Source organism: Gopherus flavomarginatus, chromosome 4 (genome assembly GCF_025201925.1).
Source record: "Gopherus flavomarginatus isolate rGopFla2 chromosome 4, rGopFla2.mat.asm, whole genome shotgun sequence".
Taxonomy (NCBI): Eukaryota; Metazoa; Chordata; order Testudines; family Testudinidae; genus Gopherus; species Gopherus flavomarginatus.
The window spans coordinates 113,279,079-113,351,167 of NC_066620.1; the positions used below are offsets into that span (position 1 = coordinate 113,279,079).

At 42.7% G+C, this 72,089-nt stretch overlaps 1 protein-coding gene across 9 annotated transcripts; it reads right to left on the bottom strand.

Moving 5' to 3' along the window:
* Window positions 1–16,177: 16,177 nt before the first annotated feature.
* MYB (MYB proto-oncogene, transcription factor) lies at window positions 16,178–49,153 on the bottom strand. Of its 9 annotated transcripts, XM_050949580.1 has the most exons (16): window positions 48,914–49,153; window positions 44,344–44,461; window positions 42,779–42,850; window positions 41,971–42,063; window positions 41,296–41,516; window positions 39,063–39,297; window positions 38,052–38,132; window positions 37,561–37,665; window positions 36,012–36,269; window positions 34,597–34,959; window positions 32,931–33,073; window positions 32,391–32,505; window positions 32,177–32,302; window positions 30,706–30,816; window positions 29,913–30,020; window positions 16,178–17,566 (listed from the first exon to the last, which is right to left on the bottom strand). In XM_050949580.1, the coding sequence occupies exons 1-16, from the start codon at window positions 48,934–48,936 to the stop codon at window positions 17,450–17,452; spliced, it is 2,289 nt and encodes a 762-aa protein (XP_050805537.1). In that variant the 5' UTR covers window positions 48,937–49,153; the 3' UTR covers window positions 16,178–17,449. The 9 variants fall into 9 exon arrangements, with proteins under 9 accessions (XP_050805537.1, XP_050805543.1, XP_050805536.1 ...); XM_050949586.1 differs by lacking the exon at window positions 34,597–34,959 and having other exon boundaries at window positions 48,914–49,151; XM_050949579.1 differs by lacking the exon at window positions 48,914–49,153 and having other exon boundaries at window positions 44,344–44,622.
* Between the last annotated feature and the right edge of the window lie 22,936 nt (window positions 49,154–72,089).

Below are 72,089 nucleotides of genomic sequence, written 5' to 3' on the forward strand. Positions count from 1 at the left end.
GACGACTCTTACTTTTCCCATGCACAGCATACAGTAAATGAGTCACTGTTCCACCACCTATGGCAGATAGGTGTTTACCTGACATATGATTCTGGACTGCATGAAGCGTGAACAAGCTGCCCAGCTTTCCATTAATGACCTTCAGCATTATTGTATGCTTGGCTGAGTACTGTTGCCATTAAGGGACATGACCTATTGTATTAAAAGAAACATTTGACTTGGATGGTGCTGCAGCATGCAGGCTCAGGATAGCTTATTCTGTGGGCCAGATTTATCCTGGCTTCAGTGGCATTACAGCCAGGATTAATTTGCTCTAATATGCTTATACAGAGCTAAAGATAAATAATAGCAGCCATTTCATTGGACTATGCACGCATGAGTGAAATAATTTCAAAATCTTCTCCCATTGCATGCATAGCTTTTGATAACTGGTATTAACTGGTCTGTGGGGAGGCAGGGATTGTCACTTAAACTAGCCCCTCTTGCTAACAGGTGTTGCAGCTGCAGACGTGGAATTTATTGGGTTCTGCTCTCTGACTCATTACCTCTCCCCGACATAAGTGAAAAGGTGGGAGAGGTGCTCTGAAGAGAGGGGAGGGCTGAGCAGTCCTGAGGGAGGAGCTCTAGGAGCAGCCAAGCCCGAGAAGAAGGTTTGAGCTGAATCACATGTTGTGTTGTTGTTAATTTCTCTGTTAGCAACTCTCCAGAAAGGGATGAGTTAGGACTCCCCATAGTGTATGGACTGTATCTGAGAGCAAACTGGGAATGGCCCCTGATCGCAGCCTTTGTTGTAGTGAATGTGAGAATGTAGTCTGTGGTGGCATAGAGCGTGGCTGGTCCTGGATTTATGGCTATATATTAGGAAGAGTTTGATTAGCTTCTATGCTCACAGAGCAACCTAATGGAATCTCTAGTTTATTTGAATATAAATCCTTCTCTCTTTGTAGGCTTTTCACACTTTGATTTCAACATGGGAATACATTAAAATTGCTCTTATGTACAAGTCCCTCTCCTTCTCATGTGGGAGTTCCCAGCACTCTCCCTGGTTCCCCTCCCTGAGCTGTACAATGTGTGAGATTTTTCTAAGGAGCAGAATATCTAATCGACTGACATGGGGCCAGATTCTGCAATTCACATTCACGCTGAGCAGTGTTTACTCAGGGGAGTACTCCCCTTGAAATCCTTGGCGCTACCTGCATGAGTTAATAATAATCAACATGAGTGTTACATGATCTAGCCATGTATGGATAAATAAATCCACATGCATTTCTATGGCTCTCGCCACTGTAGCACTTGAATTAAGGTAAATCAAATGATGATTGTCACAAATCCTAGCGAGCACCTATCCTGGCCACCCACTAGGATGGCTGCACGGGGAATCCAAGCATGTGTGAGCTGGATCCCCTGGTATGTGTTAAGCTTAAAGCCTCAGCAGGCTGCCGCCGTATTTCTACCCTTAGCCTTTCTGGCATATTTCCTGAGCACTGACTCTAGGACCAGTGCTGAACCCCAGGATACTCTATTTACTCGCCCACCTCTTCCCAGAACTCTGCCCCAAGGTGTGATGCTTCTTGTTTAGTTTGTCTCTCATGGGCATGCAGTAGTTGTAAAGCAGCTAACACACACTTTGCACAGAGTCTAACATGTTTATGCTCTTTTATTCTTAATCACACAAAAGCACAAGAGAGTACAGATCATAAAAACCCAATAAACATTACTCACATTTCCCTGTCTACCTCAGTTTTCCCTTGGGAATCCTGCAGGAGTATTAGTGTTCAGAAAGGCAAGTGGGAGTGTCCTCTGCATCATGAGGCTGTTACATGGTGGTGGTCTCTCCCTCCTGGAGCCCGTTACCCAAGTGTTGTGACCTTGCTCTCGCCTGTCGCACAGCTCCTTCCTGTCTGACTCCCTGTTCCTGTGTGGCTCCCTTATTCACACTCCTCCTGGTCACCTGCCAGCCTTTGTGCTATTTTCTGGGTCACTTTCTGTTGCTCCTGCCTTCCCCATTCCCTTCAGAGGGTTTGCGCTAAAACTGGATTTCTAAGGAGCCAGCTGCTTTTTAGCATAACCTTTGTGAGCAGTAAGTACCATCGTAAATAAGTACTTCTTATTGTCCCTGTCTGGTATGTCCTGCTACAGGCCCTTTGGGCAATGGTGGATCCACATACATGTAGGCCCACATGATATAGCAGTTTTTCCATAGTACACTTCACAGTATCAATCAAAATTCATAAGGTGTGCAGACATAGCCCCAATTTATCCCAATAGTGCTGTAGGAGTGTGTTGAAGGTTAGAATCATTCCTTCAACTGGCTACAAGAGGTCAATGCAGGCAGGGGAGGGCTCTAGGTATTTTGCCGCCCCAAGCACGGCAGGCAGGCTGCCTTCTGCGACTTGCCTGCAGGAGATCCCCGGTCCTGTAGATTCAGCGGCACACCTGCGGGAGGTCCGCCGAAGCCACGGGACCCGTGGACCCTCCACAGGCATGCTGCCGAAGGCAACCTGCCTGCCACCTTTGCGGCAATTGGCCGAGCACCTCCCGTGGCTTGCCGCCCCAGACATGCACTTGGCGTGCTGGTGCCTGGACCCACCCCTGACTGCAGGGTGACTGAGGCCTCCTCTTCCGACAGAGTTTCCTTTGCAGCACTCCCTGGTGCTGCCAGGAAGTCAAGGACCCAACTCAAGGTTTATTTGCAAATCTAAGCGATCTGAAGCTCTATCTCCTCATAAGGTTAACAGTTTCCAAATGGGCAGTTTTATTAAGAATTGCCTTCTGAATCTCGTTGATATCCTGTATCTTCCTCCACCCCTCTGCTGCTAAATATGCATGAAGTTTTATAGTCAGTTGTTTTGCCTTCAGGTCTGTTCCCAGTTCCCCTTCCAGCCTACAGTGTTTTCATATTCGTCTGTTGCCAGTAGGAAATTCATAATTCTCTTTTAATGCTATTACACTTGTTCCCCCAGACTCTCATGTGATTAATAAGACATTCAGAGAGGAGTACCAGGAATGGATGAAGCAAGAATCCTATCTCAATGATGTAAAATGTTTGCACAAAATAAATAACATCCCGGTTAAGTAAATTTGCGTATACACTTTACCTGTAATTAGCTCACATATAAACAGTGCATAACCTATAATTAAAGGTATTTGCATCTTTTCAGTTACTCTTCTCAACTTGAATGAACTCTGGTGTAAAATATTCCCCTTGTTTTGATTATATATAAAGAAAGTTACATCCAAAAATCTATGTTAAAAGAACATTGAGGTTGCAAAGTCAAGCACTCAGGAGATAGCACAGCTGTGGTTCCCCTTGTGTGTATGCATTAGGATACAATCTTTAATTACAGTATCACACTCTGTTATGACCACAGGATCACTTCCACCAGTTCTAACCACTCTCAGCCTATCCCACTTTGGTCTTCATTCCTCAGTAGCTGAGTCAGGTTGCTTCCTCCCTCTTGTCTACACTGCCTTGGGGCTATCAGAGGAAGCATTTTGAGTGCAAGAAAGCCAACCTTCTTTCTCTTAGTTCTGATGCCTGAAACCACAATGGCTCTCTGTAGTGAGAGGAACATTTTCCGGGATAGCCTTCTCAGCCTCTCCAACCTGGGATGGAGCATGCTCTGTACAGACAGAATTTCCAGAGACTTTAGTTACCAAACTCAAAAGGTCTTTACTGAGCATGTGTGAACTGAGATTTTTGAGTGTTACAATTTGGCCAAATTTGTTTCCCAAAAGGCACATCCCTTACAGCAGGGCAATCACTCTGCCAAATGTTAAGTCCCTGATCCCAAGCATGGAGGCACCAGAACTTCTCAATTAAATGGTTGCAAGATTATTATTTTTTAACATGAGCAAAAAAAAAAAAAAAAATCCCTACCTTCATTCTCAGAAATGGCTGAACCATTTTTGCTAAAACTGTTTTGTTTTTTGATTGATCCCTTTTATTTGTTTTCAAATACAGAAGGTGTATTCAGTTATTTCATTACCTGCAATAGTACCAACCTTCTTACTCATTGTGATGTGGCTAGTGTTAGTCAAAGAAGACTCACTCTATAGCTGCTGGGAACCTGAAGCTTATTCTGAAACACTTTGCTTAGCTCAGAATTCTGGATATATTTAAAACAAACGTCACATTTTGGATTGGGTGAGGCTGTCTTTGTCAAATAGCAGCCTTTGGGACTAGCTTTTGGGATGCTGTTGTTTCATCAGAATTTAGATTATTGTACTTAGGTTTATCAACAGTTAACATGAAATTCACCAATACTTTAAGTGAATATTTTTCTTATGAAATAGTGTTTGCCAGATACATTTTTTGGACAGAATGCCATCTACATCTATGTAGAGGAACCATTGTACAAGGGAACATTTAAGATGAATATGAACCAATCTTCCCTAACTGTGTTTTAAAGCCAACATATATGTCACCAGAATATGTAAGATATAGAATATTTGTTCTAAATTGTTACATCCTCGCTGTATCTCTTTTAAGCCCAAAATCAACATGCCCCCAGCTGCCCAAACATATTTGACATCTATTTATTGCAACATTCTTAATAAGTAATTTCTAGCCTCATGTTTGTTCTTTCACACTTAGTGGTCTTAAAGTTGTGGAAAATAGAGAATGTTGTATTTGAGATCACATAATTCACAGAGGAACATACTACATTAATGGAGCTTTGAAACGCAGGGCTTCATTGACATTAGAACCTCCAGGGGAAGCCAGATATTCACAGGGTATTTCTGAGTCCACAATTTTTCCCTTTGGGTTTCTGAATCCTCAGGGAGATGATAGCTGCAACACAGGTTGCCACAGCATATTGCCAGATCAGCGTGGACAGCTGTGGCTCTCAACAATAAGAAGCATTGTTAGGTCAATTTTAAAGTAGGTCCTTGAAGTTAATGTGATTATGCAAATGCTGTCCTAACTACCATGGCTCTCTTATATCCTTCACAAATGAATGCATTGTCACATTTCATTATGTGGATACAGTCCCACTGGTGTGGTGGTATCATTATATCTCTTGGAAATGGACCACGTAAAGGCCATTCACTGTTGGCATTGCATTGCGCCTTTCCTCAGGCAAAGCAACTTTGACCCACAAATTAGAGCGGTAAGGATTTTCAGGCCAAACGGTGCTTGCCTTATTCACATGATTACTCCCATTGACTTCACTGGGACTGCTTGAGTAACGCAAGCAGAAATTACAGTTAGAGACAATTCTACGGTTCAGTCCAGTCTGCAACTTACACATGTTGAAGCGAAGTTGTGAGAAACTTTAAAACCCTGTGTTGCTGGACAGATCGCTATCATCTTAACATCTGAACAGGGTCAAATAAATGTTAATGGTTTTATTCAAAGTCATTTGCAACACAAGTGTTTGAAAATGACTCCAGATACATTTGGAAGACAAGAGAATCATTTGGAAAACTTCAGGGCTTGCCTAGCTTTTCTGGTTTTATTATTATTCATGTGTTTGACTGTAAGCACACCACAGCCTTTCCTGGAAAGCTGTGATCGCAAATGGAGGGAGTGTACAAATCTCTAGACCTGAACACAGCAGGCTTCAAGTGACTTGTCAGTTAAGTGACATGACTGATTTCAAACCCTCAGTTGCTTTGTCTTCAATGAAAACTGGTAGCTGCAGTTTCATTTGTCATAGCAAAAAGTGATTTTTGTTGTTCACACAGCAAATCTCTTTTTGGATTATTTTAATTTTTTGCAGTGGGGGCTGCCAGTCCTCTCCATTTATTCCCTTTTGTAAGCCTATGTCTTTCTGGCAAAGAAGGCGCATCAATATTTCCCCTGGGTTGGCTGGAAGGGGGCTCTCCTCAGAGAAATATGGAGTGCAACGTCTCAAAGAGCAGCATACACATTGTCTCTGGAGCAATCCTAGTCCTTTGTAGCTCAGGGAGATGGTGAGTTGTACCTGGAGCGCCACATCCTACAATACATTCTTCTCTTCTCATTTTATATCATCCTTGTTGATGTATTATCTGAATGCCACTGGAGCAGTAGGTAGGTCAGCCCTGTCCCTACCTATGTACATAATTAATAGAAAGCCTAAGTTTAAATTATTCTAAATGTAGTGAAATGGACTTCTCCTTTCTTCCATACATTTCAATTTCCTTGTGAACTTTCGACCCCATCTTAGGCAGGTAACGCCAACGTAACAAGCCTGCAGTTCTAGCATCATGAGTCTCTCTGACACGACACAAAAGTACTTGAAAGTTTAAACAGCCTGGACAAATTGGCCTTTCAAATGGGATTTCTTTATTTCAAGATATATATTTTTAACAAGAGTTTATGTCTTGATTTGGAAATCCTTTGAACAAAGTCAGTTAAAGAGGCAGCAAAAGGAGCTTGTGTCAGTCTGACGGTTAGGGAGGCAAACCAAGATATCACTTTAAATGTAACAGTCCATCCATTCAAGCTGACATATCAAAAAGTTGGTTGTTCCATTCATCCGATGCCAAAGTGGATGGTAGCAGGGGGGTTTTTGGATGTCAGATAGATGCCCAAACCTTAGAAGTGACATCTTAACAATAGGAAAATAATCCAGCATGTTATTTTAATCATCAAATAGGTGTGGGTGATGTTTTATGATGCCTAAGGCCAAAGTATAGAGCAGGTGTGTCAGATTTATCCTTTCGCCTCACACTGTTCTTGGGACCTAAATGTTCAGACTATGTCACTTTGGTCGAATGCAGACTATCCAAAGCTGAGCTGAGACAAGTAGTTTTTACAGTCGAGGTGTATAGGTAAACCCTAGTTTCTGTGGTGGTTTTCTTTCACTGTATGAGCTCCAGTTGTTTTTGAGTGGTTTTTGTGACAAAGTATATAGATTCCAATCAGAGGTTGGCAAGGGAAGGGTTAATCCTATTTTGGTTAGAGGAAGCTACTGCTATGTCTTCATTGCAGAGTTAACTGAAGTTATCTGCACTCAAGTTACTCCTCTCAAGTTTGCCTAGCTCTAGTGAAAGTGGCCACACTGTGAAACAACATGCCAGCTGCTGTGTCGATACAGGCACTGCCCTGGGCTGCAGGTGAAGCTTCCCCTGGGGGTGGCTACGTCCATGAACCCACCACAATCCATCCCCACTCTGCCCCAGGCCTTGCCCCTGCTCTGCCCTAGGCCTGCCCCCTACTCCCTCTCCGACTCTGCCCCCTCCCCACTTTGGCCTCCATTGGCCACCACCATTCACCACACTGTTCCTCTCCTCCTCCGAGAGGCCCCCTTGCCCACCACTCCCCCCATCCCTCTTCTCCTCCATTGTCCTCCCCATTGAGGTGGGGAGGTGAGGAGGGATGCGGCAAGTGGCGGGCAGGGGGACCTCTCAGGGACGGGGGTGAAGGAGGAGGGACATGGCGAGCGGCTGAGACTTCTGGAGGGGGAGGCGGAGTGGAGGAGAGGAGGGATTCACCAGGAAGGGGCAGGCAGTGGGGGCCTTGAGGAAGGGGTGGAACAGGGAGGGGAAGAGGAGGAGTGCAAGCGGGGCTACCATGGCCCAAGCATCTGGCAGTGGGTCAGCAGCGGCTGCACCATGGGAGACTAAGGCCTTGGCTACACTGGAGAGTTGCAGCGCTGTAAATCCACCACCAGCGCTGCAACTTACTCACTGTCCACACTTGCAAGGCACATACAGCGCTGCATTTCCCTGATTGCAGCGCTGGCTGTACTCCTGCTCTGCTTGGGGTATAAGGATTGCAGCACTGGTGATGCAGCACTGCTCCGCAAGTGTGGCCACCAAAAGCGCTGTAATTGGCCTCCAGGGTATTAGGAGGTATCCCAGAATGCCTGTTCAGCCACTCTGCTCATCAGTTCGCACTCTACTGCCCTGGCCTCAGGTGACCCGCCCTTTAAATGCCCCGGGAATTTTAAAAATCCCCTTCCTGTTTGCTCAGCCAGGTGTGGAGTGCAATCAATCAGTGACCATTCCTCCACGTGCCAAACGAGCCCCAACATGGAGCAATGGTGAGTTGCTGGACCTCATCAGTGTTTGGGGTGAGGAAGCTGTGCAGTCACAGCTGTGCTCCAGCCATAGGAATTATGATACCTATGGGCAGATCTCAAGGTCCATGCTGGAAAGGGGCCATGACCAGGACGCGGTGCAGTGCAGGGTTAAAGTGAAGTCACTGAGGAGTGCCTGTTGCAAAGCCTGCGAGGGAAACCGCCACTCTGGTGCTGCCCCCACAACCTGCCGTTTTTACAAGGAGCTGGACGCGATACCTGGGGGTGACCCCACTGCCAATCCGACGACCACGATGGACACTTCAGAGCGGGGAGGGGGAGGGTGGGTCAGAGGAGGAGGAAGGGGAGGAGGAGGAGGAAACCGAAAGTGAGGGTACTGGGGTGGGGGAAGACACCCCGGAGTCCCAGGAGGCATGCAGCCAGGAGCTCTTCTCAAGCCAGGAGGAAGGCAGCCAGTCGCAGCAGCTGGAACTAGTTGGTGAAGGACAAGCAGAGGAGCGGGTTCCCAGTAAGCAGCTTTTATTTTCAGGATGGAAATGTTTTGGGAGAGGAGGAGGGGTTAGGGCTGCATGCATGCCTAGATGTGGAATAGCCCATTGATTTGGTCTATCACGTCGCGGTAATCAGCCTCGGTAATCTCTTCAGAAGTTTCAGCCAGAGCGTGGGCAATGCGCTTGCACAAGTTTATAGGGAGAGCCACTGTGGTCCTTGTCCCAGTCAGGCTAACGCGTCCGCGCCACTGTGCGGCGAGGGGTGGGGGGACCATTGCTGCACACAGGCAAGCTGCATAGGGGCCAGGGCAGAATCCGCATTGCTGCAGAAGACCCTTCTGCTCTTCCCAGGTGACCTGCAGCAGCGAGATATCTTCCAGGATTAACTCCTGTGGAAAATGTTGGGAGAGTGTTCAGTGTAGGTGCCCCCTGCAGCATTTTGCTCGCCCCAACACACAGAAACCCCTGCACATCCTGAAGCAATCATTCCCCCTTCCCAGGTGACCCACAGCAGTGAGATAGCTTCCAGGATTAAATCCTGTGGAAAATGTTGGGAGAGTGTTCAGTGTAGGTGCCCCCTGCAGCATTTTGCTCTCCCCAACGCACAGAAACCCCTGCACATCCCTGAAGCAATCATTCCCCCTTACTCACCATTTCCTGCCTCCTGTGGGTTAGGTGCGCTCTGTTTGGTATGAATTTTATGTATGTACGAAGACAGCTGTAACTCCCAGCGCTGTACAGCTGGGAGTGTAGCCATACCCTTAGCTTCCTCTGGCCTTTTATACCTGTCGCCCATGAGTACTGCACTCGCTCAGATGTGGCATGAAGATGTTTAGATAAATATCCCATGGTTCCTAGCCCTGCGTAACCTGAGCTACTCTATGAATTGTTTACCAGGGAACTGAGGGAGAACTAGTCTGCCCTTTCTGAGCACATGGGGGGCATTGTGGGAAGGCACTGGAGGACTAGCAGAACTCAAATGGTGCTAGCCTATGCCTACATTTCAGGAGCAGTTGTTTAGCAGCTGATGAGTTGTGCTAACTCAAGCTTCAGCTTACATCCCCTGACAGGCCAGCCAATTCCAGTTAAGGGTTTTTGTGTATGGGTGGGATGCGAGTTGGGACAACACCTGAGTTACAGCTCAAGTTAACTTTGCAGTGAAGATAAGCCCTTAAACACCAAGATAGCAAGCACTTCAGAAATAGCATAGTGAGAACCACAGGTGCCTTCCCTGAGTGCAGGGCTGGGTCAGCTGTGGGCAATTCATTAATATTTTCTAGCCCAGTACTGTGGGTCTGATCCAAAAGCCACTGAAGTCAATGTGGTTTTTCACTGGCCTCAATGGGCTTTGGCACAGGGTCTATCATACAGATGTACTGTGGTGGCTAAGTATACTAGCAAGAGTAAGGGAGAAAGGAGTGCTAGAAACGTGACTGGCGCTGAAAGGAGAATGAAGAAAGAAAATATTGCTCTTTATTCCATCACTGAAATAAGATGTAGCTGAGCCCTTTGCTTTGGATGGAGCTGAAGTAAGCCCTGGCTTGCCTTTTTTCTTGCTGAGGTAATCCCTGTTGTATTTTGTTTGGCTCTTTACTTTTCTCTTTGAAACAAACCACACCACAGAGGAGTTGAGGCTCCACTGAGGGATGCAGAATCATTGTTGCTGGGTTTAGGTGATCACAGGGTGCAGAATGTGTCAGGGAAAGCAGCCACAGCTTCATACTCTTTCTTCATTGCTCCTATGCTAGTGACACCAGTCTTGTGCCACTGTTCAATACCAACAGCTTTTACTGATAATACTCCATCTGTGCTCATGTTACAGTACTCAGGGGCTATGGTTAAAACTGCGAAAGAGGCATTTCCTTTCCCTCTCTTTATTGATCAGACCTAAGGATCTCAAAGCACTTCATAAACTGTTTACACACAGCCATCCATACACTGCAATGCAGGAGACGTTGCTGGCCAAAGACATAATGGCAAAGCCCTATATATGAAAAGGGCTATGGAAACTCTAATGTCCATGCAATGCAAACAGGACACTCATTGTTAAGGTGCCTCCAACAGACCTGCCACCACTTCCCCACAACTACATGATGAATTGCACAGTAAATATTTTTTCTACCTACAAAAGGTGGAGTAGTGCTTCTAGGATCAAAACCTGTGGTTGTTGGAAATATAGGTACTGTATTGCAAACCCATGGCTTACCATCCCCTCAAGTTTAGAGTGTGCCCATGTCTGTTGATTTGTGAATGAGTGAAACATTATCGCAAGAAAATGACAAACAGAGGAGTATACATGCATTCATGCACATCTGTGTTCCACCGTTCAAGCTTCCTGAAGCATTTGGCATCAGCAATGCTCCAGTTATGTGCTACACTGGAAATAATTGGGAGATGGGCAAATAGTGTATGAATTTTTTTATGAACAGTTTTCTGAATTAAAAACTTTATTAGGCACTGTTTGTGAACATTCATTTGACAAAAAAAAATCAGTGCAAATGTTCATAAACATTGCATATTTGTGATTAATCAAAAAACAATTGTTTACCCATGAAATGAAATTTGTTTCTGACAAAAGTCAAAGTAGTTCATAAATGTTAAGTTATTCAATTAAGGAACAGACATAGCAGCACCATGTGACTTAGGTGACTAATCACAATCCCCCATAAGGAATTCTGATTAGTTGACAAATGCTTTCTATGAACAATTCACTTAAAGTTCTTAGACCCAAGTATGTTTGTAAAAATTATTTATAGAACCATATTAAATACGTAACAACTTTGTAACAAATTTAATTTGATTGCAGACAATTCATGAATAAAAAGCATCAAATGTGTTGAATAAATTGCTACGTTTGAATTGTATAACCAGCCCTGTTGATGTGCCTGCATTTCTGAGGACAGAATTTGGCTCTGGATGATATAGCTTCACTCATTTAAAAGTCAACAGTCATTCAAAGGAAAAGTTCTAGCTGTTTCTTTCTGGCAGGAAAAGAAGGTTGTGATGCCGGTGTCAAGTCCAGAAGAAAGAGGCCAACAATAACTCCAGTCGGTTAGGAATGACCAATTTAATTTGAATTAGGACATGAGTCATAGGGGGATTGAAAGATTTGGCCAGGCTGCCTCTCCTTGGCTGCTCAGCTAAAAGCATACCTCAGACACACTCATTCTTGGCAATGCTTGTCTGCTCTGTTGATTGACTCCTCTCATAATAATGAAAAAGCAGCCAAGCAGGATGCAGAACAGTGTTTAAAAACCATAATACTTACTTTCCTTAACTCCTAATTGGTAATTGATTGTTTCCCAAGCTGAAATCTTTTAATAGTATTTACATGTTTTCTTTCTTCTTTACCGTATAAACTAAATCCTTCCTCCTCTGCCCCCTGCATAGGGGAATAATTTAGATACAGAATTTAATCTGGAAGAAGGGGAAGGTAGAAAAGGTGGATGAACTTAAATGGCTTAAATGATTGATAACGTGGGGTTGTGGTTTGCTCCAGAGCAGTGGGTTTTCAACCTGTGGTCCATGGACCGCTGGAGGTCCGCAGACTGTGTCTAAGATTTCCAAAGAGGAAAATCTTGTATCTTCATTCAAAAAATTGTAGGGGTCCACAAATAAAAAAAAAAAGGTTGAACACAGCTGCTCTAGAGTAACCACTTGCCTGGCCTGCCAGGGTGAAGGAGCAATGACAAAAGGATAGGTAGGGAGAGTACATAGGACCAAGAGAGTGAGGGTAAAAATAATGATTACCTGGGAAATATATTTCTTCCAGCTTTTTGTAGTGAGATGTAACCCACCCAGTGGTCAGTTTGTGTTATGGGTCTCCTGCGGTGTCCAATCCACTGCAGATGTGAATCTGGTACAGCCACTAGCTAGTAGAGAGTGGCTCCATAGCTCAAGCTGTACAGACTTTTATACTTCTTAGTTCTGGAGATCTGCAGTCCAGGATGGGAGCTCTCACAAAGTCGAATCTTGTCCAGGATTTGAACCTGGAACCTCTTGCATAGAAAGTGCGCTATTCTGGAACAAAGTACTGAGGAAAGTTAGAAAATTGCAAAGCCAGCTGGAAAACTGCTTCATGCGCTGGTATTTTCTGTTACTGTTACACTGCTCCTCTGCCTCTTTTTAAAATAAAAAACTCCCTCTACCTGAGACAAAATAACACCTTGAAATTAGTGCCACCTGCTTAAATAATATACATATATAATTCTTTGCAAAATTCAAAAGCCTTCACACTGGTGACATTATGAACCTATAATTGCAGGGCTGTAAAACGGTTGATAGATGTTTGAGCCAAATTCTGCTGTTAAACTAGAAATGCAGAATAACTTGATTGAACCTCAGTGGGCCAAATTCTACTTTCACATACACTGCTGACTTTGCTGGCGTGACTCCATATTTCCAACAGTCTGAGATAAATTCACCCATGTGCAGAAGCTGAACTGGCACAAAGCCAATTACCTCTTGCAAAGACCACTCATATCCTCAAGAGAGGGTTTGAATGATGCCTAACTAATGCATAGGACTTACGCTGAGCCTCTGTAAAGGGGTGTGTTTTACCCTTTGAGCAGAATTTGACCCAAGGGAACTGTTCAGGTGAGCACGGCAAGCAGGATTTAACCCTTATTTTGCAAAGCAAGCAGTGAAAATTGGTAGGAAAAAAATAAATAATCAAATATGTGGGCCACAGCATTCAAACAAAGTCTGTTCCCTTGTTCATTCCAAGATCCACATGCATGCAGAATTCTATGCAAATTTGGCTTAATCTGCTGGGTGCTTTGCATTTTCAATAAAAGGAATGAAAAGAAAAAGGAAGAGTTTCCCTACGTAAATGTCATCATAAATAAGGCACCCATTAAAATGATTTTTGCATGCCATGTTAGGGCGATTACTCCTTTGCAAAAAGAAGAATGTTCCAATACTGGGTATTTCCAGAACAAACCTCCAGATTCTCCATTTAGCTAAACCCTGGCTAGATGGTTACAGTAATGCGTTCTCTAAAACGGCCAGAGCTTTGCAGTTAGGACAGCAGACCTTCACGGCCAGGGGCAGGCTTTTCAGTGAAATGCGAGACCTAGCACAAGTCTGGGGTTGTTTTAACTTTAATGCCTTAGGGTATGGCTACACTTACAGTTGTACAGTGCTGAGAGTTACAGCTGTCTTCGTACAGCTGTGTAGGGAAAGCGCTGCAGTGTGGCCACATTTGCAGCATTTGCAGCGCTGTTGGGAGTGGTGCATTGTGGGCAGCTATCCCAGCGTTCAAGTGGCTGCGACGTGCTTTTCAAAAGAGGAGGGTGAGGGGGAGTGTAGGGGAGACAGAGAGAGTGGATTTTTGGAGCTGTCAGCTCCCTGCCTTGCAAGTTCTAAGGACTAGAACATACACAGCACCAACCTGCAATCAATTTAAAAGTTTCGAGCCCTTTCCCCACCCCTCTCTTATTCACTAAATGCAAATTATGCACTCCTAAATAGCCTTCAGACCACATAAGCAGCTGCTCAATACGGACTCCCCCCCCCCTCTACCGTGTGACTTCTCTCTTCAAGCAAACAGCTGTGAACCTTCCAAAGCAATTCCCCTGCCTGCCTCCGCTCGCTCCAGCAAACAGGAGCTGTGTTTGTTTTTTAGATAAGCAGCTCAGGTGAGCTCGAAGTTCAGTCATTCTTCCGGTTTGTTGTGAGCAGGAATTCTGGGATACCTCCTAATACCCTGGAGGCCAATAACAGCGCTTTTGGTGGCCACACTTGATGAGCAGCGCTGCATCACCAGCGCTGCAATCGTTACACCCAAAGCAGACCAGGTGTACAGCCAGCACTGCAGCCAGGGAGTTGCAGCGCTGGATGTGCCTTGCAGGTGTGGACAGTTACTAAGTTGCAGCGCTGTAAACCCACCACCAGCGCTGCAACTCTCCAGTGTAGCCAAGCCCTTACTTAAGCTGTAACATGCCACAAACAAAACACTTTCGCATTGCCGAAGCAGCAGTCCATGAAATCCTGCAGCCCCCTCTCTCATTTTGTGTATACCATTTCATGCCCCCGAATCTACAGCGGAGGGTCAGTGCTGTCCCCCACTCTATCAGACTACAAAGACAGTAAATAAGCCACAGAATGAGCAATTCCCCCAGTGTGCGGGCAGCATAAGGCTGACATAAGCAGCCCTACACTGGCCTGTGGCTTCTCCTACCTACACCAGGCGCCAAAAGCACCCAGGAATGCAGGCTCCGCACAGGGGGCTGTAAAGCCACATTTGTCTTCTCCTTTCCCTGGACTGCGCCTCTGGAGGTGTGCATGACCTGGGCGAGAAACTGAGCACAGCTTAGAATCACAGCACAGAAAGAAGGCAGCTAAGGTCACGTCAAGCCATCTTTTGATCTTTTATTACACTGGGCTGTTTGGGGACTGGAGGGGCCCTCCAAGTAACTTAGGCTGCCCTGGGGAACCTGTCTAAATTATGACAAGTCTCACCGGGCTGCCCTATGGGCTGCAGCATTCCCTGCAACCGCTGCAGCGCTGGTGTCAGGGGCCCACCCTGCCATACCCCTCCCATAGCAGCACACGCATGTCCCAAGGCTTGCAAGGGGCATCCTTGAATGGCAGCCTTACGGCTGTCTACCCCAGTGCCCATACTGGGAGAATCCTCCCCCAGGGGGATGTGGGCTCTAAGGGCTCCTTTACATTGCTCCAGCCCCTCAGTGTAAAGGGGTTGAAGTCAGGGTGTGGAGCTTATCCCTGGGTCTTAGAGACTTAGTAGGTTGGGTCTCAAATTATGTTAAATTGTCTCTCAGATGGAGCCAAATTCTGCTCCCATTTACACCAGTGTATCTCTGGAATGCCTGCATCAACTTGAATTTTAGCACCTGGTGTTAAGTACGATGAACAATCGGTTTAATAGTAACTTGTATGATAGCATTTATTGAAAAGCTGATGGAGCAAGGGCAGAGTGCCCTCATTTCCAGCTAAATCTAGGGAGGGTGATTCTCCTCTGCACTTTCCTGGATCTGGCCCTACAGGCCTGATCACTTATCCATGAAACTCACTAGCGGTTTTGGGTTAGATTTTGATCTCTGGTTTGTTGAGCCATGTAAAAAGTACACATGGATGTCCTGCTGCAGTATACGCACCCAGCATATACTGCTTTTATTGCATCTGGTATGCCAATCTCAAACGGAAGGACACACACAAACTGGTCAATATCCCAGAAGAGTACCAGTTTTGCATAGAAGCTGCTGCTAGCCCCTCAGTTGCCAAGATTAATCTTTTTTGATGTGGCTGTAGCTTTTGGGCCTGAATCTGCTCTACACTGAGCACCCTTGACTCCCATAAAGGTCAGTAAGAGTCGAGAGTGTTGACTGTGCAGCAGGATAAGGCCCTTTAGGTCTGAACAAAGTAAGGTGACCAGATGTCCCGATTTTATAGGGACAGTCCTGATATTTGGGGTTTTTTCCTATATAGGCTCCTATTATCCCCCACCCCCACCCCAATTTTTCACACTTGCTATCTGGTCACCCTGGAACAAAGTCACACTCTTAGAATGCTACTAAGAATATACTACTACTGTATACTGGACTGAGGCAGAGCCCAGCCGGCCAACGCTTACTCATCTAATTGTCCCATTGGCCTCAATGGAAAAAGTCCCGTTGACTTGATGGTGACAATATTATTTCTGACAATAATGTTTAATATGAGCAAGTTTCAGAGACTAAGCGAATTTAAGTAAAAAAAAGAAACACACTTTATTTATCTACAAGGCAGTAAGTACATGGTCATATCAAAAATTAAGTGCAGAGGAAGCTGCACCAAATGCTATTAAGGCAGCGAAGTCAGAGTCTTATTAAAAACAAAAAAAATCAGTGTCCTTGCCATATCGGTAGAGGTTTGGTATGGCAGTATAAAGAACCATACATTTCTAAGAACTTGATTCAGTATGTGAAACCCAAGTTAAGGAACAATTAGGCTAAACATGGAACGAAACAGATGACATGAACAAGACAGCGTTCTCCCAAACATATGAAGGTGCAATGCATGCTCTTACAAACCAGTGAGAAACAAAACACAACCATACAAAAAATAAAAAAGAAATCTCCCAGGAACAGTGTTCAAAAGTATTGCTTATAAAAAGGGGGCAGGGATGGGGGGGGGGAAGTAAATATATAAAAAAATAAAATAAGAAGGTCTGAAATGCTAGTGCATAGTCAATTAGCTAACACCAAAGTTTGTTTTCTTTCCATATAAAGCTCTACTGCCCCTTTTACACTAGCAGCACGTCTACATGCTAAAGTCCATAGCAGCAAAACACAGTATCCATTTGGCCTTTACAAAATTAAATTACTGAATAAAAATATAATTTGTTCTCATAAATCTATGTTTCATACAGTAATAATTTTTAAAGCAAGCTAATAAAAATCCCCAAAAAACAGAAACACACAATGTATAAGTGGTCTAGAACCATAAAAAATCAAATAGTACTTCAAACGGTATGGATTTTTGAGCATTCACAATCTTGATCAGTTTTCCCCCTTTGTATAGACTAGCGTTTGTAGTAATGCTTTTTTATTGCAGTATTTTATACCAATGCATTTTGTTCAGTGATTTAGAATAAAACTGTCTGAGTACCTGCTCTTTATAAAAACTCCACACACTTCATCACTGAAATAACAATACTGGTGTATTATGTCTGCTTGATCTGAAAAAATACAAAAAAATCACTTAATTTTTAAAAGTCTGCATTAAGATAATAATTAATTGATTAAAATTCAATACCTAATAATTTAGGCAAGTGTCATTTATTTAAAAAAAATCCTTTTAAGTTGGGTGAAATCCAACAAGAATATGCTCAGTGACTAAATGCACTTTGTGCTGCTCCCAACTGTTGTACCACAACAAAAATATGTTCTTCTCCCATTCATGAAAAGTTTTCATGTAGAGGAATGGTGAATTCCAGGTCAACTTGAAGTGTTTTGAAAACCATAATGCTTGTCTGTAGACCCTTTACGTGACCAGAGTCCGGGCTGAAAATGCATTCATGTATTTGCGTGCCTGCTCGGTAAGGATCATCTGATCCTCTATCTTCCCACAGGATGCTGATTCCCAGGCATTGCTCAGATGCTAAATTTTAAAAACAAGGAGAGAAGTTAGGGTCTGGTAGAATATTATTTATTTTTTTGTATCATGGTAGCACCTCCAGGCTCCAACTCAGATCAGACCCCAGGGTGCTACACACTATACAAACATACTAGGAGACTGTCCTCTGCCCTGAAGAATTTAACATCCAATTAGATAAGATATACAAAGGAAACATTATTCTGTTTTACAGATGGGTAACTGAGGAAGAGAAAGAGATTAAATGATTTATTATCAAACAGGTAGAGCAGGGAATGGAACTCAAATCTCCTGAGACTTCGAAGGCTATCCTTACTCTTGTACAGAGGATCTTCAGAGAGTTCCCTTCTCTTGCCTTTCGAGTAAAGGCCTAACTACGGAAGTTCTTTGCAGGTTAAAAACAGTTCTGACAGATTAAAAACTACAGGTGCCTGTAAATTCCTGCTGGATTTTTATTCTATAAAGATAGATTCTACCTGCCTCTGCACCCCTCAACCAGATTTGATGATCATGACAGCAGCTAACACATAGTTCAACCTTCTTAGCCATTTTTACCTATGTGTAGTGACTAGCACATACCCAGTCGTAGATCCACTTTAACAAAAAGGAGGAGGGGGAGAACTGGCTTTCAACAGAAATAACAAGTTAATTATAATTTAAGACATTTCAGTTTTTGGATTATTTACAGGAATTGGAAACTATTCAATACAGTGTTACAGTGAGATAAGCATATCCACTGTGAGGGCTGCGCACAGTGTGTTTGTTTACTCACTATCGGGGTGAAATGTTTTTCATTGCCGTGAGCCACAAGAAGTGTAGGAATTTCAGCTCCTGGAATTTACTAACATACACACATTTTTCTTCTGATCTATTTTTGTTGTTTAAACTAACACTTTTGCTAGGGCAATTTACCATCTAAACACATAACTGCATTATGAGGCAGTGCTAGCCATACAAATTTCCATGTGTTCTAAACATAATTACTTGATTCGAAATTGTTTGCTAAGAGGGGAATTGTCCTGTTGTTGACAACAAGTTGGTGGATCTCCTGATTGCCTGAAGATCTAAAAGTGTGACCAAATCAGCAGAAACAAACACGAATCCTCCTTTGCCTGCAACATGCAGCATCTTGTACATTTCAAGATCCACATTGCTCAATTACATGGTCATTATCTGCCCTAATTCTAGGACTCTAGCTTAAAGCATGTGCTGTTTAAGGTACTTGTTTTGGCCTACTGAACACATAATAGGCTCCTTAGTTAGTTTCTAACCTGAATTTATACAGAATATTATCCTAACTGGGAACAATGTTATCTGAGACACATTTAGATTTGATGCGGAAAGCCATGGAACCAGTATATAATTTGAAAGATTACATAAATGTGTTATTCTAGATAACATTTAACAAATATCCCAATAAAAACCTTGCTGTGCAGGGTGCTGTACAAACACATAGGCAGACATACTCCTTGCCCAAAAGGGGCTTACAATCCAAAGGAGAGAGAAAATATGACCAGTGGAGGGAAAGGGATACAACATATAAGCAGTATGATCCGGGTGAAGGCTGGCGCACATCATATTAGCGTTGTTTTCTTTATATCTGGATTTTTCTTTTTTAATTTATTTTTTGCCTTTGCCCATTTATTTTTAGATTCCAAACGCTGGGTCTGATCCTACAGTCTTTTTGCATGCAAAACTCCCACTGACTTCCAGTAAAGTCCCACACCCAGGAGTCCTAGGTCAGGCATGAAATCATTAGGCTCTGCATGTAGCTGTGAAGAGAGACATGTTATACACCTAGTTTGACCCAACCTCATCTTGTCATACACCTTCTGGTGTGACTCCGTCTAGATTACGTACCACAGCCAAAAAGCAGGTGTGACATACTTTTCACTTCACAGACGTGCATCTGACATGCCACAAAATGCTGCAACTTCCTCATATGTTTTAGGTAAACAGCTTCCAGTGTACAATTTTCAAAAGCACCTAAGTCATTTACTAGCCTAAGTTACATTGACTTTCAATGGGGGTTAGGCACCTAAGTGACTTAGGTGCTTGTGAAATTTTTACCCCCCACATATCTGGATTCTCTCACAAAAGAGTCAAATTAATCTTTGGTGTAACACCACTGATTTTACTACAGGGTCAAATTTGGTCTCTAGTAAACAGTTGAAAGAAAACTTTCCCGTTTTGTCATTCCAGAAGTCTGATGTTTTAAATGACAGAAGTATGTGTCCCTTTTCCTTATGAGCTTCTGAAGTTTCAATGTGCTGGTCTACTAAAGTAGGTTCAGTCTTCCTTTAAATAGCTGAAAACATATGGCAGCAACATTCCATCTGTCACAAGCTGACAATTTTTAAAAAATGGAACTAGAATCATGCAGAGAGTGTCCCAATTTCATAAACTATTCTTGAATGTAAGGTATTTACAGTGGACTCTTTGCATTAACAGATGTATGTGTTAAAAAATCATGTATCCTGCCATCTCTATATCTCAGCAGGCTGCTACATGTCTGTTATTCCACTTAAAGGCATTAAATAACATTTTCACCACACTGGCCTTCATTTAAGGGTGCGTCAAGATGGAAGAATCCAATGAAACATTACCAAGCCCTACTTTTGGTGTCTGTTGTCTCCCATGCTACAATGAGGAAGAAGAGTTGGATCAGGCACAAAATATTATGAGGGGTATAGGAGAATTCAATGGATCCACAACATGCTTCAGTTTAAAGTGACTTATATGAGCTTTGCTCTATAGACATGATGGTAGAGTTTGACTTCTAATATGTTTTCTACCTGTACTAGAAATTTAGACTTCATTAATTTCTCACACATACACACAAAGCACAAGTGAAGAGTCAAATTCTTTAGTCCAATTTAAGTCAGTATGAGTTTTGTTTGAATAAGGACCACAGAATTTGGACCAAAGTACCCGTGTGATTTCTATTAAGGTTTTCACTCTTGTGGTTTGTTATTCAGATAATGTTTTAAAAATGTTAGAACAAGCCCCTAACAAAGCACAATGCCTTTGCTCTGCCAGCCTTGCAGCTCACTTCTGGAGGCATATGTTAAAGTCATCTGAACTCGAGCAACTCTACTTCCACTCTTGGCACAGATCGCTAGGTCTCACAACCCAGGCAGAGCATATTTCCGGATGTAAGACAGAAGTCCAAGAAGCCACTTTGTAAAGAGGGAAAAGCAACTTGAAGCCTGAGAAGCACAATGAACGGCTCTTTCCATGCCACCAGATAGCAAGTGTGTCAATAGGGCTCAGCTGCAAGAGAATTTCAACATGAGTGCAGAAAGCAGAGCCTAACATTCACATCAAAAGATTAAAAGAAAGGGACCGGGGGTGAGCAGAAAGCTAGGGACATAAAGGAAACAGGTCAGAACCAGACACTAAAATACACTTTTTAGAGAGCCCTCATTATCTTCCCTGTTTTGGAACTCACTTAACAGTGCCTTACATAGGCAAAACTGTTGACATCAATAGGAGTTTTGCTGCACAAAGACTAAAGGATTGGGGCCATAATTAGAAGCTTTAGGGCATGAGCCAAAGCCCATTGAAGTCTAATGGGCTTTGGATCAGCCTTTAAGTCTGCATATGGCTAAGAATTCTTTCAGTCTTCTGTTACCAATATTTCTGTAGTAGTAGTTTTATTCTTTCACTGACGTTTTTTTTCCCTCTTTAAATTAGAATAATGGAAAAAAAACAGAATATATACACTATCGTGAGTTCCCATACAATTCTAGTCCTGTCATTCTCCTTGGTTCATTTTTTGCATCAGTAATCCTACCAGCACATCCTTCTCTTGGCAGAAGAATTCTCACTTATCCTGTAACGTGCCTTCAGCTGCCCCAGGCAGAAGTGAACTGTAAACAAACTGTTAAAGCTTTAAATGGGATATCCAGTTAAAGCACTTTAAATAAAAACTTGGATCCTTTAAAGAAAACAGAACAGTAAGGCAAGACAAGGCTGTGCAAAGGTGCTTTTCTGACAGAACTAGCCTTTCTGCACCCAGGGTATGAATTGCCTTATATTATGCTGTCTGTATATTTTTAAAACATTCTTTCAGCATTACCACACTATACCTGCTGAGATGGTACTCACAACAAGCACTTCTGTAGTCACGTAATACACAGCTAGAAATATAATAAAAATCTTTGGGCAAAGACACATATTGGAAGATATATTTAAAGCTCCCTGGACCAGATTCTGATCTCAGTTAGGCCAGTGAAAATCTGCAATCGCGTCACTGAAGTTATTGATGTTCCTCTACATTTGCACAGGTGTATCTGAGCAGCATTTGGCCCAGTTGTTCCGACATTAAAGAACTGTCAAAGACATTCTAAGGGGTGAGATTACTGACAGTGTTTTACCCTCCTTCTCTACTTAAAGAGTATGTGGAGTACTGAGACCAATTGCAACCTATACTGATATTTTTTGGCTGACTTCATAGGCGCCGACTCTGTGGGTGCCCCGCAGCTGGAGCACCCACGGAGAAAAATTAGTGGATGCTTCACACCCACCGTCAGCCAAGCTCCCTCCTCGTCACCTCCTTCTCCTCCTACAAATGCACCACGTCCCCGCTGCTCTCCCTCCCAGCGCTTCCCGCCCTTCCCCTCCCCCCGCTGCCTAACAGCTGTTTGGCAGTGCTAGGACTTTCTAGAAGGGAGGGGGAGGAGTGGGGATGCAGCATGCTCAGGGGAGGAGGCAAAGAAGAGATGGGGCGGGCAGGGGACTTAGGGGAAAGAGGTGGAATGGGGGCGGGGCAAGGGTGGTGCAGGGGCAAGAAGAGGCAGGGCAAAGGTGAGGCCAGGGGTGGGTGGGAGAGGGGACGTCGGCACCTATGGCTGAGTTACAGCATGCCATTAGACGTGGGTTTACAGTAGAAATGCAGAGCTCCTTACTTAATAGTAACAGCAGAATAGATGCCCTAATAAAGCATTTCCCCAACAGAACATAATACCCATCAAAGATAACCTTAAGCTTTCCTATTTCATCAGTATTTGGAACCAAGGCATGTTTTTTCACTAGCTATTTATCAGTTCCATGTGAAGATTAATGCAGATGTCAAGCTACTGTAAACTAATTCTATTTCATTTGCTTAGGGAATAATCAGTTCTAATTTGCTTAAGTAGCAGCAATAAAATAGCACTAATGATATGTCTACACTGCAAGTAAACACCTGTGGCTGAACCATGTCGGGTGAACTGGGCTTGCAGGGCTATAAAATTGTGCTGTAGACATTTGGGCTCTGGGTGAAGCCTGGGCTCTGAGACCCTATGGGCTGCAGCCTGAACATCAATACTGCCATTTTACAGCCCCAAAGACTGGCATGGCCAAGTCAGCTGACATGAGCCAGCCACAGATGTTTAACTGCAGTGTAGACACTGGCTCTTACTGGAGCACTGAGCAATCCCCTCCCCTACTGGTGTTCTTCCAATTATACAGATATGTAGCCCACGCTTGCTAAATAAAATAAAATGTCAAGGCCCTTTGGCTTTTATAATTATACGGATTATATCAATGTTAGGAACAAGCATTTGGTGGTGATAGGGCCAAAACCTGGAACCCTGTTTCAGGCAAAATTCACATTTGGAACCAATGAGAGTTGTCCTGGGTAAGGATAATGGGACGAACACTGAGCACTTGTCAGATTTTGTCTCCAAGTAAAGACTTCAGGATTTTCCCTTTAGATTACATTCTTTCAATTCAAAGCTTAGCTCATAATGCTGCAATGGCCTCTCTGCTGCCATGTGCCTGTAACCCTTCTGTGGTCTCTGAAAACTGTTTGAAGGAACCACAGCTGCTAAGGCAGCAGTCACCTCTGATGCATTTGGCACCTAAGTTATGCTGCCCAGAGAGAACACTGTTGCACAGACTGATTTTCCCCTGACTTCTAACCTCTTCTGCTTTGCACAACTGAAGGATGCAAGGTCGCCTTTGTATCAGCCTAGAACAGAGAGAGGGGGCTACCCAACGAGCAGAAAACATAATATATCATGGCCACATTTCCCTTCCACACAAACTTCAACCCTTCTAGCAGGATTAGGGATGTTCTGATCCCCTGCTTCACTCTGGGAACAGAGGGAAACATATGGCCTTATGATCCCAATATCCCCAGAAAGCCAGTCACCAGCAGGGTCTCCATAAAGACCTCTGCTGCAAGCTATATATGCTGTCTCATGTGTATGTGTTTCGTTTTCTAGCCTAACTTCAATATGCTGAAAGATCCACAAAATGAAAAAGGAGAAAATTAAAGATCTTGTCTACTATAACAATGGCCCTTGGAGAAGACTAACAAGGCCCCAGAGTAAAAATAACTGTGTTTTTAACTTCCATTAAACTCATTCTTTAAAAGAAAATTAAGATTGTGACATAAACCATTGAAAGTCAGGAAATTCAAACTGAAGGGTGTCAGTCTGTGGTTAAAAAGAGGAAAGTGATGGGAGCTAAAGGTTTAAGATGTGCTGTTTAAACATGCAAGGCTTGTACAACATGTAGTTTCCTTTTGTTATTTCTAAACAAATCAATTTTTTTAGAAGTTTTATATTTTAAAATGGCTGCTATGAGGTGACATGTTTTGTCAGAGTGAGGACTGCAGGACTGGGTGTGCAGTCTGTGATTTAGCCTGATTTTCTTTCCCTGGCATTGTATATTTCTGTGATCTTTCTTGTTATCTGATAGACTAGTGGATATGTCAGTCTACTGGGTGAATATGTAAATATTCTTTAAAAGCATATGTATTACACTTGAACAGCCAAATCCTAAAGGCTTTGGAGAGCCAGGCTTTACTCAAGACAAAATCCCACTGAAGTGAATCAGTTTGCCTAAGTAAGGACTTATCCCAAAGTCTTATCTCTTGAAGTCCTTACTCAGGCAAAACTCCATCTGCAGTGAAATGGAGTTTGTTTGAATTATGACTGTGAACAGACTCTGGGTGAAATTTACCAATCATATAAAGCCCAAGCACACTACACTCTGAATGGCCCGGGGGACATCCAAAGCTTTCAGATAACTGGGTGTTCAGATAAACAAAGATGTTCATTTGAGATGGGGTCTAGTGGCTGGGCAGTAAAGGTTCAGATACAGCTACTTCAAAGTGAGTGCATAAAACCGTTCCCAGAGACTAGTTATCCGTGGTTCAAAATCAAGCTGGAAGAACATATCAAGTGGGGTCCTGCAGGGATTGGTTCTGGGTCCGCTTCTCTACAATATCTTCATCAATGATTTAGATAACGGCATAGAGAGTACACTTACAAAGATTGCAGATGATACCAAGATGGGAGGGGTTGCAAATGCTTTGGAGGATAGGATTAAAATTCAAAATGATCTGGACAAATTACTTCAGACCTTTACTCCAAATAGGATGAAATTCAGTAAAGATAAATGCAAAGTACTCCACTTAGGAAGTAACAATCAGTTGCACACATACAAAATGGGAAATGACTGCCTAGGAAGGAATACTCCAGAGAGGGATCTGGGGGTTATAGTGGATTGCAAGCTAAATATAAGTCAACAATGTAATGCTGTTGCAAAAAAAAAAAAAAAAAAAGAAAAAAGCAAACCTCATTCTGGGATGTATTAGCAGGAATATTGTAAGCAAGACACAAGAAGTAATTCTTCTGCTCTACTCTGTGCTTATTAGGCCTCATCTGGAGTATTGTGTCCAGTTCTGCATGCCACATTTCAGGAAATATGTGGACAAATTGGAGAAAGTCCAGAGAAGAGCAACAAAAATGATTAAAGGTCTAGAAAACATGACCTATGAGGGAAGATTGAAAAAACTGGGTTTTTTTAGTGTGGAGAAGAGAAGACTGAGGGGAGACATGATAATAGTTTTCAAGTACATAAAAGGCTGTCACAAGGAGGGAGAAAATTTTTTCGCCTTAACCTCTTGAAGACAGGACAAGAAGCAATGGGCTTAAATTGCAGCAATGGAGGTTTAGGTTGGACATTAGGAAAAACTTCCTAATTGTCAGGGTAGTTAAACACTGGAATAAATTGCCTAGGGACGTTGTGGAATCTCCATCATCAAGAGATTTTAAAGAGCATATTAGACAAACACTCATCAGGGATGGCCTAGATAATACTTAGGCTATGTCTACACTACAGAGATTACAGTTGCACAGCTATACTGATACAGCTGTGTCGCTGTAAGTTCGCTCACATAGTTGCTCTATGCCGCTGGGAGAGACGTTTCCCATCGACATAATTAATCCACCCTCAACAAGCAGCAGTAGTTACGTTGGTATGAGAAGCTCTCCTGCTGACACAGTGCTGTGCACACTACTGCTTATGCAGACATAATTTATGTCACTCATGGGAGTGGAATATTCACATCCCTGAGCAACGTAAGTTTTGCCAACTTAAGTGGTAGTCTAGGCATAGCCTTAGTGCTGCCTTGAGTGCAGAGGACTGGACTAGAAGACCTTCCCTTTCAGTCCTACGATTCTATGATTACTAGTAAAGCTACCTAGGGAGATAACATTTAGAAAATGGAGCAGGGAGGGGACCAATGTAAGGGAAAGCTTACTGAACATAAACAACAAGGAGTCCGATGGCATCTTAAAGACTAACAGATTTATTTGGGCATAAGCTTTCATGGATAAAAACCCCACTTCTTCAGATGCATGGACTTCTTGTTATTTTTGTGGGTACAGACTAACACGGCTACCCCCTGATTCCTTACTGAATATAGTTATGCACTAAAGAGTTTCAGCAGTTTTATACCTGTTAGAAAACATTCTGCTTTTACTACATACACAGGATCCTCCTGTAGTGGATGAAATTAAGTTGATGAGATTGTCCCTACAAGTCTGAGAGAGAAATATTGGTCCAAATTCATTGCTGATGTAAATCCACTGATGTCAACAGTTACACCAGGGATGAATTTGGTTCTTTTGTTCTTTATCTGCAGGTCACTAATGCTAATTTGGATTTGTTATGAGAGACACAAAGTCAAACCCTGATGCTGCATTACTATAGAATGGCTGTCAAGTATCAGAGGGGTAGCCGTGTTAGTCTGGATCTGTAAAAGCAGCAAAAAGTCCTGTAGCACCTTATAGACTAACAGACATATTGCAGCATGAGCTTTCATGGGTGAATACCCACTTCCTCAGATAAAATGGGTGTATTTCACCTCTGGGGGAAAAAGAAGATGAGTCATAATAGATAAACATTTCAGCTTGTTGCCCCATTCTTCATTTTTATTTTATATTTGGGTTGAACAATGAATGTCTCTTTGTCAAGTATGGAGAAGAATTTAACCTTAGAACTATTGTACCAAGGTGTCTTGTGTCAGCTACTTGTTTTTTTTTTTTTTATTACTAGTTCTTCTTTCAGTTTCCCAGTTATTAAGTATTAGGCTAAGTTATGAAGTCAGTTTTTATTCCTTCCCTACTTAGGTGAAATGCCCTTTTGGTCAAATCCTGAGAGGTGCTGAACACTTGCTGAGCATCCTTCATGCCCACTGAAGTCAATAGCATTTTTGTCTGATGGAAATGTGTCAAGATTTTGTATAGAAATTAGGCCAAAGCTAGGCTGATATATTAAATCACAGACATAGCAAAACTCCCCACAGGTACTGATATGAGGAATGAGAAAAAAAAAAGAATAAGTCCCTTGGATGATAACAGTTTATAAAGAAACTTACTTTGACAAAACAGGAAATGTAACTTGATTTAATATTTCCAAAGATCAAAATATCCCATTCACCAGACAGTAATGTTTTGTAAGTCACTAGGGGAGGGATTTTCAAAAACTCCTAAGGAGCTAAAGTGCTGATTTTCAATGGGATTTTTGCTCCTATGTCATTTAGGGAGACAAGGTGGGTGAGGTAATATCTTTTACTGGACCAACTTTTGCTGGTGACAGACACAAGCTTTCAAGCTACACAGAACTCTTCTTCAGGTCTGGGAAAGGTACTAAAAGCCTCACAGCTAAGTGCAAGAGCAAACAGATAGTTTAGCATAAGTAGTTAGCACATATTCTAAGGGACCATTCAATGTAGAGTGGCCCATTAACACCCCTGTAGTCATAGGACAAAAGAGGGGTTAGTGGATTATAGAGTATTGTAATAAGTCATAAATCCAGTGTCTCTGTTGGACACTAAAAATCATGGACTGAATAAAGTTATGAATTTAAGCTCCCAGGCTGGTCTTTTGAAAGTGTGGTGCAGGTTTCCTATTTCATTTAGGCATTTTGGAAAATATCACCCTAGAACCTTAAAATTCAGTGGGGGTTTACTTTTCCATAGACGTGTTCAGGATTTAGCTAGACAACTCTCAATAACGCAACCTGATCTTATAAATATTGACTAGAATGTGCTGAATTTTATTTTTTTTTTGGACAGAATGCTTTTTCACCAGAAAATGCTCTTTTGTCTAAACTGCTGATTGTCAAACTGGGAAGGAGGGTGCAATTCCAAAGGCTTGACGAGGTTATCAGAGGCGCAGTGGCTGGCTGTCTGCAGCAGGGAGAGCAGGCAGGAAGTTCCCAGCGGTTGGGGACGGGAAGAGAAAGCGCAGTCCTGCCATGCCCCAGCAGCAGCCTGTTACTCTCCCATTCCTCAGTTCCCTGGCCACTGCAGACTGACTGACTCCCCATGTGCTTTTCCTATTGCTGCCCTGTCCTGGATATCTGGCAGGCCACACCACCGCATATTTTAAATCCTCTGGAGCCTGCAGGAACAAGAGACTCTGGGCAAGGAGGGTGAAGACCCTAGTCTGCTCCAGTCTGTGCTGCCACAGGCACGAGGTGCCTGTTGGGGTCCTGCCACCACACTGTACATGAGCTGCCCTCTGCCCTCAGTGAGTCACTTTCTTCCCCAGATGCGCAGGAGTTGGGGAAGAGGCCTATATGTGACTCCCATGAAGAATGGAGGTGCAGCAAAAAACATGTGAGAACCTCTGGTTCATATTGAAACTTTGCACTGGCATGTGTTGATTTTGAAGAAATTGGGTTTAGAAAAGAATATGGAAAAGAAGCATTCTGATACAGTGAAAATGTTCCATTCAATTGCTGAAATGGAACACTTTTTAAAACAAAATTTCACTTAGGAATTTATTTTATATTATTAAATGTGTATATATATTTAAAACTCAGCTTCAAAACAAACTTTTGATTGGCTCAAAGCAAAAATTTTTCAAAAATTTGGTTCTGCAGGAAATTTCTAAATTCTTTGTTTTCATTCCAATTTGGAAAGAAAACAAAATTCAGAAACCGTGGAATTTCCTGCTAAGTAGAAATTCTGGTTCTCACACAGTTCTACTACTGACATTAACATATTATTAACATTTGAAATGTAGAAACATGGACAGACTTATGATCTTTTAATGTACTGCTTTATACACCATGGTTTGAGCTGATTAATCAAAGACAGATTTTGCTGCTTTGTTGAACTGTAATAAATAACCAACATTCTTATTAATGCAAATTCAGAAGTAGGTTGTTTATCTGTAAAACTATTCTTAATCTGTATTAATTAACGTAAAGGTGATTCATAAATGCTGAATCATGCTATTACTGGCTAGAGAGAGAGGGCAGGAGTGTTAGTGGTATACTGTAGAACACATGCCTGAGAACTAGGAACTACGGGGTTCTAATCCCCACTCTAACAATGACACACGCTCTGGCACTGGGCAAATCACTTAAATATCTCTGCCTCGGTTTTCCCCATCTGTAAAAGGTGAATAATGTTATTTAGCCATCTACCTTAAAAATGAACACTGTGAAGGAAGATTAATTAGTCAGTATCTATAAAGTGCTTTATTCCTGTTTTATTCAATTTCCTCGCTGTTTAGTGTTGTTTTCTAGGGCCTGATTCAAAGAACACAGAGATCAGTGGGAAGACTTCCAATGACTTAATTGGATCAGGCCTTATGTTGTTTCTTTTGAATGTTAAAAAGCTAAAAAATGTATTTGTTAAAATTTGGCAAAACATACATATGTAAACACTTACTGTATCTTGCCTTATTCGAATTACAGTAAAACATACAAACATTTGATACAGTCAAGAGAGACCGATACAAAAAGCTGGACAAAAGACTTGTGGAGTTAAGAGGTTTTCAAGTGGTAGAGTTAAACATGCGTCTCTGGTATCATCTTATTTTCAGCTAAGAAAGAAATAGCTTGACTGTGCCAATCCGCTACATTATATTGTATGGAGTACCACTGAATGGACAACCAGATAAAGTGAGGCACAGATAAAGTGAGGCCTTCAGTTTGCTAAACCTTGGTCAATTAATCTTAACATATCACCTTTCTGCACCTGAAAACTTGTTAAATCATTCTGTAAGAGATGTCTAGTATACATATAGAGAGAGATTTATATCTGAACATCAATTACCTGCAACGGACTAGCCAATGGCCTGTTTCTAGGTACGGCAAATGTTTTGTGAATGCTTTCATCCTGTTCTGACACTGGCATCTTTAAAACGGAACTAGTAAGAAGATTCTAAACAAAAAAAGAAAAGGGAATATTTACAGGAATTTTCATAACACTCCATTTAGAAAGACCACGAACAACATTTAAGTATTTTAAAAACAGATCCACCCCAATTGCATGTTGGATAATAGTATGCCTTGTTGCATAGGGAGCCTGGGCCCTCTCATCCCTGAAGTCTGATTATAGACCAGCATTATAAAGTGTAGAGTAAGGCCCTGATCCAGTAAAACACTTAAGCATTATTTTAAGCACGTGAACAATCCTAATGAACTGAATAGAACTACTCAGAAGTTTAAAGATAAGAACGTGCTTTGCCAGAATGGGATCCAAGTGGAAATTCTTTTCTTTTACCAGTTCTAACTCTGTGATTTAGTCACTTTTATATAGAGGTAGAGCTAGCTCTCTTCTAAGTGGATGCCTTTTACAAAGACAGTCAGGAATGCCACACCTATATCTGAATGCTTGCAACTCCCACTGCCTTCAGTGGGAGTCACAAAGTCTAATTAAGACCAGAATTGCCCCTTGTCTTTCACATATGTGTAGAATACACAAACACGCAGATGGCACTACATACATAATGAACCAATACTTTTCCTGTTAGGAAGTTCAAAAATAAATTGTTCTGTCTCTTGCCGTTACGAATATTGGATTAAAAATGAAGAAAGAGTTCTAGAGTTTGGACACTTGTACGTACTGGCACATCTTCCATAGTAGATGCATGTGTGAAGAGCTGAGTGTTCAGGTTTTCCCCTTCCCAGTGATTTGAGCAAAAGAAGTTTCCAGCTTTACCTGTTGGAGACTCCACCTGGAAGCAGAAAAGATACAATGTGTTAAAAGGCAATGTCCAGCTTATCATTAGAATGTTTATCCTTTAAGTTACTCAGCAACTGGACTGGTCTGCAGGGTCCAGGTATCCAAAGACACAGTTTAGCCCTTTGTAGCAATTTTGCTCTTTACATCCAAAACTTCTTAAATATTCAATTAAAAAATAACAGATCTTTGAATATGTGCATTCAGATATTCACTAGTTCCACCATCAGTTATTTATACAAGTTGCAATTCTTTTTTAAAAGTAGTGACAGAACATGTATTTTGGGACTTCACATAAATGATAAATTAATGTAATGAGATATTTTCAAACCATCGGACTTCTAGGTCACTCTGTGTAGTTTGGTCCTCATTAGGTTATTTTATATATTTCACCAATATTAGAAAAATTAGTCCAAATTTCTGTATAAATTTACCTTTATAAGATGCAAATAATGCACATTATAATAGTCTTAACCAACTCCCACTAGAATCAACAGAAAGACTTCCAATGAAGTCAATGGAAGATGACTTGGGTACTAATAGCTAAGACTGCCTGTATGTCATTGAGATCACAGAAGTCATGGATTCTGTGACTGTGACCTCCGTGACTTCTGCAGTGGCCAGTGCTGGCTCAGGGGTTGCCTGAGTCAAGCAGCCCCTGGGCCAGCAGCAGCAGTTTGTGTGTGGGAGGAGCCTCAGGGCTGGGGCAGAAGGTTGGTGTGCGGGGGGGACCGCTTACCTTGAAGGGGTCCTGGCTCCCACCGGCATGTCTCCACAGCTAGGCGGAAGGGCCAGGGAGGCTCTGCCCGTGCCAGTAGGCACCGCCCCCACAGCTCCAATTCCCGGCCAATGGAAGCTGCGCCTGTGGAACTGGCGCTTGTGGTGGGAGCCCCCCGGCTGACCCTCCCCCTAGGAGCTGCAAGGACATGGAACTGGGTAAGGAGCCTGCAAGCCCCACTAACACTGCTCCCCTCCCCCCGAACCAGCGGGGATCCCAGGCCACACCCTCCTCCAGCACCCACAGCGCCCCCGGACCGTGTGGCCCCACCAGCCCAAGTTTTAGTTTGGGTTATATAGTAAAAGTCATGGACAGGTCACAGGCCGTAAATTTTTGTTTACTGCCCATGACTTGTCCGTTACTTTTACAAAAAATACCCAGGACTAAAATGTAGTCTTACTAATATTATTATTAGTAATTATTTAGCTCATATATTTTATTATTTAGCTCAGGCACTAAGATCTTGAAATTCACCTGGAAAAAAAGACACATATGATTGATTGAAAATAAAACTTTGATAGAACCGTTTGCTGTGAAACTGATTTAGGTTGCCCCATGTAAAAGTTTTATGCCTTACCTCTTGTTTGATTTTCTTCACCAAAGGGATTCCACTTTCATGTAGCCCAGACACAATTCCAGATTCATCAGATTCTTGTTTGATAACATCGTGCAGGTCTTCTACAAGATGAGTTGGAGTTTGAGGCTGAAAGGCAAAAAAATGTATAGTTTATGCCTCAGGAATCCCCTTCACACTAATATCAAAGTGACTTTTATCACCATTTCTTTCTTACCAGCATCTTCAAGGGGCCATATTTGATTTCTTGAGCTGCAAGTGCATTTTTGAATGGAGTAGGTGTTCTTGGAGAACTCTCCAATATTGACCTCTTGATGGCAGGAGTTCTGAAGCTTTTAAAATGAGCGAGAGAAAAAATTTGTTACAGAGAATGTGTTTGAGCATCTTTGTTCTGACCCTATAATTCAATGGAAAAGTGACCTATAGTTAAAGACAGATGGATTTTATCAAATATTATCCTGTGATAATGCCATGTGTTCACACTATGCTATTTTACTTTTACGGAGGAAGCACATGTTTTAATTTAATGTAAAACAATAATCTAATAAATTGACTGTATATACATGAGTGTTACCCATTCAGAAATTCTATAATGAAAAATACAAGTATTTTTCTAAACTAAAGAAAATCCAAATAAAATGCATCAACAAACAGGACTGTAACAAACAATCCAGCATTTTGTGCTGGCTGAGTCCTAAACTGGAAAAATAAACCCCGGTGAGTCTGAAAATACAATGTTAAAATAAAAAGGACTTACATATTGTTTTCCTTCTGAGGCTTAAAAGTTTGGTCTCTGTGAAGTGGTGTTGTAACAGACACTTTATGACCACAGAGTGGAGTGGAAGTTAAAGTAGGATTGTCCAGGTCCAGATTTTCATGGTTGGCTGAGGTGTTTAGGAACTGCAATTATGGAAAGAAAAAATAGTATGAACACCTAGATGATGATTTTGCCTTTAAAAGTTAGTTTTGCTGAGCAAAAATGAAAAAAAAAATCATCTTTCTAGATAATTAAAAGATTATTTTTATTGACCCACATATAATTGTATGTGTGGTTATTAGTGTCTGATTAGAGGATAAGGGTGTTAACTCATGAGCAGTAGGTTGAGAGAATCATGAAGCAAAAATTAGCATTTCTAGTGCTGGAAGTATGAACAAAAATTACTTTCTGTTCCAATAAGAAGCATTTACCATACTCACAGAGCTAAATCTTATTCAGTTTTTAATCAAATAAACTACAAATGACTTCAATCACCATTTGCCTAAGTAAGGCCTCAGTAAAAATAGGTAAGGACTTCAGGAGCTGGCTCATAAGTATGGTGGTTTAATTCCATTAAGCTTTATGTAAAGATATTAGGCATGTTTTTAAATTAGTAAATAAAGTGTTTATTATAGGACACTGAACTTGTTATCTCTCTGAAAATAGAGTACTCCATTTGCACAGCACAAAATGAAAACTATAGCAAGCAACAAATGCACTCAATGTTCTGAAATGCAAGTATTGGACTGATTGCAAAGGAGACAGTTGTATTATTTAGGTACAAATTCTGCATTGGGAGAGTGTCGCCTTAACCACATTTCCATCTCTAATGTTTATGATTCTATGGCATCATTTCTCTGTTAGTTACAGTTTTGCCAAGATGAATATTACCCAGTATGCCTACTTGTGACAAATTAAAAAGATGCACATACAAAAATATAGTACATCTCAAAATATGCACTTAGATCAGTCAATAATATACATTTAAATATACCTAAATGCAAATGTAGCAGATCTTTAAATAAAACGCATTTTATAAACTCCAATAAATTATTTTTCTCTTTTTAAAAACCATCATAAAAGAAAACCAAGAAATCCACAAAGAAAAAAACCATGCTGACATAGTGGTACAGCTGTGACACAAAGCAACAAATGACAGGAAATTCTAAATGGAGACCAGGATGACCTTCATAGACAATTTTTCTCCTCATCCCTGTCCCACCCCACCCCAAGAATCATTTGAATTTTCTGGCTGTTGTCAGTTTGTCTCACAATCTGCATGTTATTTAAATAAACAGAGTTTGGGTTTTTCTGGGTCAGTGAATCACACTGTGAAAATGGACAGAGATGGGAAAGTGTTACAATGAACAGAGATGTTAAACTCTGGTAGTTGGAGGAATTAAAAGCAAGAGAAAGCAAATAACGATCTTCCCCTTCAAAACCACCAAGAATTAGAGAGACAATAAAAAAAGAGAATCAACAGTTAGCTTGCTGATAATCTAAACTCAACGGTGAAGACTAACAGCAGTAAGAAGATTCAAACATGGAGTGAAATCAATAAGTGCAACAGTAATTAGTCATTTGTTCCAAAGGATTAGTTTCTAAACTGTTAACACTCTGGTGACTTTTGAGAATTAGTAACATCTGTGCGGAAGACTTGATCTACCTGCGAGGGAGAGAAGGGTAGGCTTTTGACAGGGGAGCGCTTAGGAGTTGAACTGCTGACGTCAGCAAATATGAAGGAGCTACTGTGACCTCTGGCTAAGTGGCTGGAATGCCCTCTCTTTTTGCGAAGAATGACCAACGGAGCTGTGTTGCATTTTGAGGCAGATAAGGACTTTGGTGAGCCAAGAGAACCCTGACTCAACATTATTTTGCTCAAGTTTGTGCTAGGGTGTCCTTCAGGTCTACACGCATTGGCCTCTCTTTGCTGAAGCTGTAAGACTTTGCCTGAGGGAGTTTTGCTAGGCGAAGTGTCTGCTTCTTCAAAGAATTCAAAACTGCTGAGATCACCCCATGATGAAGGATCCTGAAACAACGTGGGAGGCACGGAACTATAAGACAGTGTATAGTGCCACCTCATGAAAATACAGCATTACGATATGCCAGTAACAACAACAACAAAAAAGCCCTTCCCAATTTAATTCACTTTGACCCTAGTGTTTTGAGTAATATTATGAACACTTGCTCATGTTTTTAATATATACACTGAGTATATTACCTGAATATTATTCCATTGGTGCTGGAAACCAAATTCCTGAAAGTAGCAATGAGTTAAGTGATGTCCTACCACTATTAGCTACATCAATGTAGCGATAATACCTTCATATTATGGAAAAGTATGTTAATCAGTCTCCAAATTAAGCTCATCCTCTCTCTAACCAGCATGCTTGCAACTACATGCTGAATGAGTGTAGCAAAGTTTGAAATGTGCACCCTACTTGTTATAAATTAAGATGACACCTAACAACTAATTTCAATGTAATAGCTCTGTTTCAACTGACATACCCAGAAATCACAGTGAACAAAGGCCAATGTTAAATGCAGTAAGCCCACTCAGTATTACATTAAGGTTTCCAGTTCTTTAAATATGCCATGCAAGCTAGTTAAGCTTTGAAAAGAGGCAGCTATTGATGCTATGTCCCGCAGCAAGGAAGAATTCCAGAAAAGCATATAGAAGCGTGCACAAATCATACATATGCCTACAGACTCCTGACACTTTTGTCTTAATTGGGTATCACTTATATCATTAAGCTGGTTTTGTTATCTCTAATTTGATTTCATTTTAAGAGAGAGTGTATTATTAAGAGTCCATTTAAACTACTGAATTTTGTAGTTTGCCAAAAATTACTCCTCCCACACACGCAAGGAGGAAAAAAAATTAAAGAAATCCACATATTATATAAGATTAAATCACTCTTTTGGACTTGATACAAACAACCATGTGTTACTTTAAAAATAAGTTTCAAATCTTGCATTTATGTTGTTCAGAAAATAGAAATAAATATAGGAAGCTCCCAGCTCCACTCCCCTTACACCCAGAACGCACGCAAATTCACCTGAACTGATAGTTCTACTTACGGAATCTATTAACTGAAGTGTTTCTGCAAATTCTAAGAGATTCTTAACATTATCCAGGATGTTGCTCTGATGAACGATCATGCATCTTGCAGGGGATGCGCTTTCTTCAGGTAAGCAACCATGATCCACTGGTGGAGATGGAGTACAATGGTGATGCTCCCCCAAACAGGAAACAGGTGCACTGTCGCCATTAGTTCTGGTATTGTCAGCAATTGTGGTGCTGTGCCAGCCTGGGTAGCTTGATGTGTGGTTCTGTGTCTAAGGGAAGAAGAAAAAAAAAAAAAGGAGGGAAAAAAGGCAGAAGGAACTTAGCAATGAAATTGCACAAGGTGTCAGATGCTGCTGGAGGAAAGATAAAAGTAGTTGCATCATCTTAAAAACTTACGCCTATGAAACAATTGTCAAGATGTTTCCTTTCATCAATGCAAGACCTTGTAATGGTACATTTTATTTATCTTGAAAGTACCTCATTATTTAGATCCAGTATTAGGTCTCATGGGCATATATATTGTATATCCAATAAATTCATACTACTATGTTACTCCAAAAGTCCCATAAAGAATCTACAAATCTTTGGCTGTGTGAAGCAAGAATTGGCAAGAATCCCCTGCTTAACACTCAGCTCGATAAGAGGCTAAAGGATTTAAGAGTTAGAGTTGCTTTTGTTTGCATATCTCATCTTCTTCTATCCCTGTCTAACACTACAGCTTACACCAATGCAATGAAGAGGCTGTCAAATCAACGTGGTTAGGAAAGCAGAAGAGCAAATTAACAGAAGTTTCTTTCCAGTGTGATCATGCAACAGAAGAAATTGCAAAACATTAACTAAAGTTAAAAGTGGCCAAACTAACACATCATGCACACAATCGTTTTATTATTAACCAGAAAAAATTACTCATAAAAGTATCTGCTGGCTATCACTTATGTTCTACGATGATTTTGGTTTATTTGCTTTAACTATATTATTACATAGAATAAGCTACTTATCTATTTTACCACCTATGCATGACAAAATGAGAATTCAGTAATAGCCAGCATGGGTTGGACACATGCAGCTAAAGGTTCTAACATTATTCACAGAAAAGTAAAACAAATTATCAAACGTGCACCAAGTCTGAAGTTTACAAAGTATGTAATACACAGCTGAAGTAAGGGATGCAACAGAGAGGAAAAATCTAATGAACAGGCACTACATTTTCATTACATGAACCATTGCACACTTTCAGAAACACACATCCCCAGTAATATCAGATCTGGTGGGATTTACTCTGCTAACTTTAGCGTTATCACCCTTGTGGTAAAATGCAGAGCCCAAACTTGCTCCTGCTGACTTTGCAAAAGTAAAAATACCTGCAAATTGTTTAGTACTGTAACATATATAAATTTATAAAGCAAATGCATATTAAATATGTGCTATGTTTCATTCTTTTAAAACGGAAATATAGAGCCTTGATTAGTGTCACAGCCAGAGGGGGAGTAAAAAGGTAAAAAGACAAGCACTGGGGTAAAGCTGCTATCCCTCCATCCAAGCACACAGTGACAGTCTTACTGGTAATGCCTGCTGCCCTTTCAGTTCATTCTCAGTCGACATTAGTAGCAACTCTAATTCCTTTATTCGTTTTTCTTTCTCAGGGTCTTCATCATTATAGTGTCTCTGCAATTAAGAGTTAAGGGAAAAGAAAAGATAAAGGTCTGGATGTTGCAACTAAAATGCTTATGGCTTGCCGTCCTGTGGTATCACAGCCAAATTAGCCTCAGAGGTAAAAACAAATGTCAATTGTGTTTTCCACTGTAAAAATACCTCCTGAATTTCAGTACAGACATAGAAAAAGTGAAAGACATTACACTAAATGTCAGCTAATGTGTTTCAAATTTAACTCGAAAGAACTGATTATGTCAGAACTCCCTCCCCTTCCCCATTTTCTCTCTCCATCACTAAGAATGTTAAAAATGTTTTTTTCAAGGTAAAAAGTCTGCATTTTAACTTCCATATCAAATGTTTAATAAATTGACTCGTGAAATGATCTTTAAACTATCTACCTGAATAGCTGCAGCGGCTGGCTGAGGGACATTGACAATATTTACATGCAGTGCTACTGGATATGGGATTTGACCAGGGACCTACGCCAAAACACAAAAGACACTCAAAGTTATTAATTCAATTATGCAAGCTGCAGTGTGTGTTTGGGTTAAACTCAAGCACTACTCCTGCATCTTACACTGAACATTTAAAATCCATAAAACTCCTCTCTTCTAACTCGCAAGAAAACTGAGCAGCTTTTAATGAGTAAATATGACACTAAGCATCAGAGGAGGAAAAACATTCAAATAAGAAGCACCTAGCAGTTCTGAGAATGGATGACTAATTCAAAGAAAGTTATGCTTGTTAAATGTTTTTAAACTGAAGTGCAAATGGGAAGCAGATACATTTTATTACAATCTAAAACCCATCGCAATCCATACACAATTGTGTTTAAAGGTAGCAATAATTTTCATATTAGTTATTAGAATAAAAAGATTTCGATTAAAAAACAGTAATAATTAACTACTCAAACAGAACAAATATTGAGAGTTACATAAAAATAGACTGCAGAATTAGGCCCAAGTATAGTTGAATTTCAACAAGTGCAATACTCACCACCAAAAGAAATGCTATTTCATATGCATTATAGTTGGTTAGTTTGCTTTAAAAATTAAGATGTTGAATGCTATAGCACAAAGATATGAAAGCAGATTTACCTATTTTAGGTTATGCATGCCCATTACTGTAGTATATGATATTCCAGTTCTGAAAAGAACTTGCTTAATAACTTTATGCATGTGTAGTCCCATTGAAGTCAATGGAACATAAGCATGTTCTGAAAGTTAAGCACATGTTTAAATGACTTGCGGAATCAGGGCCTGAATGTCTAAGATCGGCATTCCTTATTTGCCCTCATTCCTCCAGTCCATCCACTAAAGCGATAACAAAAGCATAAATCTTCATCCATTTCAATGCAGACAGCTTAATCACAGATCTACATATTCAACAAAAAGTTTTCAGCAGCTTACATTTTGTGGCTCAGAGATGTGGTAATAGGAGTAGTCATTGTTAACTGGGGGTTGGGTGGCTGCTGGAAGCTGTGCAGAAGGTGGAGTGTGAGCAAATCCCATTAAGTGATTGTTTTTCTGAAAACTTCCGGCTAATGATGACTGGTTGGCTTTGGAAGACTCCTGAAGATAACCTTCCTGTTCAACCTTTCGACGCATTGTAGAATTCCAGTGGTTCTTGATAGCATTATCAGTTCTACAAGGAAATACATGCATATAAAGACTTTTTCAAATAGAACTTTCAGTTCAAATTCAGTGTAGTTGTAGCCATGTCAGTCCCAAGATATTAGAGAGACAAGGTGGATGAGGTAATATCTTTTACTGGATCAGCGTCTTTGGTGAGCGAGGCAGGCTTTCGAGCCACACAGAATTCTGGAAGAAGAATTCTGTGTGGCTTGGAAGCTTGTCTCTCTCCCCAAAGATGTTGATCCAAATAAAAGATATTACCTCACCCACCTTGTCTCTACAATTCAAATTAAAGTTAGTTGACTGGAAACTGTTAGCATAAGCAGCAAAGAATCCTGCATGCATCTGATGAAGTGGGTATTCACCCACGAAAGCTCATGCTCCAAAATGTCTGTTAGTCTATAAGGTGCCACAGGATTCTTTGCTGCTTTTACAGATCCAGACTAACACAGCTACCCCTTCTGATACTGTTGTTAGCATAGAGCATTTCTAAGAGTCCTCAATAAATCTGTTACAATTCAATGCTGCGTGTAACACCGAGAGGTGTTCTAACCTCCTCCTACTAACCCATACTTCTTAAGCACAGATTTTTAACAATTTCAAATACAGATCAGCTCTCTCAGGTCATTGCACTTTGAAATCAACTACCAGTGGGAATTTTCACCAAAAGAATGTATGGGATAAGATGCACGGATCTCTACTATGAATAGATGTATGGATCCAGTTCTGATGTTTCTCTTCAATTATATCTCACTGTAAGAAATTAACCACTTGAGGTCTACCTCATCTCCACTAGGTGAAGCAATTGGCATGTGGCGCAAAACTCAACTTCCAGGTTGCTTCATGCACCATTATTTTTTTGAAGCATTAACATTCCAATGGAATTTTGCTGAATTCTATTACTGTAAAGAGAAAGTGCCGGAACCAGCAGTGAAATAGTTAACCTACAAGCGAATTTCATAACTGGGCAACTGAGCGGTTATTAGGGAAAGGTTTTTTTAATTTCAGAAAACAAACTGTTTCAAGTATTCAATTGTGTGATTAGACAAAAGCTATGAGAACTGTATTATTAAAATCAGGTCTTGGTGTAACTCAAATATAACTCCTCTATCTGAAAGCTTTTACTTCACCATCACCCAGTGTTATTAACTGTGGGGGTCTGTGTTACAAGGAAGGCTGCAATGAGATTGTAATGCTCTCCAAATGACAGGCCTGTCTGTGGTTCTTCTCTCCAGCCAAAAAAGGCCATCACACGTGTATCTTGGAGATGTTTTACCAACTACTGGAGTCTAGAGGAAAAAAAATATTGCTTGCTTATTTTGTATATTTGACAGTACTTTATGTTTGGGCACTTTCACTGTTACCTCTGCAAAGTCAGTAAGACCCCAACCCTGCACACTTACAGATGAGTAGTCCCATTGAAGCCAATAGAACAACTCATATGAATAAAGTTACTCATTCTACATAAGGGTTTTCAGGATTGCAGTTTTAGTTAGTCAGTTTCCCTTAGTTTGTATTTGGATCATTCACGTAGCAACAGAGAAGAGTAAAACACTTTAAAATATGGGGAAAATATTAATGTAAAGCCATCAAAACTGTCTGGGACCCCGGGGCAGGTATAGCTTGTGAAACAACTTTTAATTCATTGTTAAAAATACTGACTGGATTTCAGTTGACTGTGTCCCTTTAGCTGAATGTAAACTTAGTTTCACTTGTAGAGTCTGATCTTGCACCATTAAGTCAACAGAACTTTTGACAAATACTCCAACACAAACAAGACTAGACCCACACATAGGAAAGCCCTGATGATTTGCTATGGTTACTATTTCTTTATCCAGTGGCAAATACTTTAAAAAATATTTCTCCATATACCTGGTCCTATTTAGATCAATGGCACTAGGATTTGGCTCAAAGCATTTTGATTTATAACACGAAATTCTTTCAGTGTACAGACTGCTCAGACTCAAAACCTTCTTTTCCCTATTTAAGGGCTACTATATGTCATTACCGTCCAGGCAGCAACTTTGCAATTTCTGCCCATCTGTTTCCCAGCCTCTTGTGTGCCTGGTAAATAATTCTATCTTCTTCTTCAGTCCAGGAGGTTTTCTTTACTTCTGGATTCAAATGGTTGTGCCACCTCTCCCTGCATTGTTTTCCAATCCTCCCCTTCAAGTGCTTGGCAATAACAGACCAGCGCTTTGGGCCATATTTTTGCACAAGTTCTATCACCTTCAAAGAAACACACAAGAACCGCCCATGTTTTAGTGTTACATAATGAATTAGTGCAATCATTCTGTGATGCTGCAATATTTTCAATGAAGTTTCTCAAAACCGCTGTAATAGAGCAGAGGTGTAGGCACTGCTTCGTATTTTCTATTTATATATTTACCCAAAAGGAAAAGGCTTTGGTAATATCAAAGGCATTTCTAGCGTACATTTAGATTTGCAGCGTTAAAGTATTAATTGCTCTACACAAATCAAGTACTTTGAAACTGTACCAGGAAGCATTCTATAAATGCTAAGTATTGATATTATTGTGACCAGTCTTCAAATCCTTCCTCAGGCAGTACTCCCACAGAAGTCATTGAAGTCTAAATGAGTTTTATCTCAGTTATGACTGTGGTACTGGGCCTATCATTAAAGTATTATTTAAAATATGATGCTGAAGGAAAACGTTGATTACCCGCTGATCTTCTTCTTTAGTCCATGGACCTTTGATAAGTTCAGGATTTAGTACTTTCTGCCATCGATGCTGGCACTGCACATCTGTCCGATTCTGATTGCACATAAAACATACAAATTAATCACTTCTTAAATATGAAAGAATTGCAATATTTCTTTCTAGTTGCACTTTCTCCCCAAACAGACCCTCTATGTATCTCATACAATTAATACAATGAAGCTATATGGGAATGACTGAGACAAGATTGAAATGAAGGTCCTCAGCAATCTATGGCTGGTAAGTACTCTGCACATTAAACTAGAAAAGCATCTTTTCCGTAACTGTCACTGTATCATGGTAACTAAACAAACTTATCCTTTAACATCTATTAAAGATAGTTTTAAAGAATATGTGTTATGTTATCTGTAGAATTCGAACAACAGTAAGAGATCACAAAAGGGATCTCATATTTTATAAGCAGCATTTACTATTGATCAAAGCTAGGTTTTTTTCTCTGTACTAAGACATTTTTGTTTCACTCACAGATCAACCATCTGTTCTATAACAAATCTCCCAAAAAGTCTTTTTACATTTTCCCTCCCCCATCTGAGATGAGTAGTGAGAGAAATAAAATTGAGCATAAAAGTTAAGAAATGCAGCTACAATACAGTAAGATGCCTTGATGAATATCTTAAGTTCCCATTTGTGCGGGGCTTCATATCACATGAAAACGTAGTTAAGAAATAACCTCTCTCTCATCCCTTACTTGAAAATGGGTGATAAAGAGTTGTCATCTCTAGAAACAAAAACAGAAACAATACCCACTTACAGGAAGGAAATTGGCAATAACTTTCCAGTCTTCTGTGCCATTCTGTTCCACAAGTTTCTTTAGTTTTTCATCCTAGTTTTTCATAAAGACAACATCATCAATGCTCCAATCACTTAGTGCTGCAACTAAAATATATCAGTCAAGCTAACATAAAAAAAGAAAATACTCCACGTTCCTGAATCTTTATGGACCCACTTCTTTCAGGGATCCAGTACTGACATACAAGGGAAGTGTCTGGCCTGATTATGCTTTTTTTTCTTGCCAAATACACCTCCTCATTCAGCAGATATTTTTTCTTTGGTTATGGGCAGGAACTTAAATATATTTTCTGGGCTCCTGGACTATGCAAATTATGCTGATCTGCATTTTATCAGCTAAGGCAATTTAAATTATTATTTTTGGGGTGGTGTTTTCAAAGAAGTCTAAAGGAGTTAGGTGTACAATGTCCATTGAAATTCAGTAGGATACAGGTGCCATACCGCCTTAGGCTGTTTTCAAAAAGCTTTAAAGATTTTAAGCGCAATGTTAATCACAATACTGCATAAGATTCTATACTGAATGCATAACGCAAGTAATCCGTCATATTTACTGCTTGTATAAATGGGCAAAACTCCTAAATGGGTGAAACTCCATTTACTTCAAAGGAGTTTTGAATATTTTCATCATCAGAGAATTTGGACCAATATCCTAAAAGGAAAGTCCAGTAATGTAGGCCCTAAAGATCAAAAACAGCCAAGTCAAAACATCAAGAAGGACAAAGGTACTGTAATAGCAATTCAAGCTTTTAAAAAACCATATATGTAAACATTAGCAGGCCACTTCATGTAAGTATGAATCACTGGTGTTGAACAAGCACAAATATCATTCAGATAACTGAATTAACACATTTCACACAAAAATTAAACCATTGTAAATGACCATGGATTATCCACCCCTGTAAATGAACTTTTTATTACTATAATTTGCACAGAAAATAGACACAAGAGCACTAAAAGCTACCAAAGCATACTCTCTTATATTCAGTTTTTGAAAAAGGGAAAACATCTTTAATGTCAGTCTGTGGTACAGAATAGACATTTCTTCCAGATTTTAGTTACTGCTGCATGGAATCACAACTACATTATTAAAACACAAACTTCAGATGATCCACTTATTTGTAATAAGAGTGCAGAAGTTTGTACCACAGTTGTTTGCTGCTGTTAAGATACCGAATAGACGTCATTTCTCACATAGCAACCATTTTCAAACAAAAGAGCCAGCAGTAACAATCAAACATTACTACAGGTAACTTTAAAAGTGTTGTATCCTGACAGCTTAATACAGTAGTTTGAACACCTGTATAACAGTCTTGCTGGAGTCAAGGATCAGTATTTAAACAGTTTGTTTTTTAAAAAACAACAACCCTCAAAGTTACATCTAATTATATATATAGCCAAATTCTGACCTCATATATATGAATGAGATTCACGCTGAACTTGATATCTAATGAAATCTGCATCTGACAGAAGACTCTGACTTATTTTCTCTCTTTTTAACCCAAATGTAGTAAGTGAGCCTTTATTTACCTCTTCACGGGTCCACCTGGTTTTTCCTAAATGACGTTTTCCAGCCTTAGGAAGCAGACCATCGTAGTCATGATCATATATCTCAACATCTTCATCATCATCATCACTACTATATATACTACAAAAAGAAACAGGAGGTGACTTAGAGTGGAACATGAAGACTTACGTTACTGAATTACAAAATATATGAAAAACAACAATCTTTACAAAGGTTATACAGATAAAAGTTTGAAAACTTGCACAACAAGATTTTGTTCTGCATTCTGTTCTACTATTCTGAACTGGTTCTGCTGTTTTTGGTATCCACAGATACAAGCAAAGGGCTGGCAACCTTCTTATTACTGTACATGTTTAGACCTGCTCAGACTCTTAGATCAGTGGCAACTTACACACTTGGCAGCCTTTCAACCAATGAAAGTTTCAAATTAAAATACAATGTTTAGGACAATAAAAAGAACAAGAGGCTATGTCCTCTACACAAGTGCATATGCAAAATCTTTAACTTGTGCTACATATTTTGAAGAGTGCTTAATGTTTTCATATATTTGATGAAGTAGCTGATTACATAATTCCCAAATGGTATTTTATGTACAAATATAAAAATTGTAAAATTATTCAATAATATACTTAGTCACCATTTTGGGATTAGGAGACCAAAAATATTGAAGGGCACAGGTTTTCCAAAACTAATTAAAATAAAGGCCATCAAGTGATCACACTATTTTGTAAATAAACTCTTATCAAATATGTCACAGTTCATGGTGAAGTATAGACAAAGCTGAAGACAAGTACAATATAAGATCTCCATAGTCACCACATGAATGATCAAGTCTCCTTATACTGAGTATTTTGCTAACTTTACTACCTCTATCTCATTTCTATATACTTCATACTGTTTTTGAAATACTCCAATCCTCACCTAATTCATGATTAAGGGATTTCCCCAGAGGCAATCTATGGGTAAAAAGGAATCTATTACTGTTTTCACAAATAGCACTCACTCTATCCCACTAGCTAAAATTGAAGTGTTTTGCAACAGGAGTTGTCTTTTTGTTGGGTCAAGTATTATTTCCAGCTTTAAGATATAAACATCACTTTTGAAACTTCAACAAAGAGATGACATCTACAGTACTACAGAAAAAACAATGTAGTATTTGACTAATGATCATGATATATGGAAAAATCTTTAGATAAAATTTTAAAAACTTTTTTTGATAAACAGCCATATTAATAAATCCACACTAATAACACTTCAATTAAGGATGGATCAGACACTATTCCTCCTGTTAAACTTGTTTTTCAGAGACTTTTTTTTGGGGGGGGGGGGGGCTTTAAGCTGAAGTTCAACGTACAGGTTGCTAGCCATGATGCAAGTACCACCAAAATTCAAGTAATCAAAAAGCTTAAAAGAAAATATATTAGGTTAAAATAACATTAAGTCATCAGCCCTGTCTTCTGGCACACATTGTATATCAAGGAAAATCACTATTTAAGAGGTTTTTCAGCATCTGCAGTGATGCATGTGGCCTATTTGAGAACAAGTCCCAAATGGCTAACAAACTGACAAAACAAGTCTGCTAATTCCTTTCTTAAATAATACCACTGTGCCTAGGTAAGGTGGCACATGTGACTAGATAGGGGTTCTCAAACTGGAGGTCGTGACCTCTCAGGGGCTTGCGAGGTTATTACATAGGGAGTAGCCTGAGCTGTCAGCCTCCATCCCCATCCCCACTTCACCTCCAACATTTATAATAGAGTTAAATATTTTTAAAAGTGTTTTTAATTTAGAAGGGGGGGTCGCATTCAGAGGCTTGGAGTGTGAAACAGGTCACCAGTACAAAAGTTTGAGAACCACTGGACTAGATAGTTCACTCACAAAGACATGTGGAATATTTACCAATAGCTAGTGACTTCAACTCAACCCAATCCTTCAACTCAAAAGAGTAGTTATTCACAGTAGTAGTCTGACTACAATAGGACTACTTATATGAGAAAAGGTTGCAGGGTCCTATGTCTTTGCTTTTATTTTTTTAAAAGTTAGATTTTCTTTTCTAAGTGACACATGGAGACAATTGTGTGACTGCTTTTAATGTTAAAAGAAGTTTTGTAGCTAAATACCCATGTATCATTTTGAAAATTGGTGTCACTGATATTGAAAGTACCAGGTACAGCCAGCAGGGTGACATCTCCAGTGCTGCTAAATGTTCCAGGTACATCAATGGACATGGCATATGTGAAACTGGAGTAGATTAGTGATTAAAAGGTTTACATTATTTTATTGTAATGTTTATAATCAAAATTCTTTTCTTACCTAGGAAGGACCTTATTGTGACATACAGAATGAGTAACTCCCACTCTGTGTCTCCTCTGGCACGAAAATTCGGACTGGGAGGGTTATAGGATGATCTGCACCATATTTAACAAATCTGGTTTCTAACATATACCTGAAACATTTTTTTTTAAATATCTGCCTGACCACAATCTGGTCCCAACAACAAATGTGCTTGCTAATTACCAGTGGAGTGGACTAAGCGAAAGGGTTAATGATACCCCACAAGCTAGTTTTCAGTGCTGTTTAAATACTCTACATTTTTGTCAAGGAAACCAAATTGTGCAATGATAAAAAAGGGGGTGGGAGTGGAGAGGAAATGACTTGCTACTGTGATTGAAGAAACTGGGCACAAACAAACGAGGGGAATCCACTTTCGTTGTTTTGACTAATCCACCTTGCCGACATCTCCTTTCAGAGCAGTTCAGGGAGCAGTAATCTAGAGTTTCCCTTCTCGCACCAGCGCATCCCCTTCGCAACTAAAGGGAAAGTATCTGGCGTTCCGCGAGCACGAACCACCACCACTCGGGCTAGGAAGGACCATTCTGAAAGCTGCTAAGCAGCTCCACTTTCCTCCCGACTCTCCCGCTCATTCAGTTCCTATAAAGAGCAACTGACCCTTTCGTTTTGCAGGCCTGGCTTCCTCCACCACTCCTGACACGCTCATTCCGCCACTCTGCAAAGTCAAAATAAAATACAGACTACCCACTAGGCTCTCACCCACCACCTCTACCACCTCCCGTTTAGCCTGAAGAGGGAGGTGCAAGCGAGGCGGAGACACATGCACGGTGGCTGTGTCTCATGCAGGGTGACTGTGTGTCTCTCTCGCTCTGGAAGGACAGGATGAGTAATTCATAACCCGTCCGTCCTAGTAACACACTCGCTCTCTCATACTCAAGTAACAGCCTAGTTTGCACCGAACCCCCAACCCGAGCCTCCTTCTGGATTTCATACTCGGGGCAATTTAAACCTTTTTTTAAAGCCAGCGATCGGTCACAAGAGGGAAAAACGGCGGGGGAGGGGGATTTGCTTTTCTGTCGCAAGCCGCATGTGTGTGCGGGGTGCTGGACAGAAAGGAAAAAGAAACTCCCCACGTGTCCGACCGCCAGTCCAGAGATAATTAGACAACAATCCTCCTGCACTGTGTGTGTCTGTAACAGCAGCAACCACGAGGCACTCAGACCTCTCCCTTCCAGTTCGCAGCACGCCACCCGCCAGAGGGAAGGGAGCAGCAGGGATCAGTCACCCCCAGCACCCACTCCCCACCACAACACAGCTCGGGGTCTGCTGTCACCCTGCCCTTGTCCCGTGCAACAGCCCATTCCCCAAGAGGAGGAAAACAGCAACGGGAGTAGCCCACATGACAGCTGCTGCCAAAAGCCCCTCTCTCCTTCTCTCCCCACCCCACCCCCCTCCTGCCAAAGTCTAAGAGCTGCTCTCATCGCGCTGCTGAAAAGCTTGCTCGGGCTCCAACATGTGCGGAGCGGCGTGTGCATTACAAAAAAAAAAAAAAAAAAAAAAAAAGCCTTGCAGGGCATAATTATAAACCGAGAGATGAGCGGGGTAGAGCTGGAGTCATTAAAAGAAAGTCTCTGCAACTGCAAACAAAAACAAAACAAAAAAGGTTTGCTCCCTCCCCAGCGCCTCCTTTTCACGCCGCCTGTCTGCCACCCACCTGACATCCCACCTCCACAAAGAATGAATGAAACGGGAATGAACTACCTGCAGCCACTAAACAAGTCCGACATTTTTGGGCTTACATCTGCCATCTGCTTAGCTCCTCCAGCCCAAACAGACTGCAGAGCAGCTCGGCACAGATCGCTGAAGGCAACAAGTCCAAGTGGGAATCCTGTTCCCCCACCCCGCTTTCCCCCCCTTCTAATTTGTAGCCACGCGCGCCATGCATGGTCCTAGAAAATTTCTGTCTGAGCAACTTGCAAAATGCACCGCAAATTGCAATCTTACCAACATCGTGAGTCTTTTTTTGGCAGGGGGAGAAGTGCGGGTGGTAGAATAGGGAGTGGGGGGGGGGATTCCTAATATGCGATTCATTTGGTCTTGCAGGTTCTGTTTAGGTTTCCCTCTCCCCTTCCCTGTGCACAGTCTGACAGGCGTGGGGAGGATCTGGCAAACCACTCCTGCAAAAACTAACAAAAAAAATAATAACCCAAATAAACCTCTCTATCCATAGGCTATTAAACATACACACACACAAATGCTTTCATGCTGCAAAGAGTTTACCTGTGCCTGGGTCTCCTGGCCATCCTGGGACTAGCCACTGGGGGAGGAAGGGGGGACCTGTGCTGGCTGAAGTGCTTTGCTTTCTGTGCTGCTTAAAAGTGCTCCACCGCCGCACAGTGAAGTTTTCAGGAGCAGCAGCAGGAGGAGGAGGAGGAGGAGGAAACAGGTTGAGATTAAAGAGTAAACTCTGTAAACAGAGATGCCATCAAACAAAGGGCTTTTTGGACACTCCCCCTCCCGCCAAATCTGGCGCCCCTGTGAGTGCGCAAGCGCTCTCCGAGCACGCCTCCCAGCACCGCTGGGGTTTACTACCGTGCCTGCGGGTCCCCGGCTGGCGGAGGAGCCGCTTCCAGCCGTGCCGCCTCTCCCTCTGCGTGGCTGGGAGCCCGCGCGACGGCGGCGGCCAGGAGCGGGGCAAAGGGGAGGGAGGCGGCAGCAGCAGGAGAGGCGCCTTTTGCTGCACAATCCCCGCTCAGCAGCATCAAGTCCCCATGACTCACCCCCCCACAAGTCGTCCTTGGGCAGCAGAGCTAAGAGGGGCCGCTCTCTGCCCCAGCTGCCCCGCGCCAGCTCTCCGGGGGGTTGATGCGAAAGTACTGTGTAGTAATTAAACAACCCCCAGACTAGAGGAGGGAGGACTTGAGCTGGGTGCATTTCAGAGCAAGGTTCCCAGCCCCCATGATGTGACATGTCCCTCAGCCGAATGGCCACAGCCTGAGAGGAGCCCCCTTTGGGGTGCGTCCTTGGCACCCGGGTGCGAGGGACAGGGGTCCTGCTTCTGCAAGCCTGTGCGGGGTGTGGTGGATCTGAATCTCCCGGGGGTCTGAATCTGCCTGCGTGGCGGTGAAGTAGGATTGGCTGGATAAAGCTGTGTGTGTGTGTGTGTGTGTGTGTGTGTGAGGTGGTGATACGTGTGAGTCTGTGTGGTGTGTGACTGAGTTACTGTGAGAGGTGTGTGTGTGTGTGAGAGAGAGAGAGAGAGAGAGAGAGAAGTTCATTCAGTGGAAGGGGGAAATGTCCCCAGCTCAAAGTGCACCTGTTTCTTGTTTGCTTGTTGAGTTTTAGTTTGCTCTGGTTCAGCAGGGTTTACACTAAAAAACCAAAACGAAGGGAGTGAAGCCCAGTAGTTTGTAAGGGACGAATCATTGTTTGTTTGGGTTTGTGTTGCTGCTGGTGTAGGAGGCTGATTTTTGCTGGAGTTTGTCATGCAGTCCTGCTGGGGATTTTTACTCTCCTTCCTCTTGCTGCTGCCAGGACCTGGACTGTGCCTGTTGCTGCAGCTTGCCTTCCCCCTTTTAGCAGAGGTAGTGGGTGTCCGATGAGCTCCAGAAAACTTTTTTTTTTGATACATAAATGAGTCACAATTTGAAAATGGTGAAACATGCAAAGTTCCCAGGCTACTCTGCAAGTTACAACTCAGACACCTGTGGTGTTCCTCAGTTTATGGACCCTGCCACCAAAGGCTTAGTTTATGAATGAACGTTTCTTGCCTTCATTCCATCTTGGGGACAGTGGAGCCATAAGCACCCTGAGCACTTTCAGTTTTATGGACTCTAAAGTGTCAGGCTATTTTTAAAGAACAAGACCACAAAAGATCCACATTCTAAGATGTGCACTTTAAAATTACCCAGGCAAATCACCAGAAGGATACTCAGACTGAAAGCGCACTCAAAAGAATGACAATTTATGAGTTCTCGGTGGCGTTGTTCCTGTCTGAATCTAACCGTGCACTCTCCAAAACCTTCCAAACTTGCTGAGCCAGTGGCCTGAGCTCACTTCACTCTCAGCCCTTTAGGGCTTTTTAGAAGTGGAAGACTTCTTTCAAGGTAGTCGTGAATAAAATGCAAAGTGTAAAGCATATAGCACAGTCATTCATAATAAACAGGCACATACTGTAGCCCGTGCAGTTATGTAGACTTTTTAATTGGAGCAGTTAACGCACTAGTGACTGCAACATTTTATATTGCCTATTCTGTATATATTTCATAATATAATTAGTTAAGTCTTAATATCTGTGTGTGAATTGTCTGTCAGGGGCACTCCCTAGATTGTTAGGAGTCAGAAGTCACGGCATGTCATCGGAAACATGAACTTCAGTAAATTAGCAGTAAGCTGTTCTTACTGCAGCTTTGCTACTGACTCACCATGTGACCTTGGGCAAAACCCTTTGCCATTCTGTGCTTCTGTTTGGCCATCTGCATAATAAGTATAATTTCCTAATTCCCAAGGTTGTTAGGTTTAACATATCATTTTTTGTAACATACCCTGAAATTCTCAGATAGAAAGGAAATAATAAGAATAATGAATGCTGACATACTAAAAAGCCAAGGACCCATTCTAGCATCCCTTGAAGCCACCACGCATTGACTTCAGAGAAGCTGTACTGGCAATTCAGGGAGGGCAAGAACTACTCATGGCCTCAGAGTTTCTTCTGATAAAGAAATCCTTTCGGAGTCAGGGAAGTAGCACTGCAGGGGACAAAGCTTATTATACTGTAGTATCTTAATGCAGTTCTTAAGGGACTGGTAAAAATTGGTTACTGAGCAGCGGCGCTGGTGGTTTATTAAAAGTGTTCCATAGGAAGTTGATGGCAATTAAGTTGGTACTCATGAAGGGAAACTTCAAATTCAGTATTGTACCCAGCCATGCTTGTTGTATGTTACAGAGAGAACATCTCTTATTTGTATCAAAGTAACCCTTATTCTCATGTATAGTCAGAGTTTATCAGCTCAAGAATCAAAACTGTTGGCACTCCACAAGAATAGAACTTTTATCTGGAAAATGTATGCTGCATTGCTGTTGAGGGGGTGGTACTTATTTTACCTCACCTGGTTTCTTAGGGTCTAATCCTGCATTCCTTGCACAAAGCTCTTTACATCAGTAGGACAACATATGAATATGTACTGCTCAGTGTGAGTGTGGTTTTCACAAATGGGCTCTACGGTAGGCCTTTAACCAAGACAAACATAAGAATGGGACCTTGAATTTGATGGACCTACTTGTTTAAGTATTACTCACCATGACTAAATAGTACTCAGTGTGAGTAAAAATTGGTCATTTAGTGAAATATGTGTATATTGTCTATTATATATATTGTGACAAAGTTCCTTCTCTACCTTGGTGGGTCCTGCACTTATTCGCTCACCTCAGTGATATTCCCCTCTGGTGGATCCCACAGTCTGGGTCAACTCCTCCTGTGTCTGATCAGGAGTTGGGAGGTTTGGGGGGGAACCCGGGCCCACTCTCTACTCTGGGTTCCAGCCCAGGGCCCTGTGGATTGCAGCTGTCTATAGTGCCTCCTGTAACAGCTGCATGACAGCTACAACTCCCTGTACTACTTCCCCATGGCCTCCTCCAAATACCTTCTTTATCCTCACCACAGGACCTTCCTCCTGGTGTCTGATAATGCTTGTATTCCTCAATCCTCCAGCAGTACGCTCTCAGCTCCTTGCACCTCTTGCTCCCAGTTCCTCACACTCAAATCTCACTGACTAACTGGGAGGCTTTTAACTAGTTCCAGCCAGCCCTTGATTGGCTTCAGGTGGTCCAATCAACGTAGCTATCGCCACTGCCTTCTAGAAAGATCTTAACTAGCTCCAGGTGTCTTGATTAACCTGGAGCAACTGCCATTTGGTTACCATTGTACTAGGGATTTGGTTAGCCTGGGGCTAACATACCTGTCCCTTACTACTTTCCTGTAGCCATCTGGCCTTGCCCCATCACATAACCACCCCCTCTGCTCAACACCATAGGGTTGGGCAACTTGGGACGCCAGGCAGTGTGCTCGTGATAGACCATCAGTGTTGCTGTGGTGGCATCCAGCCCTGTGCCGTATGCGGAACTGGAATGGTTGGAGGGATAAGAACCACCTGGTGACCCTTGCATTCTTTTCCTTATTTCTCTGCATCCACTGGAGGGGCACCAGGTCCATCACAAGAGTAAATTGCCGGCCTAAGAGGTAATAACGCAGTGTCTCCATGGCCCATTTCGACAGCAAGGCATTCTCTCTCAACTACTGCATACTTCTGTTCTCTAGGGAGCAGCTTTCTGCTTAGGTAGAGGATCGGGTGTTCTTCTTCTCCAATCACTTGCGACAGAACTGCCCCCAACTCCACCTCGGAAGCATCTGTTTGTAAAATAAATTTCTTGGTAAAGTCCGGGGCTATAAGTATGGGGTCATTACAGAAAGCCGTCCGAAGGTCTATGAATGCTCTCTCTGCTGCGTCGGTCCACTTCACCATGTCTGGACCTCGGGCCTTCACCAGGTCCGTTAGAGGACTTGCCCTACTGGCGAAGTGGGGAATAAAACGTCAATAGTAGCCTACCACACCTAGGAATGCACAAACCTGCTTCTTTTGGGTCGGCCGGGGCCAGTTTTGAATCGCCTCTAGCTTATTAGTTTGGGGCTTCACTATACCCCTTCCTACAATATATCCCAGGTACTGGGCCTCTGCTAGTCCTATGGCGCATTTAGCGGGATTAGCGGTGAGGCCAGCCCGCCTTAAGGTGCGTAGTACTGCCTCAACTTTCTCCAAGTGTGTTCCCCAGTTTGGTGTATGGGTGATGACATCATCTAGGTATGCGGCTACATAACTAGTATGGGGGCGCAGCAGCTTATCCATGAGGCACTGGAATGTGGCTGGGGCCCCATGTAGCCCAAAAGGGAGGACTGTGTACTGGAATAGCCCATCCAGGGTGGAGAACGCTGTCTTTTCTTTAGCTTCTTTGGTCAGGGGAATCTGCCAATATCCTTTTGTCAGATCCATTGTATTCAAGAATCGGGCACTACTCAGTCGGTCAACCAGTTCGTCGATGTGTGGTATGGGGTATGCATCGAATTGGGATACTTCATTCAGTCGGCGAAAGTCATTACAGAATCTCATGGTACCGTCAGTTTTAGGCACTAGAACTATTGGACTGCACCACTGACTGTAGGATTCTTCAATAATGCCTAATTCTAACATTTTCTTTACTTCAGCCTTGATTTCTTCTCTTTTGGCTGCTGGGATTCAGTACGGTCTCAGTGTTACCTTGGCTCCGGGGATCGTGCGGATATGGTGATAGGTCTTAGTCGTCTGCCCCGGTTTTGTAGAGAACACATCTCGGTTGCGATTAATCATGTCGGGTGCTTCAATCTTTTGGATTGGCATCAAGTCGGGTGATATCCTCACTTGCTCGTGTAAGTTATCCTCCTGGGGAAGGGTCTCCTGGGTGACTAAGCATGCCTCTCAATTATGCCAAGGTTTTAGAAGATTGATGTGATAAATTTGCTCCGGTTTCCTGTGGCCTGGCTGCCGCACCTTATAGTTTACCTCTCCCATGGCTTCAATCACTTCGTAGGGTCCCTGCCACTGGGCCAACAGCTTGCTTTCTGCTGTGGGCACCAGAACCATTACTCGATCCCCTTGTTGGAACCATCGAAGCTTTGCTTGGTGGTTATAATGGGTTTGTTGGGTCTCCTGTGCTTTCTCCAAGTGTTCCCATACAATGGGTGTAACTCGGGCTATCCAATCCCTCATCTGTAGTAAATGCTCGACTATGTTCCCTCCGGGATTTGTCTCCTCTTCCCAGGCTTCTCTGGCTATATCCAATATGCCCCAGGGGTGGCGCCCATATAGTAGTTCGAACAGAGAGAAACCTGTGGAGGCTTGTGGGACTTCCCGGATGGCGAACATGAGGTAAGGCAATAGAGTATCCCAGTCTTTCCCATCTCTGCTCACCACTTTCCTGATCATGGCCTTGAGGGTCCTATTGAACCTTTCCACAAGGCTGTCTGTTTGTGGGTGGTATACAGAGGTCCGTAGGGCTTGTACATGGAGCAATGAACAGAGATCTTTCTCCAACTTGGACACGAAAGGTGTCCCTTGATCAGTCAGTATCTCCTTTGGTAGCCCAACCCAGAAAAAGATCTGTACTAGCTCCTTAGCTATTGTCTTGGACGCTGTGTTGCGTAGGGGAACAGCTTCTGGGTATCGGGTTGCATAGTCTAGTACAACCAGAACATGTTGGTGGCCCCGAGCTGTCTTCTCTAGGGGCCCAATCAGATCCATGGCTATGCGTTCAAATGGTACCTCTATTATTGGAAGAGGTATCAAAGGGGCCCGAAAGTGTGGGCGAGGGCTATGCAGCTGACCCTCTGGACAAGAGGTGCAGTATCACCTGACATCTTCATGTACTCCTGGCCAGAAGAACCTCCGCAGGATCCTGGCCTGGGTTTTCTCTACCCCTAGGTGTCCTCCAAACAGGTGACTGTGGGCGAGGCTCAATATGGCTTTTTGATGTTTTTGTGGTACAGAAGTTGATGTATCTCCTGCTCCTGCATTTGCACCACACGATACAGGAGATCTTTCTTCATTATAAAGTAGGGCCCTGGACCCCGGACCTTCCCCTCCACTGGTGTCCCATCTATCTCAGCCACCTCTTTCCTGATGTTATCATATCTAGGGTCCTCGGCCTGGTCCCGCCCGAAAGTTTCTCTCCCAGGACTAACCTGCCTGAGCTCCCAGGGGCCAGCTTCTGCTTCTTCCAATGGCTCCTCACCATCATGGCTGGGGCCAGCCTCCGGCTCACCTTCCATGTTGGTAGTTTTTCTGATGGCTGCTCGTGTCCATCTGCCTACTAGCACGGTCTTCTGGCCCTGGGTCAAGATCCGGGTTCCGAAGGCCTTCGATGCCTTCCTTTCTTTTTTTGTCTTCCAGGCCTTTTGAGGGGCTGAGAATAGATCCTGAGAAATCTCAGAAAACATTGGGGGTTGACATTCCCACAATGATGAGTCGCTGCCACCAGGGTCCCCAACTCCCTCCAGCCTCTCTGGGGGGAGTAAATCATCAAACCCTGGATAGTCCCTCCCAATGACTACAGGATATTGGAGTTTAGGAGCTACGCCCACTGTCACCTCAATGAGGTTCCCCTAAACCTCTGTCTCCACTGGGATGGTGGGGTAATGGCTCATGGCCCCATGCACGCATGTCACTGCTACGTGTTTGGCTTGTAGCAGCTGGCTACTTTTTACCAGCTTACCCGATATAAGGGTGATAGCACTCCCTGAGTCCACAAGCGCTGTAGTCTCTGCTCCATTTACTTTAACCGGCCTGGTGTAGTTATGCAGGGTTAATGTGATGCCCACAAGGTAGATAAGGGAGCATGGGACCTCCCAATCCCCCAAGTTGGATTGCATAGGCTCCTCGGTGCTGGGACACTGTGCTGCTATGTGTCCCCACACCCTACATGCATAACATCTATAATTATCTCTAATCATTCCCCTATCATGGGGGTTAGGGGGTTTAGTCCCAGTGTTCCCCCCACTCAGGCCAATCCCTTCCTTCTGGGGTCTCCACTGGTTTTCGGCCCCCCTCTTCCTCCACCTAGGACTCCCCAGGGGTTTGGCTGCCCCACCTTCCAGGGTTGGGGTTGGGTGTTTGCTACGAAAGGGGCTTTTCTTGGGTAGTTGGGTCAATTCCCTGCCTGTCATGCGTCTTTCTACCAGCGTGATCATCTCATCATAGGTGGACGGATCATTCTGGCCTAACCATTTGCGGATATCTGGTGGCAGTGCCCTCATGTATCGGTCGATGACCAGAACCTCTAGTATCTCTTCTGGACTCTGGGACTCTGTTTGAAACTGCTTTCGTGCAAGATGGATGAGGTCATATAGTTGGGACCGCAGGGTTTTGTCTTCCTGGTACCTCCACTTGTGATACCGCTGGGCCCACAGTGCGGTCATTACCCCAAATCTAGCCAGGATCTCTGCTTTCAGCTGGGGGTAGTCTGCTGCAGCCTCTTCAGGTAGATCATGGTAGGCCTTCTGGGCCTCCCCACACAGGAATGGGGCAAGGATGCCAGACCACTGGTCTTGAGGCCAGGCCTCCCGTAGAGCTGTCCTCTCAAAGGCCAGAAGGTATGCCTCTACATCATCCTTCTGCGTCATTTTCTGCAGCCAATGGCTGGCCCGTATGATCTGCGTCCCATCATGGCCGTGGCTCAGCTCTGTAAGGGTCTTTACCTGGTTTACCAGTTCCAGCAACATAGCTCGGTCTTGAGAAGCCTGATCCATCAGCAGGCGATTAGTCTCTTGCTGCAGCCACACTGCCTCCTGTTGGGTGTCTGCCTGGACACTAGTAGCCTCCTGCTGGGCCGCCGTGGCTTGTATCAGTGCTCGCACTACATCATCCATTATGGTGGGGAAAAAAAATAAACCCTGTCTTTTTTTTTCTTTTAAATCACCTTCCTTCTTTCGCCACGCTGTGCACACCAAATATCTCACCCCTGGCACCAGTTGTGACAAAGTTCCTCCTCTACCTTGGTGGGTCCTGCGCTTATTGGCGGATTTGCTCACCTCAGTGATCTTCCCCTCTGGTGGATTCCACAGTCTGGGTCAACTCCTCCTGTGTCTGATCAGGAGTTGGAAGGTTTAGGGGGGAACCCGGGCCCACTCTCTACTCCGGGTTCCAGCCCAGGGCCCTGTGGATCGCAGCTGTCTATAGTGCCTCCTGTAACAGCTGCATGACAGCTACAACTCCCTGGTCTACTTCCCCAAGGCCTCCTCCAAACACCTTCTTTATCCTCACCACAGGACCTTCCTCCTGGTGTCTGATAATGCTTGTATTCCTCAATCCTCCAGCAGTACACTCTCTCTCTCTCACTCTCAGCTCCTTGCGCCTCTTGCTCCCAGTTCCTCACACCCAAATCTCACTGACTAACTGGGAGGCTTTTAACTAGTTCCAGCCAGCCCTTGATTGGCTTCAGGTGGTCCAATCAATGTAGCTATCTCCACTGCCTTCTAGAAAGATCTTAATTGGCTCCAGGTGTCTTGATTAACCTGGAGCAACTGCCATTTGGTTACCATTGTACTAGGAATTTGGTTAGCCTGGGGCTAACATACCTATTCCTTACTACTTTCCTGTAGCCATCTGGCCTTGCCCCATCACAATATGAAATACTTCCTAAATGTGCTGTTTCATGGCCCTTCCTTCCCTTAAGGAAGAAGTTTTCCCTTTTTTGACTACTTTCAGATACATAAAGAGCGAATGTTAGCTAAGACAAACTCAACACATCCCCAGTCTATTCATATCTAAGTTTCCACAAATTAATTTATTGAATTTCTGTTATTGTCTGCTGAGTTAAGTAAGTGAGTGGTTATATGTTCAAGCTTCCTTAGAGGTATTTACATTTATGAATACGCCATTTCTATTGTGAACCTGAACAAACACATTTTTCCTCCCAGAATTTAAAACAAAAAGTCAATTTGTCTGTCTGTGTTTAACATCTACTTGGAGCGCATAATAACTGATGCCCTAGAAGATCACATATGCACAGTCAGCACTGGGGGGTGAACAATCTCAAATCTTCAGTTTGCTGATGACATTGATGGTCTGGTAGGTAGCAAAGATGAACTTGCCAATCTTGTGAAACGATTGGATGAAACCTCTGCAAAATACAGCATGGAAATCAGTACAGAGAAAACCAAGCTAATGACAAACAAACATGATGGGATCTGGTCACATATCACTGTAATTGGACAAGAGCTGGAGGCAGTGAAACAGTTCAAGTATTTGGGGACAATCATCACTGATGAAGGATCAAAGGCAGAAATTCTGGTGAGAACTGCGCAAACAACAGCAACAGTAGCAAAGCTAAAGATAATTTGGAGGAACAAGAACATCTCCCTGGAATCCAAACTGAAACTGCTGCATGCACTGATCATCTCAATTTTTCTGTATGCGTGAGAGACATGGACCCTTACAGCAGAACTGGAATCGAAAATAAAGGTGGTAGAGATGAGATACTTCTATAAAATTCTGGGCCTCTCCTACTTTGACCACCTCACTACTGAAGAGGTCCGCAACATCATCACCCAACGCACTGGGTCATATAAAGACCTCCTGATGACCGCGAAGAAGTGCAAGCTGAAGTGGTACAGCCATATAACAAAATCATCTGGCCTATCCAAGATCATCCTCCAAGGGGCAGTACAAGGGAAGAGAAGAAGAAGTAGACAGAAGAAGAGATGGATTGACAACATAAAAGAGTGGACAGGAATGGACTTCATGGAGACTCAACCACTGACACACAATCATCAAGGTGGAGACAATTGGTTGGTTGCTCATCAGTGATGGTGCCCCAACAACCAATGCAGTTATGGGAGTGATGATGATGATTCAGGGAGAAAGCTTTTATTCTGTAACAAAATTAATTTAACGTTCAGTCATCTCCCAAGATATATATGTGCAGCTCCCACTGATGTCAACAGGATTTGTGCACATCCCAGGGGAATGTCCTGCATCCTTAAAGTTTACAATATAATAATGATTAACTAAAAGAAAGTAGCCAGAACTTCTTTTCTTTTCATATTTGCACAACTTAAAACAATTTTGGGTCTCAGGAGGATTTTTGTATATCTTTGCTGAAGTCCTGTTTATATCTGAGATATTAAACTTTAAAACCATGTACTGTGGATGTGCACTGACACATTTTTTCTTATTGTTAACCTCTTCCTGCCCAGACTTCATTAATTTATGATGTCTCCGCATCTCTTTACAGCAGTTGCACCAGATGACAGAATAATTGTAAAAGGCATAACTACATGTTCCAGTGATCTTTTATTTACTTATGGAAACTATAATAAGTAACTCAATAAAAGTAATTATGTACATAGTAAATACAGGATAATACACAAAAATACTAAATCTTACTAAATCTTTACTCTCCACACTACCACCGACACACACTGTCTTAAAGTATGTAAAAAAACCACACAGTTCAGAATGAAATCCATAATGTGGGCATTATGGGTTCACCATTGATATTTTTCTGTTGTGTGCTATGTTTAGCTCCTGAACGTCTGGCGTTCAGTCCTGCAATCCTTAGGCAAAACTTCCATTGATTTTTAATGGGAATTTATCTGGAGGAAGGATTATAGTATTGTGCCATTAGACTGAGTTTTTCAAAAAGGCTAGGAGTTGGTGCTTAATTTTCTCAGGCCTGCAAATACCAGCTTTAATTCTTAATCGTTATCTGTTCCTGTTTTTTCAGGGTTTGTTACAGAACCTTAAAGGGACACTGCCAACTTAAAATTATATTATAAACCAACACCTTTCTTTACCCATGTTACCAGTAACACCTTAGATTATCAAAAGTAATATTTTAAAAATAATGTTATTATTTATGCTGTTTGTTTGCTGTTTGCATTTCCCTCAGGTTGGACAATGAAAATCAATGAAGTAGGTTTTACTTTTATTGTTTGTTTCATTTTTGGATTCTTGTTGCTGTAATGTTTGGGTATCATAGGCTGCAGAAGAATGTTTATTTGCTTAAACTCAGCTGGGTTTAAATGACAAAGAATTTTGGAAAAAATTGATATTTTATTAAAAAAGGGTTGTTCTAACATCTAGATTTGAGGCAGAATTTAAATTGATGTGGTTGCTTTATCATATATAATTCTCTCATATATAATTTTGTATATGTGAATAAGGAAAGAAGAGTGGTTAAGACAAAAGAGGGGGAGTCAGGAGGCCTCAGTTCTAACATGGCTTATGCCACAGACTTCTTGCATGTCAAGTCACTTAGAGGTATATATATTTTGTGTTATATTCCAGGCTCCCTTAATTGTAGGTACAATTTGTGACTAAAAATCTGCACCTACATTTTTACTCCTGCAAAATGAATTGAGAGTGTACATCTGAGCAGTCAGGCTTCTAACTTCTTGACTTGTACCTGCAATCAAGGTAGTTAAAGGTGTCACTACTCAGATTTGTAACCGCAAGGAAACTGCAGGAACAAAAAGGTAGGTATAAGTAGTACCATAAAGGTAGGCCACCTTCCTGAAAATTTACATTTTAATTAATCTGGAAGGGCCAAACCAGATAATGTACTGAGGGTCTGTACAAGGACAACCATTCAGAAAGGACAGTCAAATACTTAATTCCATGTCATTGTTAACACTTTCTCCAGTGTCCTGTGGAGGACCTTGCAATGGGCTGGAGTTCCATCAGTGGGTAGATAGAGGAACAGCAGTAAGGCTAGGTGAAATCCACTCAAGAGTTAATGAAGAAGAGCCTCTCTGTGCTAAGCCAAGCCCCTCCATGCAGAGGAACTCAGGAATACATGAAGAGGGCCATGACCTCACAGCCTCCCATCACCACCCACACTTTGGAGTACATGTAGGTAGCTCAGCCAGTAGCAAACATCAAGATCTGAGCCACCCACATGGAAGTCAATAGAAGTTTTGCGTAAGAGGACTGCAGAGTACAGAGATTCAGTTGAATTCAAGTGCAAACTATATTTCAGGTTCTCACAGTGGCCCTGTCTTGGAAGACCCTGCTATAAGGTCTAAAGTAAGTAATGATCTCTGTATAGGGCTAAGGGAAAATCAACAGTAACCTGAGTGCTTCATACTGCCAGTAGGAGAGCACTATAGAGTGCAGCTGTATAATATCAAGATGGGAGGAAAGAGGCATAAACTGGATGAAATGATGATCCTTCCTGAATGATGGAAAATCCTGCATATTTTAGCATCTTTTTTGTGGCCACCCCTCTTTGTTTGTATAATGGCTTGGAAGGGAGAGTTATGCCCGGGGCCTCCCAACTGCAAAAACAGAATACTATAGAAGCTGAACATGTGTTCTACAAAGGCTGTTATTTCATTAGTTCTGAAACAACAGCACTATGTTTTGTTTCTGCAGAGTGCAGTAGGGTCAAGTTCAACCTTGGGGGAAGTGGGACCAATTCCTTGGCTATCAGCAAATTTGCATGTGCTTAAACCAGGGCTGTATTTGAGTCTTACAGTCTGCAAAGGATGAAAGTGCATTGGACTGCCAGAATTTATGAATCTATATTTAGCAGTGTGAGCTTGATAGTACAGTGAACAAACGCAGTGCATACAATGAAACATAATGCTCTCATAAATAGGGTGACCAGATGTCCAGATTTTATAGGGACAGTCCTGATTTTGGGTCTTTTTCTTATATAGGCTCTTATTACCCCCCACCCCAGTCCCGATTTTTTACATTTGCTGTTTGGTCTCCGTACTCATAAATAAATAAATAAAATGATATACTTTTCTTTCCAAGGCACAGTACAGAAAATAAGAAACATCTTGTGCTTCCATCTAACCTATAGCAGGTTATTTACATCACAGCCTTAAAATTAATACAAAGATAACAATATAGCAGGATATTAGTATTGTATGCTTTAGGTCTGCACAGCACAAAATACCTCTCCCACATAATCTTGTCACGCCGCAGACTCTAAGCTTCTTTTCTTTCATCTCAGCTTCTGACACTTTGTATTTCCAAGGTAATAGTTGTATTGATTAATTTTCTTATTAATTGATTTGAAATACAATATGATAAAGATATTGGACAAATTAGATTAATAATAGTAAACAAGACAAATAGACCTAAACACAGGCAAACTTTTTTTATGAAATGCTTCATTTAAATATATTAATATGTCAAGAAATAGCAATATGCCTCTTAAAATGATACTACATACAGAAAATGATTTGCTCTATCTATATTCATGGTTTATTCTGGAGTCTGTTCTTATTATAATGTGTGCCTGCTGTCAAAGAGAGATGCTTTTGAGTGTGTTCCCTGACTGAGGTGCACTTTCAGACTGACTTCAGAATGGACAGAAGTCCAAATTTTTCTCTCATTTACACTAGAATAAACCCAAAGTAATGCCGCTGATGTCATTGGTGGCTCTATCCATGGTCCCTAATCACTGATCCTCATTCTTTACTAAAGGTTTCTTTTTACAAATGATCTGTAGTTAACCCAGCCTTGTAAAACTGTCATGGACACTAAGTCCAGATACAAGAGGCACCTATATTTTCCATTATTATTATTACTATTATTATTATAAAATAGTGGAGTGATATTTTACTTGTTCATTTAAAAAAAAAGGAAAACTCTCAAAACAAGTGCAAGGGTAGAATTTTTCAAAGGGACATGAACCCACTCCTTACTGTTCTACTTCTCTACACTTTTATCCCACTATTGGGGAGCTTATTGTAGGATAGAGGGCAAAACTTCTTCTTACTTGTTACAGTGCAATGATACCAGACCCTACGTATTGCTCCTTTTATTTTGTCAGCAGATGGTGCCAAAAGAATGGCAAGAAAAATCATCCTGTTAGGCCAGGAGAAAATTCATCACTTCCATTTTACACCCTGCAGTTCTCACATTGTATGGATATTCAAGGGTTTATCAAATGACATGTTCAATCGAGCTGTGAGTATCTACAATATTCTGTCTTGTTCCTGAATCCCTGATGCCCATGAATACTTCCACTGAAGTCAATGGAACTATACGTATATCAGGCCCTTAATTTTGAAAGAATACGCTATTCCTACTCAGGATTATAGAGTAAGACAAAGAAATTAAACAGGCGACTACAATTGTTTAGACAACTTAAGAACAGGCACCATTTTAATTCCAAGTATTAGTACCAAACACATTTTCTTTCAGTTTCTAAATGCTTATTAAAACCATATATGTAGAAATAAATTATATTTATTGATGATAACTTTTCAGATTGCATGTTGCATTGCATCTGCATTCATCTATGTAGAGTTTTTGTGTTGCAAGTGCTTTGGTGACCTACATACATATTTCTACAGTTCTTTTGTAAATGTTGATAAACAAAAGACAGAAATTTGCAGGCTGAGAGCAAAGTCTGATAGAGGAAGTCAAGTCAGTCATTCAAAAGACTTAGCAACCTATGTAAATCAGGAGTAACTCTAGTGAAGGTATATGTAAAATGGTATATGTAAAAGGAGAATCAGGCCCATTATATGAAGACTTTCTTGCAGCAGAGGGTTTTTGTAGCTTTTTGGCCAGTTTGTGACGTAGCTGCACGCATACGTTGTCAAAATGAAAACAAATTTTAAGAATAGATTGCAGAATGGAAATTTTCTGTGCTTTCCCTTTCATCTGTGTTAAGTGAGATATTGTTAGGTAAGCAGGGGATTTGTCCCATCATAGTAGGGGAATTTCTCTATGTTCACAATACTCCAGCAGAACTGAGTGATGAAGGGGTCTGAGTCCACACTCTGATTCTCTTCACCCCAGAACCTGTCCACCTTGATTTTCCCTCCAAGCCCCACGTGAACTGAGCCCAAGAGTTCCTCAGTCCCTCCATGGGTATCTCTATTCCAGAATATTCCTAACTCACTTGTTAGGAATTTAGCTACACTAAAACCTATTTCTTTGGGGATTAAAAAGCACTTCACAGCATAAGCACTGTGAGGATATGGCTTTGGTAAGGTTCAATGCAGCAGTCTCTAAAGTTAAAAAAAAAAACTTTAATTACAATAAAATGTATGAGTTTGGTGTCTTCTCCCTGGAGCTGGATGTGCTGCTGTGATACTGCAGGGGTGGCACTTGGTTAGGATGGGTTTGGGCTCTATGTGACAGAACCTGTTCTTCCACCTTTGGTTCTGGCTTCTTGTCAGGCCACATCCCCCTCTGGGTCTGACAATTCCCTCTTGACAGACTTTGGGAAAGAGGCCCAACTCCTCCTAGACCAGCTGCAAGAGCAGGAGATTCACCCCACCGCTATCACTCCAATGCTTCTCCAGCTCTGGCTGCTGCTCTGGCTCCCTTGTTCTAGACTACTCTGACTCTGGGCCGGGACAGTGGAGCCTTCCCAAAAGTGGGGGACAGGGCCACCAGCCCCTCCATGGCCCCACCCCACCCCTTCCACTAGAGGTCCCACCTCTCCTCTTCCACCTGAGGTCCTGCCACCCCACCCCTTCTGCCTGAGACCCCACATCTGCCCCTTCTGCCCAAGGGCCCACACTGCCCCTCCTCTTCCGCTGGAGGCCCCGCCAAGGCCAGAAGGGGTTGGGAGCTGTGTACCCTCCACCTGGCTGTGGGTGGGGAAGCTGAGAGCAGCCCATGTCCCCACTCCACTGGCCCCCCACCCAGGGCAGGAGAGTCTGCAGCTTTCCCCAGCTGCCCATGCAGCTCTTATCATGGCAGGGCTGTGGCCCCCCAGCTGGTTGGGTTGGGGTAAGAGCTGCATGCAGCGCCACGACCCTCCACCTGCCTGGGAGGGAGGGGGTGCCAGAGCAGCCCCCTGAGCAGGGGGCCTGCGGGACGAGGGCATGGGCCAGGGGCTGCTCTTTACTTCCCCAGCCTGGGCAGGTGGAGGGTCCACAGTGCAGCACCTCACAGCTGCCTGGGGTTGCCAACTGTCTGGGTGGGGCAGGGCCTCAGGATGAATAGGATGGGCATGGGCAGGGCTGGTGGGGAAAAGTGGATGGGGCATGCCCATCCACTTTCAAAAAGTGGGAGGGCCATGGCGCCCTGGACCTCTCTGTTCCAGCGCCCCTGCTCTGGGTTACTGTTCTGGTTACTCTGGCTGTTTGGGCTGTTGCAATCTTCCTGGCTCTGGTCTGGCCTGTGGCATTCACCCTTGCTTTGCCTCACTGTACCCTGGCAGCTGCAGCTCATATAGGTGGAGGATGGGCCTTGGATTCTCAGCTCCCTCATTGGCCTGCTTGTCCTGTCAATCTGGCTGACTTGGAGTGCTTGCCTCTCCCCACTGACCCTGAGGACCTATCCGCAGGGCCAGCTCCAGGCACCAGTGCAGCAAGCAGGCTTGGGGCGGCCAAGGGGAAGGGGTGGCACGTCCAGCTCTTTGGTGGCAATTCGGCAGTGGGTCCCTCGGTCCCTCTTGGAGGGAAGGACGTGCCACTGGAGAAGAAAGCAGCCTGATCGCAGCTTTTTTTTTTCCCTGCCACTTGAGGCGGCAAAAACCCTGGAGCCAGCCTTGCCTATCAGTTTGATCCTGACTCCTCTCTCTCCTGAGATTGTAAGAGGGCCAACAGAAACAAACAAAAAAAACATACACTGACATGATTATAAGTCCTTTTTCTGCTTTGGACTACATCTTGAGCTTTGCTGAGAGCAACTTCTCAGAGCCCCTTCAGTCTTTCATGGTGACCTTTTATCCAGTCATCAATGTTGGTCAGATCTTCCTTCTTGGAACCTTCTTTGGTCAGAATGTCCAGCGACAACCTGGGATCTCTGCCAAACATACAGTAAAAAGGAGGGTAACCTGTGGAAGAGTGAACATGACAGCTGTAAGCCAATACTTAACTCAGGGAGATGCTTCTTCCAGGTTCTCTTATTTTTGGATGGAAGTATCCTTAACACGTCATGCACGGTCCTGTTAAATCTCTTACACTGAATGTCTCCTGGTGAGTGGTAGGGCATTGTCCGGCTCTTAGCTATGTCATACTGCTTACACAATTCGGTGATAACCTCTGACTCAAAATTCCTTCCCTGCTCCAAATGCAGTGGTGGTGGACAAGTATAACATATGTGCCAGTGCTTTATGAGGGTCTGGGCAATTGTCCTCTCTGATTTCTGGTTGGAACAGCAATGAAAATGGGTAGACATGTCAGTGAGGATGAATACATTTTCATATGCATCTGAAGACCTTTTTAGCTGGGTGCAATCCATTCCTAAGACTTCCTTTGGGTCTGTAACGCTGGTGCAAGTTAAAGGAGAGTTAGTATGTCCTTAGCTAGGGAGCATTGCATGCATTGCTTAACCCAGAACTGGATATCACTAACCACCATAGGCCAGTGGTAACTTATCATCATCATCTCAACATATCTCCAAAGTGCTCTCTGTGGTCATGTGTAGCCTCAAACTTTATTAGCAATACTGGCACAACCAGCTGCCACACTTCTTCTCCATCTCTTGGGTCTTATATCAGCTAGAATACCACTCCATGGTGAAATTTAAAATATTCCCGCTGCTGGATTAATTTCTTGGATTGTGGGTGCTTGGTTCCAAATGTCCAAATAAGCCTTGTTTGCTTCATGACTGCTGCTAGGACTGGTCCAATGTCACCCTGCTGCTGCAGAACCCCAAATTTCTTCCCAGGATTACCCTGAAACCATTGCGCCATTCCTGGAAGACACAGGATCTCCCCTGCCCACCCCCCACTGCATTCTGGGGAGCATTCCTTACATCTCTATCACATTCAGGTTCAGGCTGCTGCAGCCACAGGCAGGCCTGCATGACATCTTCAGGGATTACTAGGAAATTTCTCTCCTCCTGTTCCTTCATTAGGAGCAGTTGAGACAGTGTGTCAGCATTGATGTTTTGTCTTCCCACCTTGTAATGCACTTCAAAAGCAAATTGTGTGAGCTGGGCCACCCATGTATGCTTAACTGCACCTAGATTGGTGGTTGCCAGGTATCAGAGAGGATTGTGGTCTGAAACCACCATGAATTTTGAATAGATTAAATAATCCTTAAATTTTTCTGTGATCGCGCACTTAGGGGAAAGCAGCTCAAGCTGAAAGGCACTGTAATTCTTGTAGTTATTCTCTGAACACCTTAACCCGTGGCTTGCATACACAACCACACTTTCAGCTCCCCTTTGCTTCTGACTGAGTACTATGCCCAGACTGTGAAGGCTTCCATCTGTGGTCACTATGAAAGGCAAACTGAAATCAGGTTTTGCAAGTAAAGGTGGTTTAGATCACAATCACTGCAGGCATTGGTCAGGAACTGTGGCTTTCCTTAAGAACACCTTGCGATACCAGATCCTGGACAAGCTTTTTAACCTCTTGAAACACTTGTGGCAAAATTCTCCAATGACTCTTCTTCATTGAGGTGGCATCTCTAGTGGATATACAATACATCACTGTAGTGGTATAATCAAAGTCTCACTCATCCTTAGAAAAGACTTCTTGATGCTTCTCTAGCAGTGCCTTTAAATTGGCCACTTGTGCAGGAGTCAGCCCTTGGAGTGCCACTTGATATGGAAGTTTTCCTGCCACGTCTTTCTTGAGAAGAGGTGACTTGTTCTCCCTTCTTCCACCTTGTCACCCACAGCTCATCTTCATTCTCTTCAAAGGTAACCTCCACCTGAGGGACCACTTCCTCAGGCCAGTGTACCTCTGTAACTCTGGTTTGAAGATGTAACTCCACAGCCTTCACACTTGAGTTTAGGAGCCTCACTGGTACTCTTCCTTTGATGGTGCACTCCTTTGCGGGCGGGGGGTGTGGAGCTCCTCTCCTTCCGGTCTGTGGGTGGCCAATCTGCCCCACTACATCTCTGGGGGTCGCCTGACGTGGGGAATCAGCGGGGCGATGGGAGACGTGAGCTCGGGCCTATGATCAAGGTTGAACAACAAACACAGTTACGAAGCCCCAGCCCCTGGGGTGTGGTGCAGCAAAGGGTCTCGGGCTCAGGCCTGTATGCAGGCTGGGCAGTGACCAGTCAGTTAGCCCAGGCCCTTGATCAGGGTGGGGCAGTAGAGAGTCTAAGGGGCTCAGGCCTGCTCTCAGGCTGAGCAGTAGTCGGGCCTCCTAGCTGTGGCAGAGGGCCAACAAGTGCAGGTTTCTTCCCTAAGACAGGGGGAGATGCCACCCACGGATTGGGGTGGCAGGGGGGGATGCAGGCCCACCCACTCCACTGTGTCCCGACCCAGGGCCCTAGCAGTGGCAGAGCAGTCTGCCACTGGGTCATTGGGCATCCTGACTGCAACACGCTGACTTGCTTGCTGTCAGTGTTGCAGCCAGACAGGGGTCGGCTACCCTTGGGTCACTTCCCACCTCCCCCTCTGGGTGCAACTGGCTCTGTAGAGGGTCACCCTGGTTTTTGGAGAAGAAGGCCTCTGTCAGGGCTTGCAGCTCCTCCGTTCTCGGGTCTGTAAATGGCCCTGTTGGTCTTGGTGAGTCCTTGGCTCCCTCGGGCTCTACAGTGGCCTCCCAGCTCGGGAGCTCACAGGAGGTGTCTGGCTCCTCCGGCAGCTGCCTCCCAACTGAGCTCTTCGACAAGCCTTTTGTACTTCCAGCCCTGCCCACTGATTTTTGGTGGGAGGGTTGAGTGTGGCCTGGCTCCACCCACTAGGGTTCAATGAGGGGCTCCTCCCCTTCTGGGTCTGTGGGCGGCCAATCCACCCCACTACAGATGGTATTAGCCAGTATATTGTCTAACAGGAACCCATTAGGTAGGCTTGCCCCAGACATAGGCTCTACAAGCACCTGATGTCTGTTGGTATTTCCTGGTACCCAGCAGTATGCATCACTGATCTTCTTACTCCAGGGAGGAATGATCACTTTCTTTTCTTCTTTAACATATCCAGTGTTCCCAGCAGGACTCAGGGATTGACTCTGTCTCTCCACTTGAGCCAGTACTGTATTCAGCACAGCATTCTGCTTAGACTGCCTATGCCGGTTCATCCTCTTGGTTTCTTCTTTTGGCAACAGTAGCTCCTTCAGCTCATGATTGATGTTCATCCATAGAATCGCTGGGACTCCATCTTCTATAGGACTTCATTCAGAGACTTTGTCTTTAGTATGAATTTTCATTTTCCTGGCAGTGTCCAACCCATGTACTCTACCTCTATTTCGAGGCATCCCACAATAGGGATTGCCAATACATTAGCTGCACAAACCATGTGTTGCGCATAGTCAGCTCCTTATCCTTGAAATATTTTTGAAAATGTGACTAAGTAATGGTGATGACTTCTGAGCCCATATCTAACAAACAGCTGGTCTTCACCCCTGCTATAGATACTTCAGCAGTTAAGCAGTCTCCAAAGCTCGCTCACAGATGTTGCTAGATACACTAGTGCTGTCCGAGTTCCCTTCAATACTGTTTGCAGGTTGATTTTCCATCAAGGACTGGCCTAGGTATCCTTACGTCCTTGCTTGGCCTTCTAATGTAGCTGGGCCGCTTGTTCTCAATGTCTCACTGTCCTTGGGCACCTGAGACTTTGATTTCCTTCTTGAGGGACATACTAATATGCCCAAGCTTCTCACACATGTAGCAATTATACCATCCCTAACTGTCCTTCAGAAGGGATTGTTTGAATCCAGATGAATTCTGGTACTTCAGTATACTTCTTGATGTTTTCTCCTTTATCACCACTTTCAGTATCTCTCCCTGCTGTACAACTAGTTCCTGGATAGTCTCATATAAATTTTCTTATGTTAATTGTGTCTGTGAAGAAGCACTTTCCATGGCAGCTGATTCACTACCCCTCCACTCCTTGTATAGGGTTTGGGCCAAGCATCATCCTTCACAAGGATCTCCTTTTCCTCAGACCACATAATAGCAGCTTACATGAAATTGTGGAATTTCTCATCTGGCTCCTTCTCAGCTTTCCTCTTCATGTCACACTGGAAGGAATCATCTCTGAGCCCAGTCACCAACTGCTCCTGCCAGATCAGATCCGATCCCCACCTGGAATTTTTCGTAGGTCCTGGCACTCCACCTTGCTCATTTTCTCCTGGAGTTCAGGCATCCTCTGTTTCTCCATGGGCAACTCTGAGCAGAGACTAGTGTCCCTGTTCCAGGATATGCCCAACTCACTTGTTACCCATTTAACCTGTAATCACAGCAATTCACTTAAACACATAAACAATTTATTTCTTTGGGGATTAAAGAGCATTTAAAATTATTTCTTTGGGGATTAAAGAGCACTTACAGCATAAGCACTGTGAGGACATGGCTTGGGTAAGGTTTAATGCTGCAGACTCTAAACTGCAAAAAACTTAACAGTTACAACAAATTTACAAGTCCAGTGTCTTCTTCCTGGAGCTGGGTGTGCGGCTGTGGCGGTGGCATTTGCCAGGATGGGTTTGGGCTCTATGTGACAGATCTTGTTCTCCACCTTCAGTTCTGGCCTTCCTGTCAGGCCACATCCCCTTCTGGATCTGGCACTTAAAGCCCTCTTGACAGACTTTGGGAAAAGGCCCATCTCTTCCTCTCTCCCCAGACCAGTGCATACAACCCGGCTAGAGAGAAGGAGATTCACCCCACCAATATCACTCCAATGCCTCTCTGTCTTCAGCTGCTGCTCTAACTGCTCTGAGCCACTGTTCTGGCTGCCCAGGCTGTTGCACTCTCCCTGGCTGTGCTCTGGTAGTCCCCGCTCACATGGGAGATGGCCCCTGGGCTTTCAACTCCCACATTGGCCTGCTTGTCCTGTCAATCCAGCTGACCTGGAGCACCGGCCTCACCCCCTGCCAAGGAAGGAGTACTGCAGAAATGGACCCAGGGGTCTTAATGGATCACAAGCTAAATGAGAGTCAACAGTGTAACACTATTGCCCTGCGAACCTTTCCTTTTCAGGATCCTGACTCCTTTTCAGCCCTTCCCCTTTCTCCTGGTATTGCAAGAGGGCCAAACAAAGAAACCAAACACCAAGTATCACTAAGGGGCCAACAGCCCCGTTACAGTTAGTTATATAGAAAATGATACTTAGGAAGACTTCTAGGTGTTTCTTATTTAAGCACCTCTGAACCTTTCCATGCATCCCTTTCCACACTTGAAAAAAGCCCTTCAACTTTTGTGTTCACATTTCTGCTGCTTTCATTATTTCATCATTAATGATTTCACATTGGTTTTTTGTATCCCTTTAATGTTTTCTTACTTTTGTTTTCGTGCTTTCCTTATGTTTCTGGGAAGAATTTGCCTCTTTCTTTTCCTAGTCTTGTTTCTGCTTGCTCTTTCTCATGGATGCCAATTAATAATGAAGGCTATGTGTGTGCTTCCCCTCCCTGTGGCAGAAGGTGGCTTCCCCTTGTTCTCACTTTCTGTGAGAAGTAGGCCATCTACTGTTGCTTTCTAGTATGGATTCTAAACCACCAGATAGTTTGCAATATAATGCACAGCAAAGTGCAGTGTTACATACATAGCTCCCCAACAGTAAATGCATCCAAAGGTAGAAAGCATATATTACACTATTTATTGGACACTTATTATTTGTAAAATATATTTTAATACAACATAACCCCGCCATAAAACACTGAAACCTTACCTAGTTTTTTACATGATAAATGATGTGTTTGGGTTCCATGCCAGACTGCTGTATTTTGCTCCTAATTTTATTGTTTTATAGCTTTGGATTTCAGATTTACTTTTTATAAAATAAACTGAGCTCAATGGTAAGGCTTACTAATGTAAAAGTTTTTCCAGAACAAAAGTTTTTCATAGTAATAAAGTAAACTGATCATTTAAAAAAAAAAAACTAGGTTACAGGACAGGAGGTGGTTGCTAACAGCCAAGAGAAGATGCGTTAATGACAGTTTGCAGCAGTTTAGCAGTTTTTTTGTGTTTTTTTTCTTAAGTGTGGTTATGAACAGAAAAGTGACTCTTTAAAAATGGCATCATGATACTGTAGATATCTACTCTCCATA

Coding starts and splice junctions, on each gene's coding strand:
- MYB (XM_050949579.1), bottom strand. CDS start 44,499: ATGTTCCACTCTAAGTCACCTCCTGTTTCTTTTTGTAGTATATATAGT. Junction 32,303..32,390: donor ATGGCCCCTTGAAGATGCTG/GTAAGAAAGAAA, acceptor TTTGCCTTTCAG/CCTCAAACTCCAACTCATCT. Junction 30,021..30,705: donor CTACTATGGAAGATGTGCCA/GTACGTACAAGT, acceptor TTTTTTGTTTAG/AATCTTCTTACTAGTTCCGT.